This window comes from Prunus mume, linkage group LG2 (assembly GCF_029339155.1).
Source record: "Prunus mume cultivar Tortuosa linkage group LG2, ASM2933915v1, whole genome shotgun sequence".
Lineage (NCBI taxonomy): Eukaryota > Viridiplantae > Streptophyta > Magnoliopsida > Rosales > Rosaceae > Prunus > Prunus mume.
Genome location: NC_142699.1, coordinates 44,055,915 through 44,128,003, shown reverse-complemented (window position 1 = coordinate 44,128,003; position 72,089 = coordinate 44,055,915). Strand labels below are relative to the sequence as shown.

The 72,089-nt window shown below is 36.3% G+C and overlaps 2 protein-coding genes, 1 long non-coding RNA gene and 2 pseudogenes across 7 annotated transcripts; 3 read left to right on the top strand and 2 right to left on the bottom strand.

The window, feature by feature from the left end:
* The first annotated feature begins 16,897 nt into the window (after window positions 1–16,897).
* LOC148920481 (uncharacterized) lies at window positions 16,898–18,612 on the top strand. The gene is made up of 2 exons (XR_016124387.1): window positions 16,898–17,130; window positions 18,424–18,612. It is a non-coding gene; the product is annotated as an uncharacterized LOC148920481 (long non-coding RNA).
* Window positions 18,613–20,575: 1,963 nt separating this feature from the next.
* Window positions 20,576–24,624, top strand: LOC103336011 (disease resistance protein Roq1-like). Its single transcript, XM_089044638.1, has 5 exons — window positions 20,576–21,415; window positions 21,755–22,856; window positions 22,972–23,250; window positions 23,354–24,400; window positions 24,526–24,624. Exons 1-5 carry the CDS (start codon window positions 20,910–20,912, stop codon window positions 24,622–24,624), a joined length of 3,033 nt encoding a protein of 1,010 aa, XP_088900764.1. The 5' UTR covers window positions 20,576–20,909.
* Window positions 24,625–36,313: 11,689 nt separating this feature from the next.
* Window positions 36,314–37,576, bottom strand: LOC103336004 (calmodulin-like protein 3 pseudogene; annotated as a pseudogene). Its single transcript, XR_016124447.1, has one exon. The product of XR_016124447.1 is annotated as a calmodulin-like protein 3 pseudogene (transcript).
* Window positions 37,577–41,322: 3,746 nt separating this feature from the next.
* On the bottom strand, window positions 41,323–47,717 carry LOC103336005 (replication factor C subunit 3-like). Of its 4 annotated transcripts, none has more exons than XM_008239041.2 (11): window positions 47,547–47,714; window positions 47,360–47,470; window positions 46,783–46,815; window positions 46,156–46,324; window positions 45,646–45,827; window positions 45,386–45,522; window positions 45,153–45,251; window positions 43,618–43,687; window positions 43,340–43,414; window positions 42,591–42,636; window positions 41,323–41,714 (listed from the first exon to the last, which is right to left on the bottom strand). In XM_008239041.2, the coding sequence occupies exons 1-11, from the start codon at window positions 47,628–47,630 to the stop codon at window positions 41,656–41,658; spliced, it is 1,065 nt and encodes a 354-aa protein (XP_008237263.2). In that variant the 5' UTR covers window positions 47,631–47,714; the 3' UTR covers window positions 41,323–41,655. The 4 variants fall into 4 exon arrangements, 2 of the variants coding, with proteins under 2 accessions (XP_008237263.2, XP_016650602.2); XR_016124269.1 differs by having other exon boundaries at window positions 41,696–41,714; window positions 43,618–43,677; window positions 47,547–47,717; XM_016795116.2 differs by lacking the exons at window positions 41,323–41,714; window positions 42,591–42,636 and adding an exon at window positions 42,748–42,941 and having other exon boundaries at window positions 47,547–47,717.
* A 14,897-nt stretch (window positions 47,718–62,614) lies between these two features.
* Window positions 62,615–66,326, top strand: LOC148920480 (PKS-NRPS hybrid synthetase cheA-like; annotated as a pseudogene).
* The last annotated feature ends 5,763 nt before the right edge of the window (window positions 66,327–72,089 follow it).

Sequence of the window (72,089 nt, the reverse complement as noted above, 5' to 3'; positions counted from 1 at the left end):
ATATGAAAAATAGCAATTTAATTAACAATGGAAAATCAAGTTGATGAGACACTAGAGCATCCGATTTTACCATAACCAATTCCACTTAATTCTTATAGCCAATGTGAGAACCTATAAAATATATATATATATATATATATATATATTAAATAATTATTCATACTACATATGAATTATTTATTAATATAAATTTTTCTTATTTAAATATTTATTGTGAAGACTTATATGTTATAAAATCTTAAGCTTAGTATGAGATTATAATTTTAGTTGAAAGATGACACCATTCTTGTTATCCATGTGTAGAGACTTAGGATTGGTTTTAATCAAATCATCATTGTCATGCCACCCTACATGCTAATAACAAGTGATGTTGTGATAGCATTGGCCAATGGTGGATGACTAACATTATTCCTTACCTTTCTACCTTATCTTTTGGTATTGGTGTTGTGATATCACTGGCCAAAGGGGGATGAGTCATATTATTCCTTACCTTTCTATCTTATCGTTTGGTGGTGGTGTTGTAATATCATTGGTCAAAGGGGGATGAGTCACATTATTCCCTTACTTTTCTATATTTTCTTTTGGTGGTTTAAAATATTGTGTATATAAATATTATTTGGGTGCATCCATAGCCTCTCCTATAAGTATCATGCTTCCTTAATTCAAACATTCATTCTAATCCTTTAGGATAGATTTCTACCATGAAGTAGTGTTAGATAGAGAGAGAGAGAGAGAGAGAGAGAGAGAGAGAGAGAGAGAGGAAGAAAAAGAAAGATGAAGAGTGTGTGTGTTTGTCTTGCAATATTTCATACTTATCATGATGAGTGGGTTATGTAATATGTTCTAAAAGTTCTTATTTTGTGAAAAATGTGAAAATCATGGGTTTATTCTATTTACAAATCTCTATATATTTTCAAGTCAAGCATGTCTAATTTGTGCAATATTTCACACAATATATATTATTTGGAGTTTTTATGAAGTATGTATTATTCATGGACATATGCAGTGAGGCCGATATGAGTCACATACTGGGTACAATTTGTGAAGGATAACCAAGATATGAAGTATGCTGTGATATGATTTGGATTGTGTATCTTTTTATTATATTTTTCTAGAGTGTGTAAAATGACATTGCTCAGGCTGGCTTATTACATAATCTACTCACTGAGTGGTTTGCTCATCCCTCACCTATTTTGTTTTTCAAATCAATTAGTGAGAAAGACAAAGCCGAAACCAAAGAAGTTGGATTAGTTTAGAGTGATAAACTTTTATTTATATCTTGTACACTTGTAAGATTATTATAATTATATATATATATGGTAATGTATTTTAACCAATTTTTCAGTCTTTTTATTTATTTATTTCAATTCAAGCACTCAGATTCTCAAATATTCTTTATTTTCGAATCGGGTCGTGACAGCCAATTAACCCTAATTACTACCCATGTTGGCAGTTGGTTTCTCATAATTCATTCAATATCCCCTCTCGGGCTCAACCGAAAGTATTCTTTGATTAATAACTCATTCTCTCTCGATCAACAGATTTAGAAAATCAAGAACCCATTAAGTTCAATGAAAACCTGCAAGAAAACTGCATGAGTCATATTAGTCCGTCTCAGGCACTCATTCAAGACATGGTATTTGTTATGAGAAGCAAACACTAAACATCTCCTCTCGGTCTCCATTTGGATCATCAATTAAATATTAGCTAGATATTTAAGGCATTAAGAATAGTAACAAATACTCTGTTAGTACGAAATTCGTGTTGGCATTTCCTAGACTTTAGTATAGGGTGAAAATTAGTTTGTGAGGAATTGTTATTGAACGCTTTGTCACTACTCTTTCAACCCCACACTTCCGAGGCATGCCCTGACCATATGAGAATCTTGACCTCAGGTAAATCATGACATAATCATGCATTCATTATAGGATTCCTAGTTGGAGTTATTTTCACTCAAGTATTTTTATGTTAATCTTATTTCTAATAAGATTAGATTTTATCTCTTGAGATTACTTTCCTAGTTCAACTCTATTTTAATTGAAGTTAAAATATTATCTTTTCCGATTGTGACTTTGCACGTTGCTTACCTCTTAGTTAATTTGGTTTAAAGAGAGGCGTCATTACTTTGAGTCCAAGGTGAATCAAATCTCTTATTGATGATAGGTTGTGGTGCAATAGGAAGTTTAATATTCGTGGCCTATTGGGTTTCTCTCCCATGAGAGAGAACAAGTCTTGTATAAAAGATCATGTGCCATTCTTTTATTTGCATAGCTTTTGAGATATTTGTTTTGAGCATATAGAATTCTAAGAAAAGCTGTTGTGCGTATATTTGAGATAAATCATCAAGTGTTCAATGTTTACTTGGTGATTTATCAAACACTTTAATCATTCATATTGCATTCATATGCATGTCGGTGACTCATACGGTTAAGGGCACCAAGACCGTGGTGGCGGTTTTCCTCCGGTGAGCTTGAAGCAATTGTGGCCAGTATTGCGTTCAACATAAGGAGTGTCGAAGATCATCCCGTGACTGAAGTTGAGTTACGAAGAAGTCGGTAAACATTATCTAGAATGTGTCTAGGATAAGTGTGTGAGTACTTCTTGTAATCATCGTTCTATAGTGGATTTGTGTTGGACTGAGGAGTCCCGTGGATTTTCCCCAGAGGTGGGGTTTTACCACGTAAAATAATTCTCTGCGTGTTCTTTTATTTTATGCCCAGCACGTTACAGGATTGATAAGCCATATCAATCCTGCTACCGAAGTTTATTTTTATTTATTTGATTAGAATCTTAAATTGGCCTATTCACCCTCCTCTAGGCATTTTGAGTCATCCTGCAGGTATTTTCAATTGGTATCAGAGCAGGTTGCTGGACATACTCAGCAAGATCTAACATACCTTAGGATGGATCGTGCCTCGGGCTCAATTGCACATCCACCATATTTCGATGGCAACAACTATGGCGCTTGGAAGGCCAAAATGAAGTCGTTTCTTTGGTCCTTAGATGAACGTGTATGGAGCACAATGGTTCATGGATTTCCTAAATCCATAAAGACGATCGGAAAAGGAGATGAAGAAACCACAGTCCTCAAAACTAGAGAGGAGTGGACCACTGCAGAAGTCACACACATCACTAATAATCAAAAGGGGTTAAATGCTTTATTTACTGCTGTCTCTTCCGATCAATTTGAATATATATGTGCTTGTGATACTTCTAAGGAAGCTTGGGATATTTTGCAGGTTACTCATGAAGGAACAGAATCATCAAGGGAGCCAAGCTTCAAATGCACACTTTACAGTTTGAGACACTTATGATGGATGAGAATGAAACTTTTTCTGAATTTTATGCTAAACTTTGTGTAATTGTGAATGCTTGTTCAGGTTTAGGTGAAAAAATTCCAGAAGATAGAGTTGTGAAAAAGATTTTGAGATCCTTGCCTCAACGGTTTCAACCAAAGATCACGGCTATTGAAGAGATCCGTGACTTAAACACCTTGAAAGTTCAAGAACTCATAGGGTCCATACAAACCTATGAGATGAAACATCTACCTCTTAAAAAGAGCAAAAATGTTGCGTTCAAGGTTGTGAATGAAGAAGATGATGGGCATTCAAATGAAGATTGCAGTGATGAGAATTAACGATTCTCACAAGGCGATTCATGAACTTTCTCAAGAATCAGGATCCAAGGAGTCGAGATTCAAAAGGTATAAATTCTAAAAATAGGTTTGTTAACTATATTGATGGTGGATCTAAATTTCGAGTTAAATGAGCGAAAGAATCCAAAAGAAAATGTCAAATGTTTGAATGTGAAGGCTATGGACACATATCTTCGGAATGTGCCAACACCTTAAAGAAACAAAAGGATGGCAAGAATAAGGCAATGCATACTACTTGGAGTGATAGTGAATCGGAATGCGAGAATGATGAAAAGCGGTTGCACTTATAACCACAGTTAGCTTGGATGAATCACGTGAGGATGATGATTGTAAAGGTATAAATATTGAGTTTATCATGAACAAATATGATGATTTGTTGGCTGCATCTCAGAAGCTCAGTAAACAAAATAGTGAGCTCGTCAAAGAAGTTGCTGTGCTGAAGCTGGAAAATTGCAGGATTGCAAGCGAGTTTCAATCCCCTGATGCAGATTCCGTAAAGGTAAGTGCAGGTATGAACGAAAAATTGATGTTTTTGCAGAAAAAATTGACTGATCAGAATAAATTCAATTGCTTCTCTAACTTCTGACAACAAAGCCCTTGAACTTGAACTTAAAAATTCAAAAGAAAGGATTGTTTCTTTAACCATTGGTGCAGAAAAAATTCACAAGATGATTAGCATGGGACGAAGAGATGGTGACAAACGAGGCTTGGGATTTGAACCAAGTAATAAGTCTTCCGCTGTGTCTAAAACAAAGTTTGTCAAATCCACTTCACCTATTGAACCTTCTGCCTCTCATGAAGTCAAGAAATTTATTCCAATTTGTCACTTTTGTGGAACTCGTGGGCACATAAGACCGAGATGCAATAAGCTTCGAAACGAATTTGTTCGTTCAAATTCTCATGGCATGGGTGGAAAAGTAAGTATCCAACATAAGATTTCAAATCTTATGAAAGAGGTAAACCGCTTATCCAAACTATCTTCTTTTCATTGTTTGCCGTCAACTAAGACAAAGTTAGTTTGGAGGAAAAAGGAAAATCATAATTGTATGTCTTCCTCCACTAATGTTGTGCATGAACCCATTGCTTTAGAAAGTTTGGATCTTAAATGTATTGCTGCAAAACCCTTGGATAATCTTCGATTTGACACTCTTAGAAAGTCTTTAGGTATATGTGCTCTAGATTAATTTGGAGACTATTGCATGCCAAAGCCTCTTTCATGTTTTATGATATTTCAATTAATTTATGTGTTTATAAATCTGTCCAGCTTGTGCAAGGATTGTTAAGGTGTATCAATCCTATAACTGTCTGAACGTATTTGTTGATCTTAGATTGGGCTCTGACATTGCACTATATTAAGAACTTACACTCTCAGCTTCACACAAAGGTTTCCATTGTCTTGGTGCATTATAAACTTCATTAAATGATCTATCCATCTATTTATTTTTATTTTGCACACCACACTCTTTTCCTTGAAGTCCTTTGAATATCTCTTATCATGCACTTGTCTCTCTTTGGATTGCCATAACACTACTGTGCGTAAGTTCTTGATCTGTTTATAAAAATAAATTTAAAAATTTAAATTTTAAAAAAAAAAAAAGGGTGTCAACCACTCATTGCTCATGTTAACCGGGCCTCTTGTCTAACCAACGTCGAGGTTCGAGTCAACAGGTTGTGATGGTTTGCTATCCTTGCTTATCTTTGGAGCCTTCATGATTCGGATCAGTATTTCCCAGGTGCTTCATCACCCAGTTGCCTCCAGTCATCTGACGTAAGCACACTGATTGACCATCCGTTACATGGATCATGTCAAAAGCTAGATAAAGTGAGCCACAAAATTCATATTAAAAATATATATATATAAATTGATCTTCTTATACTTACTATGCACTTAGTGTTTGTGCAATCTTTGGTGGGATTCGTTTTGTGTGGACATATTTTTTGTGCTTAATTGAAAAAGAGTTCATTTAACACATTTGCTCCTTGATGGTAGACTCATTTGATGCCTTTTTATCTTTCACCATGACTGTGGTATGCCTCTACTGATCTCTGTGAGTTTGTGAGTCTCGTGTGCTGTCGTGTGTTTGTCCCTGACATGCTTTTGCTTCACATGCGTTCAAGACAGCAAAGGGTTTGTTGCTTCTTTCATTCTTTACCCACAAACTTGGCATATTTATGAATGGAAAATAATTATATCTTCAAGAGAACTTTGGGTCTGCATCTACAGTATGTTTTATGTCTTGATTGTTTTGAGCTTTCTGTCTTGAGTGTATTGCTTTTGTTTTTGTATGTTTTGGTTCTTAACAACTTCTCATTATTCTTTTTAGTTCTCTATTTTCCTGTTGCTCATCCCAGAAAAAAAAAAAAAAAAAAAAGAATTTTCTGTTTGTTTTCAAGATAAAGCCTCTTACATGCTTTATTGGTTATTCTCTATGTCTTTATATGTTGGGAATGCAATCTGACCATATGAGAATCTTGACCTCAGGTAAATCATGACATAATCATACATTCATTATAGGATTCCTAGTTGGAGTTATTTTCACTCAAGTATTTTTATATTAATCTTATTTCTAATAAGATTAGATTTTATCTCTTGAGATTACTTTCCTAGTTCAACTCTATTTTAATTGAAGTTAAAATATTATCTTTCGATTGTGACTTTGCGTTGCTTACCTCTTAGTTAATTTGGTTTTTAAAGAGAGGCGTCATTACTTTGAGTCCAAGGTGAATCAAATCTCTTATTGATGATAGGTTGTGGTGCAATAGGAAGTTTAATATTCGTGGCCTATTGGGTTTCTCTCCCATGAGAGAGAACAAGTCTTGTATAAAAGATCATGTGCCATTCTTTTATTTGCATAGCTTTTGAGATATTTGTTTTGAGCATATAGAATTCTAAGAAAAGCTGTTGTGCGTATATTTGAGATAAATCATCAAGTGTTCAATGTTTACTTGGTGATTTATCAAACACTTTAATCATTCATATTGCATTCATATGCATGTCGGTGACTCATACGGTTAAGGGCACCAAAACCGTGGTGGCGGTTTTCCTCCGGTGGGCTTGAAGCAATCGTGGCCAGTATTGCGTTCAACATAAGGAGTGTCGAAGATCATCCCGTGACAGAAGTTGAGTTACGAAGAAGTCGGTAAACATTATCTAGAATGTGTCTAGGATAAGTGTGTGAGTACTTCTTGTAATCATCGTTCTATAGTGGATTTGTGTTGGACTGAGGAGTCCCGTGGATTTTCCCCAGAGGTGGGGTTTTACCACGTAAAATAATTCTCTGCGTGTTCTTTTATTTTATGCCCAGCACGTTACAGGATTGATAAGTCATATCAATCCTGCTACCGAAGTTTATTTTTATTTATTTGATTAGAATCTTAAATTGGCCTATTCACCCTCCTCTAGGCATTTTGAGTCATCCTGCAGGTATTTTCATACTCAACATGGAATAGTAATAAAAAATTAACATAACTATAAAAATTAAGTGTTCATGATTAGGCTACATCGTAACCCTAGTAAGAGAAATTAGTTCATGACAAAAGAAAAGATAAACAAAAGAATTGTTGTCATAAAACCTATTTGGCTGATGAATTTGATCTCTAAATTCTCTGATATATTTGTGGGTGTATTAAAATATGGTGAAAAATATATGGTAGAAAAGATCTTGGTTCTTAAGTTAAAGCTTTTTATTTATAGGCCCAAGGAATCCTCCAAAAATAAGGAAAATATATTTTTAGAGAATAATTGGGAAATAAAGGGAAAATAGGAAAGCCCAAAGGAATACCTAAACTAAAAAGAAGATACAGAACCAAAGAGGGAATTATTGGAAATGAATTCCAAGTAGAAAACATATAAAATTGGCCCATGGGTTAGATAAAATTTGGCAAAACTAGTAGAGCCCACATTGATAATCCCTCAGCCCATGTATTGACATCTCAGCAAATGCAAAAATGGGTTCTCCAACTTATGGTTGGTGGTACCACAACATGCAACTCAATATCCTTTTCACTCAAAAGATTCGCGCCATTCTCTTGAGCACCCAATAAACCTCATCAATTGCGGCAACTGCACAGCTACCTCTTCCACAAGTGTCCCAAAACTAATTGGCAATGAGGGAAGTAACCCAACTACTTATAAACCTAGGCTAGGTCCCTTAACATTTCAATGTGGGACAAATACTCTCAACATGCCCCCGCACGTGTGGCGAACTTTCAGGCCTAACATGTGGACAACACATGTTGGGTGACGTGAGAGCACGTGTGGCCGTTAGGCCCAACACGTGAAGCCTTGCTCTGATACCATGAAGAAAGTTGAGGTTCCACCCCAAAACCAATTGACAATGGGGGAAGTAGCTCAACTCCTTATAAACCCAGGCTAGGTCCCTTAACATTTCAATGTGGGACAAATACTCTCAACATCGTCTACTTATTCAAGAAATAGGCAGCTGCAAAAGCACATCAACAAGCACCTCTACCAATCTTCGTACGATTTCGAATCCAAAATAATGGTAAATTTCTCTAATTCTATCTTTCTGACGCTGGTCACTGAGTCTAGTTGTGGGTATAAATTGACACTTATATAGATGCACTCTAGGTGTTTGATGAAATGACAAAGTGAGTTCTTGAGATTTTGCTGAGATGATAATTCCATCCATTTCGATCCCTTAAGCTTCCAAAATTATAGTTTTTGCTCCAAAGTCTTGCTAGAAATGGTTGCCTACAAAATCCTCCCTAAACACATTAAACTAACTAATTTCACACGAAAATAATGAAATTAGAGATAGATTATATATGCAAAATATGAATCTATCACCAAGCTGTTGACTTTGACCAAATGATTGTGAATTTGGATGACGAATATCTCCTAAGTAAGTTCTTTTCCTGCCTCAAATGGGTAAGGACTTCATAATTTATCTCAATAAACACTGGAAAATAGAGCAAAATACAAGTATTTGGAAAATAAAACAGACAAGTTCAAGCATAACTGCCTCAACTATAAAGCATAATAAAGATTGCCAATGCTTGAGAGGTCTCAAAGATTTGGACTTTAATTTCCTGTAGGAATCACCTTGCATTTGCAACGAGAGAAGTCTCGCTTTCTTCTTAATGAGCTTCTTTTTTGAGCTGGACTGCTTTTGTAAGCCTGATTGTTTGTGCTTCTTTTAAGCTAGACTGCTTCGAAGAAAATATTGCTTGCTTGCTTTTGGGCTTGAAGGCTTTGAAGATCATATGTATTTGGTGTTTATCAGTTTGACTGATTGTGTTTTTTTTATTATTGAGTTGTTTTTGGGGGTTTGGTTGATTGTGCTCTTTCAATTCAAGTGTTCTTATATTTATAGGAGAATGTATGATGATGACACCTGAATATTTGAAGAATAATAATTGGAAAGTATTACTCTACTGATCACTAATAGATAAGTGATAAGGAAGTAATAATTCTCTTGTTTTGGTATGATCTTTTTCAATGCCAAAAGTAACAAAGATCAGCAGGCAGCTATGGTGACCAGTTTTGGCTCTTTGACAACCAATTCTCTTAATGCCTTATGTCCGTTCTTTGTAAATTGGATTATAGGGAATCAATGATCAATTATTCTGCTAATGAAATCATGCGGGTGCTAATAGAAGGGTCAAAGCATGTATTTTGGAAGCAAGTAGCTACGGCTTTTGACTAAAGCAAAACCTACTTTTATTTTTCTAGCTTCAAGGTTATCAATTTAGTTTTGAGTTAGTCACCAATTGTAGTGATTAATTCCTTTAAGCTAAAAAGATTGTGAATTGGGTAAATATTCAATTAATTTTTAGTCTTGGATTAAATGTGTTGAATTATAAGTCTATAGCTGATTAGTATTAGTGAAATAAGATGAATTTTTATTTGTGTATTCACTTGAGCATATCTGCCAATTGTGAGGTCAAAAGAAGTAAGGCTAAAATAGTCATGTGTAGTGATTTTAAAATTGAGACAGATGGATGGCTGAGATTCATTGTGGCTTGTGTGAATCTAGCTAAGAGTTAACGGTCATGTAGTACATGCCGTATGAGCTCATTCTTACAGAAAGAAAAATATACAAAAAAAACGTTTTGCTCACATACTGTGTGAGTAAGCAGAGCATTTTCTTCGATATTCTCTATTCCTTCACATTTCTCTAACAGACCAATTTACAAAACCCAGATTGAATACCAAAAACTCTAACATGGTATCAAAGCCAAGTTCGATCATCCGAGCCTGGGCGTAAATCATGTGAACCCATTGAGCTGAGTTGAAGCTCGATTAAAGTCGCCAGAGACCCATTATCATATGAGAAGAGAAATCAACCCATTCAGACCAAAGATGTCTGGACCTGGAGGCTCGGAAGTGAGAACTCCAATTTTCTCTAGTGAGAACTACGAGTTCTAGAGAATCAAGATGATGACGATTTTTAAATCACATGGGCTGTGGAATCTGGTAGACAAGGGAGTTAAAACTTCCGATTCGAAGAAGAAGAAGGTTGAAGGATCATCAGAGGATGATGTAGATGGAAAAATGGTTGTTGTGTTGATGCAAGACGCAAAGGCTCTGGGAATCATTCAGAATGCGGTCTTGGATCAAATCTTCCCTCGAATCGCCAATTCTGAATTAGCGAAGATGGCATGGGATTTGTTGTATGGAGAGTATCACGGTAGTGATCAGGTACGATATGTGAAATTGCAAAATCTAAGATGTGAATTCGAATATGCTAGAATGCATGATGATGAAACATTGTCTGGGTATCTTACACGTCTGAATGAATTGATTAATCAAATGAAGACGTTTGGTGAAGTGTTATCTTATGCAAGACTTGTGCAAAAGGTTTTAATCAGTCTTAGCAAACACTATGATCCTATTTTTCTTGTGATTAAGAATACGAAAAATATAGAAACGGTTGAATTACAGGAGATCCTAGCTATTCTCAAAAGCCAGGAATAGAGTTTTAATGTGCACATTGTTGATGCTACTGATAAGCCATTTGCCTCCTTATCTGTGAGCTCAAAAGGACAACAAAACAGGGGTAACTCTCAGTCCAGTGGTCATAAGTCTCAAAAGAATTGGAATCCTAAGGGGAAACCATGGGAGTCAAAAGGAAAGCCCCAACAAAATAATCCTGCATCAAATCACAACTTCAGTTCATCACAACCAGCAAACCAAGAAGCTGTAAAGCCTCAGTGCAAAGTGTGCTCAAAGTACCATTTTGGAGAATGCAGATATAAAGGCAAGCCAAAGTGCTACAATTGTGACAGATTTGGTCACTTGGCTAGAGAATGTACTTGCAGCTAAAACAGTGCAAAAGGCAAACAGTGCTAACCAATTGGATATGACAGGGAATCTATTTTATGCAAATAACACAGTTACAAGACCAAGGGTGAAAGGAGAGTGGTACATCAATAGTGGTTGTAGCAATCACATGACAGGGAATGTAGAATTGCTTGTTGATGTAAGAATTAACATAGCTGGCAAAGTTCAAATGCCAACTGGAGACCTTGTGAATGTAGCAGGAATGGGCTCATTTGTGATTGATACAAATAAGGGCATAAAGTATGTTAGAAGTAATGTATCTGCCTGGTTTAAAAGAAAAGTTGCTAAGTACAGGTCAAATGGATGAGCATGGATATTTCTTGGTGTTTGGTGGTGGAATGTGCAATGTGTATGATGGTCCATCAATGGAAAGCTTAGTTATGAAAGTGAAGAAGAAAGTGAATAGGTGTTATCCATTGGCTTTATTATTTGAGAACCAAGTGGTTTTGAAAGCAAGTGTCCCTACTGAGACTTAGCATAGGAGACTTGGGCACTTACACTTTGGTGGTCTCAAACAATTGAGAGACAAGGAAATGGTGCATGGGTTGCCTCAACTTGAAGACTACAATGAAGTCTGCGAAGGTTGCCAATTTGGAAAACAACAAAGAGAAGAATTTCCAAGAAATCAAGCACAAAGAGCAACTGCTCCACTTGAACTAATTCATGTTGATCTATGTGGACCTATGAAGAATGATTCAATTGCTGGAAATAAGTATTTCATGATGTTGATAGATGATCTCACCAGAATGACTTGGGTTTATTTCCTGAGATATAAGTCTGATGCATTCAACTATTTTAAAAAAATTCAAAGCTATGACAGATTTACAAAGTGGTTTCAAGATTAAGTGTCTGAGAAGTGATAGAGGACGGGAGTTCAAGTCATATGAATTCGACCTATTCTGTGAAAAGGAAGGAATACAAAGGCAATTCACTCTTGCATATACTCCACAACAAAATGGAGTAGTGGAGAGGAAGAACAGAACTGTGATTAAGATGGCTAAATCCATGTTGCATGAGAAGAGGATGTCATACTTTCTCTAGGCAGAAGCAATGCATACATTAGTGTACATTCTAAACAGATGTCCCACAAAGGCTTTGAAAAACATCACACCTTTTGAAGCTTATTCTAGAAGAAAACCAGGAATAGCACACCTGAAAGTATTTGGTTCATTATGCTATGTTCATGTCCCAGTTGAACGCAGACATAAGCTTGAGCCTAAAAGCTTCAAAGGAGTATTTGTGGGATATGCTATTTGTGAAAAGGGGTATAGGGTATTTGATCCACTATCCAAGAAACTATTCTTGTCAAGAGACATTTTATTTGATGAAGAAGCTGCCTGGAATTGGGAAGAGAACTCAGAGTCAATATCCCTCAATAGTGGAAGTTTTATTCATGGTGACATAAGTACAGGAAGAAGTGACAGAATGGTGTTGTCTCCTACATCATCTACATTATCTCCATCTAGGAGAGTTCTTAGTATTGAAGACTCCTAAGTTCAATTCAAGTCACCTATCTCAGGTAAATTTGCAAGCATGTCAAACTTGAGTGAAGGGCACAATCAAGCATTTGACCATACACCACTGAAGTGGAGAAACCTGAATGAAGTGTTAGCTCAATGCAATCTGTGTATCATGGATCCAGAGAAGTATGAGGACACCAAACAAGACGAGTCTTGGTTAAAAGCTATGTAGGATGAGCTATTTATGATTGGAAAAAATGGTACCTGGATGCTTGTTGACAAACCAACTGAAAAACCTGTTATAGGGGTTAAATGGGTCTACAAAACCAAGTTAAATCTTGATGGCATAGTGTTGAAGAATAAAGCAAGGCTGGTTGCAAAGGGCTATGCACAAAAGCCTGGTTTGGACTACAATGAGACTTATGCACCAGTTGCTAGGTTGGATACCATTAGAACTTTAATAACCTTGGCTGCACAAAAGAGTTGGAAATTGTATCAGTTAGATGTGAAATCGGCCTTCTTGAATGGAGTTTTACAAGAAGAGGTCTATGTTGAGAAGCCTAAAGGTTTTGTAGTCAAAGGCAAGGAAGAAAAGGTGTATAACCTTCATAAGGCTCTTTATGGTCTAAAACAAGCTCCAAGAGCCTGGTATGGAGATATTGACTATTTCCCACAGTGTGGTTTCAAGAAGAGCTAGAGTGAACCAACTCTGTATATAAAAGCAAGGGGAGAAGATATCTTGATTGTTTCTATCTATGTGGACGATATAGTCTACACGGGCAGTTGCAAATCAATGCTAGAAGAGTTCAAGGAAGACATGAAGATGAAGTATGAGATGACAGATTTGGGACTCCTTCATCATTTCCTCGGAATAGGAGTGATTCAAACCAACTCTAGCATCTTCATTCACCAGAAGAAGTATGCAAGTTCTTTATTGAGTAAGTTTGGATTAAATGAAGCAAAGACTTCCACAACTCCTCTTGTAGCTACTGAGAAGTTATCTAAAGATGATGGAAGTTGATCTGTGAGTAAGGAAAGGTATAAAAGCATTGTGGGAAGCCTTCTATATCTCACTGCTATAAGGCCGGATATAATGTATGCAACAAGTTTATTGGCAAGATTTATGCACTGTCCTACCAATGGACACTATGGAACTGCAAAGAGAGTACTCAGATACATCAAGGGAACTCTGGATTATGGCCTGGAGTATGTGAAGGGAAGGAAAGCTTGTTTAATTGGCTTATGTGATAGTGATTGGGGTGGCTCATTGGAGGACAGCAAAAGCACATCATGATATGCATTCTCATTTGGTAGTGGTGTGTTTTCCTGGGCTTCGGTCAAGAAAAATTGTGTTGCACTTTCAATTGCAGAAGCTGAATATATAAGTGCATCAGAAGCCACAACTCAAGCAATATGGCTGAGGTTCGTTTTGGAAGATTTTGGAGAAACACAAACTGAAGCTACTCCTCTTCACTGTGATAACACTTCTGCCATTGCTATTACAAAGAATTCTATGTTCCATTAGAAGACCAAGCACATTTATAGAAGGTATCATTTTATTAAGGATGCACTGCAGGAAGGAATCATTGATTTGGTGTATTGTCCCACTAAAGAGCAGGTAGCAGATATCTTCACAAAACCTTTGGCTAAGGATCGTTTCAACTATCTCAGGAGTTTGCTCTGAGTGAAATCAGCTCAAAACTTAAAGGGGAGTGTTGAATAATAAGTTTATAGCTGATTAGTATTAGTGAAATAAGATGAGTTTTTTGTGTGTGTATTTTCTTGAGCATATCTTGCCAAGTGTGAGGTCAAAAGAAGTAAGGCTAAAGTAGTCATGTGTAGTGATTCTAGAATTGAGACAGATGGATGGCTGAGATTCATTGTGGCTTGTGTGAATCCAGCTAAGAGCTAACAGTCATGTACATGCCGTATGAGCTCATTCTTACAGATAGAAAAATATAAAATAAAAAAAACGTTTTGCTCACATACTATGTGAGTAAGCAGAGCATTTTCTTCGATATTCTCTATTCCTTCAAATTTCTCTGAATACCAAAAGCTCTAACAAAATCACCATTGGTGGTAATTAACTTTCAATTTTCAAAATTACTTTGGGTATTTGGTTTAATTTTACCCCACCTCTCTTTGAATAGTATGGGTTATTTTCCATTTTTGGTAAATAAGGCTCACCTGCAAGGGATGTAAAAAAGGATACACATGTGCATCTAAATTTGCATCTCACGGTTTGTTATGCAAATTTATAATCGTTTACACCTCCCCATTACAGGTGATTCCGATCAAAAATGGTGTATATTTAACATATACCTCATTATATGCTCTTAATCCAAGTGTTCTATACTTAAACCCATTGTTGTGCGTATGTTCTGCAAATTTTGAATTTATACATGTGACATAAAGACATGACACTGAAACCAAAAGAGACCACAAGAAAACATAATGCATAATTATTTGAGAAAACGCATAGTACGAAGAAACTATTATTGTAGAGACAATACATGAATGACTGCAAGAACAATTACATGCTTAGAGGATCTGAGTTTGCATCAACACTTAACCTTTCTTTCATATTAGTGAAAATATAATAAACTTGTATGAAATCTAGTGGCTTTTTTTATATGAACAATTCACATTTTTGTATATTTTTATATAAGCTCAAACTGGTTCAAAAGAAACGAAAATAGGCTTAATATCACAAAACGTCCCTAAAGCTTACGAAACTATCACATTACATCCTTAATGTTTTTTTTGTGTCACTCGTGGTCCTTAAGGTTAGTATGTGCGATCAAAAAAGGTCCATACCGTTAGGTTCTGTAAAAAACTCCGTTAGTTTGCTGAGGTGGCATATATATATATATATATATATATATATATCACAAAATATCCCTGAAGTTTACACACCTATCACAAATGGTCCCTACGAAATTTTTTAATTTTTTAATTTAAAATTCATAAAATTTTGGTTTTCTTTTTAAAATTATTTATAAATGAAAAAACCATAGAAGGGTTTTAATCTTGAGGACCATTTATGAACCCTAAACCCTTATTTTTTTTCATGTTTAAATTTTATGAATTATAAATTATTTTTTTAAAACTCCATTAGTTTGTTGATGTGGCATATATATGGAACCCACATCTACAATAATATAATGTCATGACATATATATAAATATATATATATATATATTTGGGGAATACCTTGTAAGGCTCATTCCGGGTTCTATTTTAATAATTCAAACTATCTAATTTCCGAGTCTTAATGCATAAATCATCCTTGAAAAATATTTGACAAATCATAATGTGTAGATCATGTTAATGGTGAACATTGTTTCGAATGTAAAGAAACCAAAACACTTGCTCCTTCTAAACCACATCTTAATTACATGAACAAGACTGGTAACCCCCCTAAACAATGGGCATTAAAGTTAATCCATTTCCTAATTCATTCGAAAATACATCAAATATGATCCAAAGGCCTGGTGCCTCAATATTTCATTTTGAGGGGCACACCCTTTTATCACGAGGCCTCTCCCCGCCACATGATCTTTGAACCCATGTGGGATCATGCTCTGATCCTCTTCATCAACGTCTGTTCCTTTCATTGGGGCCCTCATGGCCAATATGAAGAGGGCCCCACTCTCCTCCAATGCACCGGCTACAATCTACATCTGCCGTCTCTTCATTGTAGGGTTGTAAATTGGATTGGAATCTGATTCCGACTTATTCCGTATCGAAAATTTTCAAAAATTGGACTTTGACACATCTGATATCCGAAAGTGCTGAAATCCGAAATTTCTAATAAAATTCATGTCGAAATCGAAATGTATTTGTAAATTTTGAAAATTTCAAAATTCCGATCTGAAAATTTCTGAAATTCTTCAAACCCTTTATGATCCGATTTTTCCAATTTTTTACGAAAAATTCCGACTTTATAATAATATTTTATGATTTATAATTTTAATTGCATTGTTTTTAGTTTATAGGTCCTATATATATATATATATTTCATTTCTTATTTGTTATATTCAAGTGCCCTCCAACATACAAACATTCATATATACATGTATACTAAACATAGGAGTATATATTACTTTAAGACTAGGTTTTTTGGGCTAACATGTTTGTTTGAATATTACAAAAATTCATGTGTGTGATTATCATATACAAACATACTATATAACAAAAACGCATGTATACTTATGTATTCTATATATGTGTATCTATTTTTTGTTATAATGTATGTATATTATAAAATACACATACATGTATACATCAGAATTATACACATGCCTGTATATGCTAAAGGTTTATTATATGTACATAGGTGTGCTTGTCTAGAGCAAGACTAACAATTTTTTTTTTAAAGAATGAACAAATATACACATCACAAAATATTTTTCCATTAAACGCATGTATACTTATGTATTCTATATATGTGTATCTTTTTTTTTTTTGGGTTACAATGTATATGTATACATAAAAAGGTAGATATAATATTTCCAACAAAAACAGAAAAACAAATCCCAGCCCATTTCGCAGCAGCCCAAATGCCAAATCCCAATTCTAATCCCCTATTTCTTTATATCTCTCCACCCGTTTATTTTCTCATCTTTGTTTCTGTTCCGGTCGTATTGAACTGAGACTGACAATGATAAGGATGAAGATGAGGATGCTAACCACGAGCCCACGACCAGGTAATCGTTCTTTTATCAGTGATTTTCTGCTGAAAAGAAGTGAATTTCATTCTGATGCTGATAGTAATGTTAGTGATATGGAGACTCTGATTCAAACACGGTGCCAATCTGGAACACTTAAGTCAGAGGAAGCATTGGGTTACTTCAATTCCATGATTCAAACGAAACCCATTCCCTCTAATTGGACTTTTAAATGTTTGTTTGGGGCACTTTACAAGATGAAGCAATATTCTGCCCTAGTATCTATGTATAAACAGTTGATGGGTTGTCGTCAATTCCAACCTGATGTCACTACAATGAATATTTTCATGAATTGCTTATGCCGTCTGAACAGGGTGGACTTGGGTTTCTCTGTCTTAGCACTTACCTTTAAATATGGTTTTGAGCCTGATGCTTATGCCCTGAATGCTTTGCTTCAAGGGCTTTGCAAGAATAGCGCCCTGTCCGAGGCAGTGGAGTTGTTCCGGAAAATTGAAGAGAAAGAATACCCAAACTTTTGTTTACGTTGTCACCTAAATCACACCCCTTGCCAAAGGTGGAACACAAAGTCAAGTTAGTCATCCAGATTATTAATAAAATAATAATAAATAATAAATTTATTGTCTTTTGATTAAGAGTAATAGTAATTTTCTTCTTTTTATCGATATCGTTGTGCTCTGTGTTTAGTTACATATGAAGGTCAACTGAATCCAACCATCTTTTTCCCTCTTGGAAGAGACATCAACTTCCATCCCATGTATTATTTTAATGCATAGAAAGGAGATAGAATTTGAGTGCAAGGAAATATACTGATCTAGCTTGACATGTTAGCATTGGACAATTTTATTAATAAGTCAAGAGACAAAACACAAGATAATATTGCTTTAATGTTGAACAAAGTTTTTTTATTAAATGTAATACTACTAGGGCACTAAATCACACCCCTTGCAAAACCACATAAATATTCAATGTCCATCTCCCATATCTACTCACCAATGACATCTGTGACACAGAAAAAACAACATTTAATGAGCTTTATATTATAACTTTAGTTTTGATCATCCTAATTACAGCAGCTAGATCACTTGTAGCCAAAGTGGTAGAGTTTGTAATGGTTCTAGAGATTTAAGTGAACCTTACACAGTCAGATCATTGAAGATGGTTTTACCCATATCCGCCGCACTGCAAAAAGAGTGGCTCATCTTTTAGCACACTTTGGTTCACATATCGGCTCCACTACTACTTGGTTTGAAGAACCACCATATTTAATTATCGACGTTTTGTGCAAGGATTGTAACAAGTAATTTTTTACAGGGATGATCTTAGAGGGACTGCGCCCGCGGCAGGGGGGCACTCTAACGGTGGCAAGGTTGCTTTTCCCGCTTGTGGTTGAGAAGCTCGCCTAATCCTCTGCGACATAGCCAAGTTTTTTTGTACTTGTTTTCATCCTTATTTATCTATAAAACTCTATCGCCTTCATATGCAAAAAGTGAACTTTAATCAGGGTGTTAGAGCTTAAATTCCATTACAAAAATTGATCACATAAACTACATGCACATATGAAAGAATCCATATTTATATTTTTTAAACTTTCATGTCAAGAAAGAAAGAGAGTAGAGTAAGATTGTTCATACCAGAAGCTCAAATTTCACAACATAATTAAGCTACTAAATTATATCTCAACACATTCATCGATATAATAAGTCATACAATCTGTAAACATTTTTGTCGTCTCTCCGTGTGGAAACTTTTCTATTGGCATTTCTGTAAAATCCTTAAGATGTAGACATTTTCTAATAACTTCTTTAGCACATTTCACTCTTAAAAGATTGTACTTTTTATATTTTGTAAGGAAATGCTTAACAAGTAGAGATTCAATGGAATCAGCTAAAGATGGTGGAAGAATATTATTAGAGGCAGGGGGGTTCGTCCTTTGCTCCTAAAATTTGGATAACGATCAACCACCCAATATTAATACTTTAAAAACTCGTATATGATTTTCTTCCATTACTTTTATACCTAATTATCTTTATGAAATGCATCTTGCATAAGATATATTTATATACATAGATACACAGTATGACATTTCCTTTGACATAGTTCAATCAAGAAAATAAAAAATAAAAAATCTATCTTCCTTTATCTTAATTTAGCTTATAAAACGTTATTTGAAAAAAACAAAAAAGTCACTTACTAGGAATAGCACCCTTTTAAAAATAAATTGTATTAAATTTTAGTTTTGCATTTTTTAAATCAAAATAAAAAATTTACAATGGTAAAAAGAAAATTTAATATTTTTTTGGGCAAAAAGTTACTTTTAGTCCCTGTAGTTTGTCACTTTTACCACTTTGGTCTCTGTCGTTTCAATTTGGTCAATTTTGTTCATGTAGTTTTAATTTGAAGCAATTCAAGGACAATTCTCAATTTCTGTCAAATTTTTTTAACTTCTGTTAGTTGTAGAGGGGTAATTCGGTCCACAAATTATTAAAATAAGGAAAATAAATTTAAAATAAAAGTAAAACATCTTTCTCCATTCCTCCTCCCAACCCCGACGCCCACCAACAGTCCCAACCCCAACCCCAGCAAACCACCACCTCCTTGTAACCAACCACCAACCTAGCCACCCAAGCCTGCCCCAACCCCAAATGATACATAAACATGCCTCGATATAGCGAAATTGTACAACCACGATTTTGCGCCTTTTCACAAGAACAACCACCACAACAACGTCTCTATTTACCAAAACTCTACGCCTTCGTTAACATTGGCTGTTTCAGAATTCAAAAAACCTTCAAAATTTCAAATAAATAAAAATAAAAAAATCACAAAGAACAAATGTCCCAAATCCAAACCCCTAATTAATCAAATTCATAGAGATGAGGTTTTGATTCGGTGGCGATCGGACAAACATGAACGTTGGGGACGATGACGATGACGATGCCGTCAACAAACCCCAAAGACCACGACATCAACGCCACCCGATCACCCAAAAACCTTCGTCACCATCAAAGCCATGTGGCCGTCGCCATCATCTTCGTCGTCGTGTTGTTGATCTCCATCGCGAATTGGCTCTCTCTCGTCTTCTCCGACGCCCCTTAGCCCTTCCCTGCCCCTCAAACCCTCACTCAATCCTGTAATCGTAGCCTCTCACTCTCTTAACAACAATAGCAATGTCGTCTGGTTGGAAGAGAAGCTCCCCGAAACAACGTCGATCTTTCCTTGCCACCGATCATGATTTTCCGAAGGACATAGCACGATTTCGTTTGAGGTTGGGGTTGGTTTGGGCGCATCTTCAGATGCACATGCATGCTCTCACATTTTTTATTATAATATTTGTTATTAAGAATAACTATTACTAATTATATAGAGGGAAGGGAAAAGAGCCTTGGTTAGTGAGGAAGATTCCATCCATATATTTTTATTCTATATATTTTTATTAAATTATCATTGTAAATATTTTATTATGAAAAAGATTATCCTCTTATATTTTATTTGCTCATCCTCATCTTTTCATGAATTGACATTAGATGCAAAGCAAAGAGAACGTTTTCTGCATTTGCTCACACCCAAACTCTTCTGAGAGAGTGAGACTTTTCAGCAAAAAGAGAAAAACATCCTAGTAATAAAAAATTAGTTACATGTTGCAATCATTGGCTGGCAGGTTGTGTCAGGTTGTGAAAACGCATCAATAACTGAAGACCGGAAGTTTCAGCGACATTTGCTCACATCCAAACTCTTCAAGTAAAAAAGACTCATATTTTGCTTAGCGAATCCAGAGAGAAGCAAACACTGAAACAATTATGTGGGCTTCCATGGCCAACCGAGGAGCCTCTTCTTCTTCTGCTCCTTTCACCAAATCATGGAAATACCATGTCGTTCTGAGCTTCAGAGGCGAAGACACGCGCCACAACTTCACGGACCATTTGTATAGCGCTTTATGTCAACAAGGCATTAACACCTTCAGGGATGATGATGAGCTCATAAGAGGAGAAGAAATATCAAGCGCGCTTTTCACAGCAATTGAAGAATCAAAGATTTCTGTCGTTGTGTTCTCTAAAAACTATGCCTCTTCAAAGTGGTGTTTGGATGAACTTGTTAAGATTCTTGACTGCAAGAAATCAAAACAACAACTGGTCATACCAGTTTTTTACAAGGTGAATCCATCAGATGTGCGGAATCAGAGAGGTAGCTTCGGGGATGCACTGGCTAACATGGAGTGCAAATACAAAGAAAATATGCAGAAGGTCAACAAATGGAGGGCAGCTCTTTCACAAGTAGCAGCTTTGTCAGGGTTCACTTTGGACGAGTAAATTTCTAACCCCCTTTATATAATGCTTTTCCTTTTGTTTTGTTTGTAATAAGTATAGCCACTATATTTTTATGTCAATAATTAATTAATAGTGCGAAAATTATTAAGGTTATACTTATTATTAATAAATTAATTTTCTCCGTTTCAAAAATTATACTTATTATTTGAAAAATATAATATTGTGTATTTTAAAAATAAAACTAGTTTTTATAAGAGTTAATTTATTCATCGTTGCTCAAAGTTCTCTTCTTTTTGTGTGTATAATGTTCTTTTTCTTTTTTATGTTATATAGAAATGCCATGTCACTAAATGCTTCATTTTCTTTTCAATTGGCAGGCGTCAATCTGAATCTAAGTTTATCCAAAACATCATTGAAAAGATTTCAAAACACGTATTAAACACCGTGTGTTTGGAAGTGGCAGAGTATCCAGTTGGAATGCAAGCTCAAGTACAAGTTATGAATGAGCTATTAGATTTGGGGGAAAGCGATGTTCGTATGGTAGGGGTATGGGGAACTGGTGGAATTGGTAAGACCACAATTGCTAAAGCTGTTTATAATTCAATTGCCCACAAATTTAAAGGTTGTTCCTTTTTGGCAAACGTTAGAGAAAGGTCAACGTCGCATGAAGGTTCAGTCGGATTACAAGAGAATCTTCTTTCTGACATTCAAAGGGTAAAAAATTTGAAAGTGACCAATGTTGATAAAGGAGTCACTATTATAAAGGAATGGTTGAGTCGTAGAAAGATTCTCTTGGTTCTTGATGACGTGGATGACATGGAACAGTTACACAAGTTAGTTGGAGCATGTGATTGGTTTGGTGCAGGCAGTAGAATTATCATAACAACAAGGGATAAGCAACTGCTAACTGCTCATGATGTTAATTTAATCCATGAGGTCAAGATTTTAGATGATGATAAAGCTCTTGAGCTCTTCTGTTGGCATGCCTTCAAAACAAGTGAGCCTCCTTTGGGTGATTATATGAAACTTGTAGAACGTGCAATACGCTATGCCCAAGGCCTTCCTTTGGCTTTGAAAGTTCTTGGTTCTTGTCTATGTGGTGGAAGTATAGATAAATGGGAACATGCATTGGATGGTTTCAAAAGCAAGAAAATTCAAGATGTTCTCAAAGTAAGTTACGATACCTTGGATGATATTGTCAAGGAGGTTTTCCTTGACATCGCATGTTTCTTTAAGGGTAAAAGTAGAAACTATGTGATAGAAACACTAGAAGCTTGTGATCTCAGCCCTAGGTATGGTATTGAAGTACTCATCGAAAAGGCCCTCATAAGTGTTGAACATGGAGATTATATTCGGATGCATGACTTATTAGAAGAGATGGGTAAGGACATAGTTGAGCAAGAGTCGCCCATTGAAGCCGGAGGACGTAGCAGATTGTGGTTTCATGAAGATGTCGAACATGTTCTGACTAATAATACTGTAAGTATAATCATAATTATTATTTTTATTTGGAAGAAAAAGTTGAATTTGAAACTTGTGCATCTTTTTTTATTAAATACTTTGTAACAATGGTCCCTTTTCTTTTTTATGTTAGGGGAAAAAAAAAATCACAGGCATCATGTTAAATTCCCCCAAAAAGGATTATGAGATATTCATGGATGTTGATTGCTTCTCGAAGATGAAAAATCTTAAAATTTTCATGAACTATAACGTATGTCTTTCTGGAGACATTGGTTGTCTCCCAAACATGTTGAGAGTGCTTGATTGGTATAGATGTCCGCTCCAATCTTTTCCACCCAATTTTCTTCCAAAGGGACTAGGGTTGCTCAATCTGCCTTACAGCCGCATCAAACAACTGTGGGAGGGATTGAAGGTACTTTAAGAGGTCTCGTTTATTAACTGATGTATGTTGTAAATTTCTTTAATGCTATCCATTTGATTATTATTATTTTTTCAATACTTTTTTGGTTTCACAGCATTTCACAAAGTTGACATCTTTGAATTTAGAGCTCTCTGAATTCCTAACTGAAATCCCCGACCTATCAGGCAGCCCAAACTTAAGGTACTTGAATGCTAGTTATTGTGAAAGTTTAGTTGAGGTTCATCCATCTGTTGGATATCTTGATAAACTTCAAGTATTGGATTTTTGTGGCTGCTGTGAACTCACCAAGTTTCCAAATAAAGTTCGGTGGAAATCTCTGAAATGGTTGGATCTTAGCGATTGCATAAAGTTGGAGAGTTTCCCAGAAATTGTGGACAAAATGGAATCCTTATATCATTTGGGCCTTGCCGAAACTGCTATAAAAGAGTTGCCTGCATCAATTGGACATCTCATTGGGCTGAAATATTTGTTCTTATGTGGAACTCATATAAAAGAGTTGCCTTCCTCATTTGGACATCTAACTGCGCTTGCAAAGTTATCTTTAGAAAGAACTGCAATAGAAGAGTTGCCTTCATCAATTGGAGATTTCACTGCACTTGAAATTTTAAATTTAGAAGGATGTGAAAACCTCGCAAATCTGCCACAAAGTATTTATGGGTTGCAAAATCTCACATATTTAAACCTCAATCGATGCCTGAAACTTGTCACACTTCCAAATAAATTGATCTCTGAAGTTTTATCGAGTGCAGAATCACTTCCTCTATTTTCATTATGGATGCAAGAGTGCAATGTATCAGACATTAATTCCTTGGAGAATTTTTGTTGCTGGTTGAACTTTAATGATATTGATCTATCCAAAAGCAATTTTGTCAGTCTTCCTGTGTGCAAATTTGTCAACTTGCAGATGCTTAATTTGAGTGGTTGCAAGAAGCTTGTAGAAATTGCAGGACAACTTCCAGCGTCTATAGAAATTATCAATATGGCTGATTGCATATCACTAGAAAGATTTCCAACATTGTCAAAGATATTGGAAGACGGAGACATGCAACATATTCAGTACATGAATTTGTCCAATTGCCATAGGCTATGCCATAATATAGGGTTGGACGTTGCAAAGATGGCAAATATTTTAGTGAATCAGGTGATGTATATATATTTTTCTCTTAATTTCTATATAATACGCATACATTACATGTATTGTTAATGCTATAGTATGCACGCATGACTAATTAATATATGCCTCTCTTGTCTTGTCTTGTGTTATAGGCAGCAGTCAATACCGGACATTTTATTAATGTTTTACTTCCAGGCAGTGAAGTTCCACGATCGTTGATTTTAAGGCGTAGGTGTACTTCTTCCAAATGATAACGATCATTTGTTGGACTTACAGATTCAAATTCCTTGGACTTCCGGATTCGAGAACTTGGTTTTGTGTACTGTTTGTGAACCTACGAAATCATTTAGTAGGCCGCAATTTCCTCATTTGTCACTTTTGAATTCGACATATCCTGGTAATGATTACTCGAGTGTCGGAAGGATTGACAGGGCAGCTCATGTGGGGCTGCGCTATATTGCAGTACCGCTCAAAATTCCATTACCTGCTCACATGAAGCGAAAGAGTGATGATCAATTAAAGTCGTCTATTCATCGAATTATTAATGTTAACTACAAAGGCGGCATAGGGCTCTTCAAAAGCTATGGGGTCCACCTGTCTCTTAACAACATGCCAAAGTATGGTTTTGGTTTTTGCTCAATGCCAGAGGATGGTGATGATGATGAAAATAAAGAGGAATTAGATGATGATGATGTAGGTGATGAAGTTCGACTCAGAAAGAGAAAAAAGATGACCTCCCTCTGCATTTCAATGTGAGTTCGCATCACTTTTCGTTTTCTTTTAAAAAAAACTTTTTATTAGCCTCCCCTTCGAGCACAAAATTAGTAATGATTACACCACTTTCTATTTTTAATATTTTTTTGGGTTTGCAGTCGCACTCACTTAAGGACCTAAAAATGATATTTTGTGAGCAACTATTCAATATAGACCATTAGATTAATCTAATGGCATAAATAACTAGTAGTTTAAACCCTAGTTATACTCCTTATAAATCTGCAATAATTCCCCCTTAAAAAAATCTGCAACAATTGTAAAAAAAATAATAAATAAATTAGGGAGACATAGTTCGGATCCATTAAAAATTGAGTATAGGAACCAAATCAAAGGTTGGCCTTTTATTCTTTTGCTATTTTTTCTCCCTTTTCTCGTTTATGTTCGTTTTAGGGTTTAGGGCCCACCGTAACTAATTATACTGTGACTGTATAATTAGTTATGGTTAACCCTTTTTTTTTCCTCGCTTCCTAATTTGGACATTTTCTTTCTTTTTAATTATTTCCAGGGTTTAATGAAAATACTTTTCTATTCTAGAAACGGTCTAGGGTTTAATGAAAACACTTTTCTTGACAGGACCTGATCCAAATTCCATTTTGGAATTAGAGTCAAAACCTGTGTGTGTCCGACACGTGGTAGGTGCTAGTCACAAATGACCAAATTGCCCTTCTAACCAAACTTCAATGAAATTCGGCAGAGTCTCCCCTGTAAATTGGACATTTCCCAAAGATTCCCACCTGTAAAACAAGCATATATGTTTATATATAACCTAATTGCCAGCATGTATCAAATTATATCAAAAATGAAGCATCATACTATTCTGGCCTCAGGCCTCAATAAATCGAATAAATCATTATGCTAATAAAATTCATCTCAGCTTTCAGAATATCAATAATACACTAACATTCTCAAAGACTCCAACTCGTGGCTACACCTTGTAAACTTAGGCTACCTACGTACCCTTATTGAGGGATCAAACCACACGTATTTATTTCCTCTACTCATGTCAGTCACACACTGAAAATAAGTATGCCATACACTAAACTCTCTTATTTTAGTTTAAGAATATCTCAGAACTGAAATTCTCTCCACCTAGGCGTAACTCTAATCTTGATCCGTCAACTCCATTAATACCGTCAATTCCATCTTCGCAAGCCGGGTCATAATCCTCACAGGTCTCGGAGATGCCGCTTCTATCCAAGCCGCAAACTATAATTAACTATCTATCCAACCTGAAACACGACTTAGATAACTCATTCTCGGTTAGGAGTTGTCTACATGACCATTTTATCATTTCACAAAATTTCTAACTGCCTCGGAAAACTCACAATCGACCGAGGTGTCAAACTGCCTATAATTGGTCAACAGGGCTGTGGGGCCCACGACCTCCTATCACCAATTCGAGGGTCCCTAAAGGTTCCAATATGCCTAGGACACATGTCTCGAGAGTTTGGTCTTCATCGGACGGTCGGATTACACACGATCGGACGGTTACTATAAACCTAGGCTTAGGGTTCAAATGTTAACCAACATGGAATCTGTAAGTACCTACGCGCTCGTGAGCACAAGGGGGTCGTTTTAGGACCTAAAGCAGTCCTTTGCCAAGCCCATGCGCCCGTGATGTGTAGGTGCCTTGAATAAATTCTGGCGGCGAAAAAACTCCAAACTGCCAGCCAAGCTTCCTACTCTAGGTGTAAAACCCTATTTGGAACCACTTTTGTTCTTGGACCCACCCCAAAAATTGGCTGGAAGTGGCCGGAGTTGCGATCCCAAAATCGGCCAAACCCTAACTCGAAAATCAACCTGTCAAACCTAGAAATTTCTTAAATCCTACCTAACCATCAGCTAGAGCCTGAAAATTAGTCGTAAAACCATACCTTGATTGCTGGAATTGGTGGTTGGAGAAGAGAGATTGAGAGGTTTGAATCTTGGGAAAAACCGGCTGGGTTTCCGAGCTTTTCCGGCAGTTGGAGCCGTCAGCGACGTCGAGGGTGCGGTGAAATGAAGAGTTGAGGTGGTGGCGGTCCAATTTAGACCAGTCCCATGGTGGTGGCGTGAAGGGCAGCGACAGCAGCCCTCGAGCCATTTTGGAGAGAAAGCAGAGAGAGGGAGCTCTGTCACGAGGAGAGAGATGAGAGAGTTTTTAAAATCTGATTTACAAATTTCCATTTTGCCCCTCACCGTATTTTGATTGTATCTTTCTTGATACAACTCGGATTTGAGCCCACTACATGTCTACGGACTCATCTCGATGTGCTCTAACGGTACCATTGAAATTTCCAAATTCCTTCCTGAATAAAAAGTCAACTTTTAGATCTAAAAAAATATTATGAGGGTATTCTAGTCCTTTATTTGAATAAAATAATAATTAAAAATTAATTAAGGATCGGGTTGTTACATACCGCTTCTATTCGAGCCGGAACCTATAATTAACTATCTATTCAACCCGAAACAAGACTTAGATAACTCATTCTTGGTCAAGACTCGTCTACATGACCATTTTATCACTTCTCAAAGGATATAACTGCTGATTTGCAAAGGAAAAATGACCAAAGACAACATCTTTGCCCCCAAACCATTTGCTAATCCTAATAGGTTAGATGGTTAAACGACCTAAGGCAACACTCCTCTCTACAATGGTATACTTGTAACCTATGCTTTCTACAACATCCCAAACTGGATGCAATCTCCAACACTGCCTAAGCCCTCGAAATCCAACATACCCACAACTCCAGTTTTACTTTCCCCAATCCTCGACATAACAATTTATGTCCTCAATTATAGTTCCTATCGAACCGTTTACTTTCAACCTGTATATTATGTTTTTCATATGAAAACCTCAAAACATTTTCCAAACCCTTCTGGATGCCCTAAACTCAGTCATACCGAGAAAACGAAATAATCCGAAATCACGTCAGGCACTCCACTAGAGTAAAGATGCACACGAGGTGCCAAGTGTACAGGAATTTAACCTAAAATAAGGGAGTTCAATGTATGGCATACTTATTTTCAATCTGTGATTGACATGAGTAGAGGAAAGAACTACATGTGGCTTGAGCCCTAAGTAAGGGTACGTAGGTAGCCTAAGTTTACAAGGTGCAGCCACGAGTTGGAGTCTTTGAGATTGTTAGTGTATTATTGATATTCTGAAAGCTTAGATGAATTTTATTAGCATAATGATTTATTTGATTTATTGAGGCTTGAGGCCAAAATAGTATGATGCTTGATTTTTATGAATGTCAACCCAGGACCCTGTGGGCCCATGACCTCTAAATTCTAATCCGGAAGCTCCTAGAGGTTCCAATATACTTAGGACACAAGTCCCGAAAGTTTGATCTTGATCGGACGATCAGATCGACCACGATCGTACAATTGGATAATAATTGTAAACCTAACCCTAGGGTTCGCGATTTCGGAGTATCCGAGACTCCAATTCATGATCTGTCGAATCCTACAAGATCTTAGAAATACGAGGTACGATGTACGAGAATTTGGGTTCGATCAAATGGTCCGAACCTATTGAACCTAGATATTGCACAATATACAAAATCCGTTTGAGGCTCAAACAGTATCCAAATGTGAGGAAAGCTTTTGTAGGCATAGAAAATGTTTCTAAAGTTAGTGCATGCACTTCTAGGAGTCGGGGGTCCGGGTCTTATTTAAATACTTATGCCGAGCAGTTTTTTTAATTAAATATTCATGATGTTTTAATCAGGCACACGAGCTCGGAACGACGGGTAGGAATGACCTTCAAGGGGTCCAGCTAGCTCGGACCAGGAGTGAGTGGACCTTTACTTTCGTAAATGGTTCTATGCAATTTAAATTCATTATTTGATTTGTATAAGCATGCAATAGATTGAGGGTTTTCTAGCATGTATTGCTAAGGTTAAGTATTTTATTTATTGGCTACCGAGATGAGAGTACCTAAAGAATAGTAAAAATAAGGATTTTAGAAATCGAATAGGATGGCGGTAGAGTTATAAGATGAGAGTAGATAGTTTTATTTATATTAAGTAGTGTCTTCAGTTAAGTCAGCATGCTTGACTTTTCCCCCACGAGGCTTAGGGATATTCAAACTATGGTAGCGAGGAATGCAACATAGGTGGGCCTAGTGTCCCTTGAGTCTTGCAAGGAGGGCGGATCAGGCTAACCTAAGTCCTGCGAGGGTGTGTCACCACGGTGACACGAGGAAGAGATAGTAATTAAGGATTTTGGCAAGAATAAATAAGTATGCCTAGGTAGTAAGTTGAACTTCATTTCAATGTCTTTCAGCAGGATTAATGTTTTGTAATATATGTATATATATGAACATGTGAGTTCAGTACGAGTATATATATGAGGATATTGATTCAGTTTTTATAACTGTTTTTACAGTGGAGTTACTATGTTCTTATACTATTTTCTAAAACTTTGTTTTTGGTCCACTCACATTTTTCAATGTTTTGCCCCCAGCAGTAGGAGTGCACAGTGATCCACCACAGGGCGTTCCATTTCCGCTTCCCCATTCGATATAGGGCTCTTCTGTAAATGAGTTGACTCTTTTTGAAATTTCTTAGTGGTTGCTCTGATAACCTGCCCTAGAACTCAGATTTAATTTTTGGATTGTATATGTATATGCATGTTGGCTGTTGGGTTGTATATATATGCTTGTTTGACAAGTGTAAATTTGGGAAATGATCAAATTACAAGGGAGACTCTGCCAAAATTTTCCGTAGGAGTCAAACTTGATATTTTATCGAGCTTAGAATAGAAGGGCAATTAGGTCATTTGTGCCCGACACCCGCCAGGTGTCGGACATGCACAGGGTTCGGCCTGGATTCCAAAGTGGAATTTGGGTCAGGTCCTGTCAACTTGGAAGATTAATATATATTTAGAAAATTAAAAATGAAAGATAATAAGTTTTATTTTTATGATAGACAATTACTCATTATTTTATATATATATATATATATATAAAATCAATTGTCACGCGTATTAAGAGTCTAGTTTAATATTATAAGAGAAAAAGAAAGGAAAATGAATAAAGGTTTTTACCCACAGAAAAGGGCATTCCTCTTCTTCCACTTCAACTTGTGAAAAAACAAAAAGGCGTTTCATCATTCGCGCCTCTGCTACTCCATCTGTTTCATCCCTTCGGAGCCCCTAGAATAAATTAGTAAGGAAAAAGTTGACTTTTTGACCAAGAAGGTGTTTAGAAATTCCGCTTGCACCGTTGCGTAGAGCACGACGAAATGAGTCCATAGACACGTAGTGGGCTTGAGTCGGAATTTTAATGAAGGAATTATGATCAAAATCCTACGAGGGATAAAATGGTAATTTTGGAAATCAGGAATTTTAAAACACTCTCACCTTCTATTTCTCTTCCTGCGACAAACCCCCCTTCAAAATTTTGCTCCAGCTGAACCCTTCCCTCCACCCTAGCCTCCACCACCGACCACCCTAAGTTGCAAGATTGGAGCCAAAACGATCGGCGCAGCTCCACCATTGCACCCGACCTTCCCCATGGCGTGTAGTGAAATCTGCGAAATCACGACGGAATAGCCGGTTTTGACAGAATTTCGTCGACTTTGCTCTCTCTCTTCCGGCAACCAAATCGATCAATTAAGGTATGGATTTCTAGCTATTTTTTCGTGCTCTATCTGTTGGTTGGGTAGGAATTGAGAAATTTCTAGGTTTGGCAGGTTAATTTTTGGGTTAGGGTTTGGCGGTTTTGGGATCACAATTCCTCTTCTTCCGGCCATCGAATTGATATAGCCACCCACGCGCTGCCAGCGTGTGTGGCGGTGCATGGGCAACTCAGTGGGGACCACATTCAGTTCTAGAATAATCCCTTGGTCTCACGAGCGCGTAGGTACTCACGGACAATGTTTCAGTTTGGACAATGTTTGAGCTGTTGGACTGTAGTCATTTTCAGATATGTTGAACTAGATAATTCCAGGACTGTGTAGGAATCGACGGATTGTAAATCGGAGTCTTGGATACTCTGAAAATGTCAACCCTAGGGTTAGGTTTATGATAATTATCCACTTGTACGATCGTGGTCAATCTGACTGTCCGATCAAGATCAAACTCTCGGGACTTGTGTCGTAGGTATTTTGAAACCTCTAGGAGCTTCCGGATCATTATTTGATCTGCATAAGTATGCAATAGATCGAGGGCTTTCTAGCATGTATTGCTAAGGTTAAGTATTTTATTATTTGTTGCCGAGATGAGAGTACCTAAGTATAGTAAAAATAAGGATTTTGGAAATTGGTTAGGATGGCGGCTGAGTTTTAAGATGAGGGTGGATCAGGCTAGGGATTTTCGAACTGTGGGAGCGAGGATGCAACTCGGGTGCGCCTAGTGAGTCTTGCGAGGGCGGATCAGGCTAACCTGAGTCCTACGAGGGTGTGTCACCATGGTGACACGAGGAATAGATAGAAATTAAGCGAATTGATGAAATTAAATAAGTATACTCAGGTGATAGGTTGAATTTTACTTCATTGTCTTCCAGCAAGATTAATGTTTAGTAATATATGTATATATATGAATGCATGAGTTCAATATGAGTATATATGAGGATATTGATTTAGTTTTTATAACTGTTTTTACAGTGGGGTTAGTATGTTCTTATACTATTTTCTAAAACTTTTTTTTTGGTCCACTCACCTTTTTTCAATGTTTTGCGCACCCAGGCAGTAGGAGTGCACAGTGATCCACCACAGTCGTTTCCCACATCCCGCGCTTCCCCCCCATACACTATTTGTAGAGAAAACCTAATAGACAATTGGGCTAGCGCACAGAATTTAGGCCCAAATAGTAATAAGAGCTTCATTGTCTCTTATATCAATTGTATATGTTAAGGTATATTTGTGTGTAGCCTATGCATAAAATATGTTGGAAGTACATGTGATATATCCTGAGACATATGCAAGATAAGTTAAGCATGTTTAATAATGCATATAGTTATTTTATATTGGTCTTTGTGATCAAAGACTGGTGACTTTGGAAAGCATTTTTGCAAATATCTTATGAAGGAAATGACCTATGAGTCCTTGGGTTGATATATGCAATTGGCATATTGGATTGCAAAATTTGTGTTTGCGATTTTTCTGAAGTGTTTTTACCGGGAAAAAAAGAAGTCATTATTTTGTTCCTTCATATCCTACATTTGCCAAATACAATTTTGCAAATATTTGAAGGAAAAATTAATGAATACTTCCAACAAGAGAAGTTGAAACTTGGGGTGGCATTTTAGACTGAAAAACTTCAAAAATCAACCGACAATTTACCGCAATGGAACCGCAATCGCGGGAAACCAAACTGCATTTGCAGTGTGAAGAACTGAGCCACATTTGCGGTTCTTTACGGTATTTGATTTTCAAAACTTGCGGTTACCGCAAACCGCTGCTATATTTTTTTTATTTAAAAAAATCGCATTTTGTAGATAGCATTAGTGCTCAAACAACACAACGGGGTCCTTCAAATCCACTCACCACCACCAACACTTGAGTTTGTAATTTTAGTTTGTAACATTGGTGCATTCCATTTTCCTTTTAGTTTGTAACTTTAATTAACTTCAATTGGATTTTTCCTTTGGGTTGTAACTTTAATTCATTTTGCATTGCATTTTCTTTTTGGTTTGTAACTTTAAAGGATTTGGAATTGGAATGCTTGAGAAGTTTAACTTTAATTGGAATGCTTGGAATTGTAACTTTAATTTTCTTTAGGTTGTGAATGCTTGAGAAGTTGAGGAGGTTGTGAATTTATATATGCTTGAGAAGTTGAGGTTGTGAATTTATATTTTTGGGTTAAAGTATGTTTGAAATCAAGAGGCTTCAAAAGAAGCATCAAAATTAGGCCTAAAATGTGGAAGATTGGATTTTTATGACACAAAAAGAACTTGCGGTTTTAAACCGCTAATTCACGGTACTGCAAAAAGCGGTCGGTTTGCGGTTTCAAAAATCACCATACCGCAAATAGTCGGTCGGTTTGCGATTTGGGCAAAAATTCGTGGTTACCGAATCGCAACCACCCTAGTTGAAACCAAGGATTAAAATATCGGCCGTGCAGATAATATCGGGCCTCCAATTTACGGATATTTCGGGGGATATATTGTTATCGTTTAAGGTATTAGGAAAAAATAACAAAAATGACAGATATAGGCATTGAAATACATAATTTTGGTGTAAAACTTTCATAGATGTTATGTACATTATCAATGAATGTATTGAACAAATAAAACTCAAAATTTACTAATAATAAGATATACATATGATAAAACATAAATGGTATGTAATGCGCATTAATGAAAAGTTTGAAAAAAAAATGTTAATTAGAATGAATAAACCATGCATAAATCCATAGTTTGTTTAAAAATTGGATTACAATTTAGATAAGTGTTCATCTACATAAATGAAGAGCTCCTATGAGGTTCAAACAATAAGGAACAACCATCTAGATTCATACAATAGTGATACCAAGTCATGTAACCCGAGCAGTTTGTAAGCCATGTTTGAACATAGTGCATATAAGTCTCTCTTGAGCTCCCTACTGTCCTCCCATATATGGGATAGTTAGGATTAACCAACTAGTAGGTCCATAATATATTTTATTATCGTGAGCTCCATAACTAGTTCCACTATAATCAGACATGACATAATCATAGCCATCATAAGATTCATTTGAGTTAGTTATACGTCTATTTCCTATGCTCATAGATCCAAAAATGATTGCCATGTTCTCTTTAGATGGATTGGAGGTATGTGGGGCAGTGGACTGTGCATAGATTCTTCATATTAATAAATCATAAGGTTATGAGAAAGGATTAGCTATTTTTCGGTTTCAATTTGCTTCAATTGCCTTCAAAACTTCTTAATTTTTTTTAGGTATCGGGAAATATCGGGGATATCGCACTTATCAGAGATATATCGTCGATACATGGGAAGATATGGCCTTACCCCCCAGTATCGGCTGATATTTCAATCCTTGGTTGAAACAACCAGGAAAGTGAGATGGACCGTGATTAGTCATGGTTAGGTCAATGAATTTGATTATTCAGTGAACTCATACGTATGGCAGAACCAGAAAAGTTCCTACTCATGCATCTTGGCTAGAGAGATAGAGAGCCTTGAATATTCCCATGTCATCGCAAGAATACTAGATCAACTAAATTGGGTTGAGGCAAAATTATGGAATTAAAAAATGAGTATCCATATGTGTTTGTTTAAGCAAATTTTGGAATTCAAAAACTGAATGGTTACATATTTTTTGTTAGACAAAAGATCTTCATATATGTTCATGATATTTATGAAGAAGGAATGAGGTTAAATTCAACATAATGAATGAATCGGGCCGGATTGAAACCTAACTTATAGTTGATTGGAGATCACATAGTCTAGGTTCAATAGGAAAACTTGTAGGGCATGATTCAAAGAAGTTAGGCCGAGAGTTTTATCCAAAGATATACTCGATAGACCAAATCATTTTAAGCGCCAGCATTGGTGCTTGCCTGCCATCAGACTTTGAAAAGGGAATGAACTCAAACGTAGCGTATGGCAATACTTCCAGTGCAGCCTTAAAGACGTCAATACTGAACCCAGTGACATGGCTAGCGCCAAAGATTGTGCAGCTTCCTGAGTCAAGCAGCTCATGAAGCTCCCGGGAGCAGCATAACGATATTGAAGATCCAATAAATGATCTCTCCATTGCCACATTTCTGTACTTGACAAGCATGCCGCATGCCTACTACTTGTCCACGTATCTATATCAAGTCTATCTTGGGGTATCAAAGGTCTAACTTTGCCAGTCCCAATGCTTGAGGATGATGATCCCATGCCAACACTTGAGCAGAACTTTGACCGTTCTGAGGCTTTTGGCTAATTCTTTCACTGGAAATAAAATGGTTTGCGAACAAGGTGCATTTGGTTAACGCTTTAAAACTATGGGTGCTGGAAAACCTAGAGAATGCTGAACCTCCAGAAATTGGAAACCAGATGCTGTCGTAAGAATAACTTGAAAAACATTCCAGCAACACTTGTGAATTCGAGGACGTTAGAGGAATCAACTCTAACAAATATGCCAGAGGAATTTGTTGCACATACTAAAGCATATAAAAGGGAGGAAAAAAAAATTCTAGCTTTTCTCTGCTTCTATGTGCTTTGTGTAATTGTTTTTTTTTTTACTTGGAGTTGTTTGTCGGAGTTTCTGCTGTTGAAATCAAATAAGGTGAATCTGAAGCTTTCTTTATTTCTCGTATTGTTTGCTACATTCTAACCACTTACGACCCCAATGGTTTAAACTCGTGGTCACAAACCTGACCAAATTGAAGTACATATCAAGCTTCTACATCTCGGCTCAAATTTCGCATTTCATGTAAAACTGAGGAGTGATGCAAAACCTTACATGAAACAAACCTTTCAGAAGAAACATAGACAAAAGTTTTAACTTCATGATCTGCATTTCCTCAGTTTTCAAACAAGAGGGACATGAAATAGAAATATGAGTCTCTCTTGCTTTATTTTATTAATGAAAAAAAAGAAGTCAATAATATCAATCCTCTGCATCACATATTAATTCTGCACTCTTCCTGGGCAAGGAATATAATCTAGCACTTTATCCACAAGTCCAACAAGCAGATCTTCAGAGAAATCAGTTCATATGCTTCACGTGCGACGTGCCCAACGAAAACCTTTTTCTTGTTTATCTCCTATTTTGAAACCCCTGCTGCAATCCTCAAAGTTGATCACCCAAATTGCAGCACCAGTGATTAGTACATTATGTAATGAAACTTGTCTTGTTCGTTTATATGATATTTTACTATATGTTTATATTCCTGCGTCGCAGCGTCACGGAAAAAAAGAAAAAAAGGAGATGGAGGGGTTTCAAGAATCAATGGTCAGTGTAAATTTAGCTGAAGAAACGAAAGAAAGTGAACTTATTGTTGTGCAGCAGAAAGAGTCCTTAAAACAAGTAGTCTGCTGCAGGAAGCAAATGGAGCTAACCACCACAAGAGTTTTTAGGTTCTTCTAGGCACAACAACCCACCTGATGAGATGAAAAACTAAAATAGTCTAAATCCAGCTGTGCCTCTACCTATTGAATGTTAAAGTAGAATTCTTGCAAGCCAGGTTAGGTTTGCAGTGTCTTATTCTAATCAGGATAACAGAACTGAGAATCAGAGAGGGATGGGTTTAGTACAATGTAATCAAATTCATGATAACAAAATACACTCTCCATGATGAAATAACAAATACAATGGGGGAAATAATAAAAATGACATGATTATAAAGAAAATTCCACAAGAAAAAACACAATTGCGTTCTTTTTGGTGATAAAACTGATCATATGCTTTCCCCAACGACTTCTATTCTATGCCTTCCTATTCCCCTTCTCCCAACATTTGGCCCACAGATCATTCCTAAACGCATCCACAGACAGCATACTGGCCGGAGCTAAGACAAGGCTTCACCGGAGCTCACCGTGCGTCGCACACATACTCCCGGACTTAATTGGCCAATGCCCGTTAGCCATGTACACCACAGTTCGCACCGTACCATGTGACCGACCACATGTGATCACCACTCATTCTTTTTCTTTGTGTACATTCTCAAAAATATTTACACATCCAATTTAATAGACCCCCCAAGGCCCCATCTAAGAACAATTCCATTTGTTAACTCAATGCGCTAAACCCACCTCCCTTCATCATTTGCTTGAACTCCTTGTAGTTGACCCTTCCATCTCCATCCACATCCACCTTCATGATCATCCTCTTGCAGTCCTCTATAGTCCTCCCCTGCTTAAGCCCGAGCGAGGACAAAACCGACCTCAACTCATCAACGGTGATGAACCCGTCTCCATTTTGATCAAACACATTAAACGCCTCCTTCATGTCTTCATCCTCATCACGCTCATCCATGATAGACTGGTACAACTCTCCAAACTCATCAATGTCGACGCACCCATCCCCGTCTACGTCAATCTTTTGGATCATGTTGAAGAGCTCCTTATCCGGGATAAAGATGCCCAAGTTCTCCAAAGAGTCATTCAACTCCTGCTTGGTGATCCGGCCGTCCCCATTGCGATCAAACATCTGAAACACACGTTTTAGCTCATTGGGGTCCATTCGAATAACTTTAGGAGCACCGCAGGGCAAAGAAGACGAAGATGAAGATGGTGGAAAATGGGGTAATGGTGTATTGGTAGCAACAAGATTGGTTTGGCAGGGGAACCAAGAAGAAGGGAGGAGAGGCCTTAGGTTCTTGGGGACCAAAGAGAGGAGGAATGTATTAAGAAGGTTGTAAATAAGGAAAATCCTTGGGAAAATGGTTGGCATTGGGAGAGTTTGTTGTATGGTGGGTGTTGCTTTGCCTAATACTAATAGTGTGGTTGAGAAATTCTTGGAGACAAAATTGGCTTCTTAACGAAGGAGGTTATTGGATGCATGTTACCAAGGTTTCGTGTGCACATTGGCCTTTTTAGAGAGCTGTCCTTGTGACACCTTTTTTTTTTACGCGTATTTTGGGAAATATTTAATTAATTAATTTAATTAATTAATTAATTTACAGTTTTCAAAACGCGTTGTTATAATTGTTGTTTGGTGTGTGTGACTTGGAGTGTTACTAATGTATTTGGTGTTAGCTTTCTTTTGAATTTTTAAAAAGAAAAATGTGAACGTTGATAACGGATCTATGATTAAAATTGCGAAAAAGACGTTGGGGTGGGCAGACCGAAAGGAAGAAAAAAGAAAGACGTTGGGGACTGGAACGCGCCAAATATTGAGGCCGGCAGATAAATGACCGTTGGATTTACTCAACGACTACTTCCGTGAGCTTGTGGGTTTGGGGACAGGTGGAGCAATTTTAGGTGTTGCTTATTTTGCATTTTGGCCGTTGGTGAGATTTACATTTTATTATTTTTATTTTTTAATACAAGCGATAGTCTAAATACAATTAAGATGCTTTGGAGATTCAAACTTGAGATTTTTGGTCTGCAAGTCAATGTCCTTTTCCATTGGGCTAGAACTTGTTGACCATTTTTGTTATTTTTATTTTTTTTGGCATTGTTCGTTGGCGTTTAGGGGAGAGTTTAATTTTCTTTTTATTTTATTGTTATTAGTTTTAGGGCTCTCTTGTCACTTGGTATAAGTGATGCTCATATCTGTGTACTTCATTATTTCTATTTTACTAATTTTTCAATTCAATCATTGTCCCAGAATTGTCAGTAAAAAATTTCTCATTTTCTCTAAATCTAGTTCTATTCGGTGGTGGGTTGTTTATAATGTTAACTCAAGTGGTGGTTGTAGCACTCTTTTAGCTTATTGTTTGTCTTGGGTTTAATGGGTTTGTATTGAGTTGAAATTTGTTGTTATTGCCCCTAATTAGAAATTTAGAGTTTCCTTAAAGCATCTATAGTGGACTTCCTAAACCACCTCATTACATAAATTTTAAGGAGGATTTGAAAAAATACAACTCAAATCATGCTCCATATCCACCTCCTAACATATGAAGACCTCTAGGAGCTCCTAAATATGAGGAGAGAGAAAGGACTTCTAGTGGCTCTTTATAATTTAATGATGCTTTATTTTATGAGTATTTTAAACCTTTAATTAATGCTAATTACTTTTTATATTATTTTTATAGAGATTGACCAATTAAAAAGAGTTATAGCATTTATGAAGTTCCTAAACTAGAGAGTATGATTGGAGTTAAAAAATTTAGATAAAGTTTAACTAAAAAATTAGTGAACATGATTGTAGATGCTATTAAGACTTGACAATTTTAGTAGTTCAATTTGAATTGGGACCCAATAATGAGTGAACTTGTGGACTTGACCCTTGTTTCAATGATTAATTAAGTATAATACATATTAATTAATCAAAAGATATGTCCTGGGGCTCTTGGGTTGTGGGATCTCTTAATTTGAGTAATTACGAAAGATGACATGCAAATAACATCAATTAGTATATAAGTTGGTAATACTCCAACTTTGGTTACTCACCCTCAATACATAATAATATTTAAATAATACATTTTAGTATTTATAAGAAATTTGTAATTTAAGTAGTTTGGAGCAATACACGAGTAGCTAGTTGGTTATAAGTTAACTATTTCACTTCACCAAAGAATTTCATGATCTAAGTCAGGTATCTGCCATTCCCTCTGTGAGCAGTGAATTTTAATTTGAGTGATCAAACGGCTATATTTGGACTTTACTTTGCATGGCTGGACTATATACTTTATGTGCTGACATTCTGTGCAACTTGCGATCAGACAAACCTATTCTTATATTACAACTTTAGCAGGTCTTAAAATTCGAACATGTCAATCATTGGTTGACCAAGCCACTGAGACGGTGTCGTTTTCTCTAAAATAACATGCATTATATATAAAATATATAGTGAGTTTCTATTAAGAGATCTTTTAAATAAACTTATTTGAGAAACACCCTCGTATTACTGTGCAGACGTCGTGTATTTTCTACTACTCCTCCATATTTTCCTTTATATTTACATTGAGAACATGAGTTCCATAAGCAGGGACAGTTAAAGTTTTTGTTGATCCCATTATTGTCACAACTGGCAAAACAATTGAAACATGCATCTGTGTCTATCTGTCCATGAGCTGTTTTCTTCTCTCAATTGGATTTCAAATTTACAGCTGCATTAATTAATTAGCCTTCAATCACGCCCGTGCAAGCGCCGCACACACCAAAAGCGCACACTCCTAAGAGCAGATGTCAACTGAACCAGCTAGCCTACATCCCTCTCAATTATATCTTCGCAGCTTTTCTTTCTTCTTGTTGTTTACAAATACAAGCAATAAGCAGTTATCTAATTTTCTGTGACGGTATTCTAGCATGATGATAATGTGTGATTGATTTAAGATAGTATTATTTTGGCGGTTTAAATAAGTTTTCTTATGTACCAGATTTTCTTTTTCTGAACTTTTGAAAGGTCATATGTCTGTTGTTTTGTGTCACCACATATTCTAGTCACTTACTAATCAATTCTAAGTATCTTAAAGAAGCATGAAAAAGAAATAGGTAAAATCGTTTTTTAACAATCTAAGTTGCATGTTGCCTACCTACCTACTTTATAATGAAAACTTGATCACTCAATGCAACAAAGTATAGTTTGATAGATCAAAATTAACTTTGATGGATCGGTTCAAAATTTGCAAGGCACTACTGATTTTGTTATTCGCGACAATGATGGTCATGTCTTGCTAGTGCAAACCAAATTGGTGAGATTACCATCAATGTCGCTGAATGCTTGGCTTTAAGGAATGGTCTTGGTCTTGCCCTTAATCGCGGGTGGTGTAAGATCATTGTTGAAGGGGATTCCAAGCTTATCATCGACAATGTGCTTAAGAAGGTTTCGATTCCATGTAGTATTCAACAAATTGTTCAGGATATTTGGTAGTTGAGTTCCTCGGGTGATTCTATTCGTTTTCATCATGTTTTTAGGGAGGCTAATTTCACTGCAGATGTTGTAGCTAATATGGACCATGGCGTCTCGACTTCTGTTGTTTGGGAGAATGGGTTGCCCCTCTCTGTTGTATCTCCCTTCTATTTTGACCTCTTTGGAGTTCCTTGCTCTAGATGTTTTGTTTTGTAATTTTCAGTTCCACACAAAAAAAAAGTATAATTGTGCAGGTTTCCAATATGTCTATTCTTTATCATCAAGTGGCATATTTTAACATAACTAGTGCTTTTCAAGTACGCAATGTTGCCTACTTAGAGAAATATGTAAATTCTACCTACTTGAATTGAATGCCTACAACCTTGAAGTTTTGCCTACTCCTTTGTCTATTCCTTTGGAAATGTTTTAATTTAACCCGACTCATTAAGTCCATTGTGTCGGATAACTTAACCATAACACAACTTGTTTGTTATCCTCATTGGGCACCCATAAAAATTAAATAATAATTTACTTTTATTTTAACATAAAAGTTAAAACTAATCTCTACTTATAAAATAAAAGTAGTGCATTGGCACTCAAGAAAGTTACCATGCATGTATACATTGAAATGCAATTAAATCCTTACATTTTTATGAGAGTAGTTTGTGATAATTTTTTTGGAGTGGCAAAACATTTATCTAAAATTTAAAAAACCGTCTTCATCTCGATAGTAACAAAATCATTATAAAAAAAAAATCATTGATAATAAATTATGCAAGGGCTCATAAAATACATAATAACAATAAATGAAAAATTAGACATTTATTTTTCATATAATAGAACTAGTTTTTTTTTGGGGGTTGAATAGAACTAGTTATATGCGTTTCTGGAAATGAAAATGCTACACGTCATATATTTTCGTAGGGCAAAATCATTCTACATACCAACAAACAAAAAAACAAAAAAACAAAAAAACCAAACCGTACTACAGGATGCTGGTTGGGATGATAAACATCTTCAATGACATGCTTCTAGTGAGACCATAAATACTAAAACCAAGTACACAACTCATTGTCATCATGTTCAACAAAAACATTTCAGATCGATGGCAATCAAGTTAAGTCTTGTGTTCAGCCAAAAGCTGCAATGAGGAAAGCCTTATAGATGCTCATGAACTTGGCCACGAACGCTGTAAAAAGAATCATTGCAAGAAACTCCATTAGAGAGCCGAGACCATCTCAAAAGGCAACTTCGAGCACAATCCCCAAAAACATAGAAAAATGATCGTTCTAAACCACCTTGACTCTGACGATTTTAATCAAAAAGGGAGTCTGATATTAAATTTGCATGTTACTAATGCCATTATAACTGCTTGAAGAGCATATGCTAAACAGGAAGCTGTAATTACTAAAACTAAATAAATCCTGATGACGGAAAAGTAACCTTGCCAGGAAAGTATTATACAGTAGTTTCTCTTGCAGATTGCCTATGCCTAAATGGCTACACAAGCAAATGGCTGGCAACATTTTGGGTACATGTACAGATAACGAAAAGCCTGTTTGGTAGCATTTGTGTTGTTTTGTTTTCTGTTTAACTAAGGAGAGAGAAAAAAGGAGAAGGTGATGAGAAACATGAAAGACACGAGAGATATGAAGAAGAAAAACAGGAGGAACAATAGATAAGCTTGTTTAAATAAAAAGTAAAAACAAATAATAATTACTCTGTTCTTGTATTTATCTATTATTCGTTCTCTCTTATTCACCTCTCTCAGATCTTCTTCATTCTTTCTTCTAATCTTTTCTTCCCTTTTTATTCTAATTTATAATATATATTTTTTTAAACCAAACAAAAACAAAATCAAACAAGCTATAAAGGTACCCAACATTACTAAGTGCTGCCTGATCTACAACATCTACCATACATATACATAAGATAGTTGAAACCTTATGGAATGAGTTGTTGCTTTCGCCATGTGAAGGTTTTATAATACTAGTCAAGGTTTCCTAAAACTACTCATCATTAAACTCATCATTATCTCACACAGCATCTGGATAGATAAAAGTACCTTCAAGGTGAAATATGGCTTTCTGCCCAAGACGCATCCTGTGTTCCTGTGAACAAAAAGGAAACTGCAATGTAAAGATACTTGAAGTAGATTAGATTCATCAAATCCCAATTTCGCTATGCTATTCCAAAGCTGAACCGCAAGCAACACTACGCTGCCAACAATAAACCTGCGAGTCTGCTACTCAAGTTAATGCCCTCATTGTATTTAGAGGACAAAAGAGGATGTTGCAATATCCCTGGTGAACTGTGTAACTCACCAACCTCAATCTCTTTATGCAATTTGCTCAATAAACTGTGGTCTCTGGGAGAAAGATATATAACACGACCACAACTTAGCTCCCAGCACAATCTGATGACATCAGAATTTATGACCAGATTACTTCCACCAATTCTACTGCCTTATAATAGAATCAACCATAAATACCTCGAGTGCATTTTTGTATCATCATTTACCAACATATGTAAAGCACGTGGGAACTTGAAGGGAAATGACTATTAAGACATAGTGATATGAAATGATAGGCATAGGGAATATGATTGACTTGTGACCCGATGTAATGAGGTCAGTATGCTAATGATAAGTTTTTAGCCATGGTATGCTAATGATTCTTATTTGCAGCACAAGAGACTGCAAGCTCACAGGAATCAGAGATCATAAGAGAAAAAATATGCAACCTGATCTAACCGCATTGTGCAAAAGGAACTACTGTAGGAATCAAGACTGCTAACATGGAATCATATACTTACATAGTATGCAGCCCAATGGCAGACCTCATGCTTCAACTCGGCATCCAATTTCTTCAATAATTCAAAAAGCAGCCTCTGAGACAACAGAAAATATAAGGTTCAAATCAAATTGGGAAAAATTTTAAGAAAACAAAAATAAGGGGAACTCTTGAGAATTAGTCTGCAGGAATACAATTAAGAAGTAGTTCATACAACTTTTGCCACACTTGATAAAGCCTAAAACAAATAAGGTGGGGCAAAAAATTGTAGAACACAATAATAAAGGAAAATATTTGTACCTTCAAGATGATCTCAGGAGGAATACAATTAAGAAGTAGCTCATACAACTTTTGCCGCACCTGGTAAAGCCTTAAGCAAAATGAACAATATTTGATTAGAAAGTAAAAAGAAATACTAGAATATTGAAAATAAGAAGCCAGGAATCATCCATCTTACGGCATTATTGTAAATATGGTTACAAAAATATAAGAAAAACGTCAGACTTTAGACATCACATAAATTGAATAGCGAATCTTCTACCACAATAACAATATGGAATTTGTCAAATCCTTTCATGTAATATAATGGCATTACAGTCAACAAGGGCCTGCTGGTCCCTATTTTCAAGCAACTACTGATCTAGGTGGGAGGATTATGATAAACTGTGTACTCTAATCCAATTATTTCAAAAGTTACAAAAATGTGGCACTTAATAAAAGAAGGGTATGTTCTTACAAACACGTTCTATTTTATGCTAGATAGTAGCAAACATACTGCCACGAATTTCACAGGGCTTGATCATCTTTTCTCTTCTAAGTAGTTCCTTTTTTATATTTCTAAGTTATTCCTTTTGGTCTATATTTTTAATTTTACGCAGTTTTTGTGAGCACGACCTTACTTTCTTAATATACAACATTTTCACATCTTGTAGATGACCCAAAAGAAATTGAATATCATGGGAGATTGGACACAAAACTGGACAGGTGAATGAGTATGTTTTCCAAGATTAATCCAACAACACATCAAACTCCTGGATGCATTATAATTATGTCACATCAAGCTATGTGGACTTATTCTGCTTCAATTCCAGCAAGAGAAACCACAACTTGTTCCTTAGTTTAGTTGAAGATAAGCCAGTGAGACTGATAAACATCTAATAGCAGATGGACCATCAATGAAATGTTGCAAAGGAGGGGAGGATGGATAATACATGATCAAGATACCACAAAGGCAAGGGATATGTGACAAAATAAAATATTTTATGGATAAAAGGAGAAGTACTACAAGCATGATGCACCAAAGGTGGTACAGTAACATGGAAAGAAGAATGTTAATCACAAAGTATAACATCCGCAAGCAATAAAGAATGATAAAGTAATACTTTGTGAATTTGGCAAAGAGGCAAATAAAAACTCCAAACAGGCAGATAAAAAATCCGAGAGATGCAGCCAAACCACAATGGTTTTTCTTCTTTTGGTTGATGAACGAACAAAAATATTGAAAATGTGAGTGAATTTGGTTATCAGCATACTAATCAGAATACTAATTAAGGAAATATCCACCTATGGTGGAAAAGGGAGAATTCTTGTTGTTAAAGACCCAACCAATAGAAAGAAGTTTATTTAGATATATTGTCAAATAAAAATGACAAATGAAAATTGAAAAGGAAAAATGATTGTGGACCAGCTTCCACAAGACAAATAGGTCTGCCTATGGCCTTCAACAATTTAGGGTGTTTTCTTGAGTTCCATCAATAATTGAACCAGAAAACATTCAAATCACAGATACAAACGCTGCAATAGAGTCCAAAACTTAAGGATGAAGAAAGTCCAACCTTTTTGGGCTCTGCTCCTTCATTATATCAGATGCAATTTCAGAAACATATTCCTCCCAGTCCATTGGGGGTATTGCTTGATTACTTGTAAAGGGATACCTACAACCACATCAGTGGTTCACAGAAAGACCATAGCTATCAGGACCTCTTCTGTCTGCATGGTGCACAGAAGAAAATGAAGGAAAAGAACTGTTTCATGCATCTGATGACCAATAAGAACTATGGCACTTAACTGTTGAACACGACAAGTTTCGAATGACAATATAGCCCTCCTTAAGCTCCTATTTGATTTTTCAGCTATACGAGCAGGAAATCCAGAAGGAAGTTGCAGCCCTTCCTTCTTTCCAATGAACTCCAATACCTTAACAATCTGCCACAAGAAAATTTCAGATGAAATCATTGCATGAGGCATAATTTACAATGGAAGTGAACAAATTTTATAATTTTTATTTCCCACGACCAATTCTAAAAATTGCAATTCAGAAAATTCAACCTGCTCTTCTGTTGGTGCATGTATTCGCACATTTAGACACCGGGACCGGATTGCTTCAGTAACCTTTGAAGAACTGTTACAGCATAGTATTAGCCGGCAATAAGCACTATACTTCTCCATAGTTCTTCGAAGAGAATGCTGAGCTTCTCTAGAAAGTTTGTCGACTTCATTCAGCACTAAGACTGACATTGTTAAAAGGACATGGTATCAGCAAATAAATATTTAAAGACTGAAACACCAAACTGCTTGATCATCCAACTGCATTTTTTCCATTTTATTATTTTTTTAGCATGGGGTGCAAGAGAGGGAAAAAAAAAAATTCTATCTCGCAGAACTGTGAAAAGGATGATAAACAACATAAGTAACCATAAGATAAACAAGCAATTCACTCAACTGAAGAAAACCAGGTGCCTACGTTAAAGTGAAGGTACCAAAGAAATATTTGTAAGCATATACATTGGATAAGTGTATATTCATTAAAGATAAGCAATTAAACTTATTTAAACTTACTTTTATATCCCTTTTTCCCTTTTGTGTCAATGGGTCTATTTTTAGCCATTTCTTTAATTATCTCTTGAACAATATATCTGTCCTGAAAGCCTGCATCACTGGGGTTCAGTTCAATATGGTTTGTGCTTGATAATGTAGTCAGCTCTATATCAATGGTTCTACTTCCAGCCTGAAAATAAACCAAAGGAAAATTCTAGTTCAAATGGAACACAAGAAAATAAAATCAAAGGAAATTCATGGAACCAATGGTTTTAAGTTGAACAAGGAGATATTAGAAGAAAAAAGAATCTTTCATAAACATAAATAATTGTTGCATAAGTTAAAAAGGCCAAAATGTCTTGAAATAAAGTGAGCATTAAAATAAAAACCAATTCGGGGGTTTTTGAAAAAGTTAAGAAAATGAATCAGACAGAGGGTAAAGTTGAATTTGCATTAAAAAAACAATTAATCAGATGTGTAATGATTTAGAAACATAATACTTTAGCATGTTCTATAAATTGGCTAAACATCAACAGTAATTACCAATAAGTCAGAAATCAACACAGCATCACCTAAATGACATAAAAACAACAATTTCTATAGCTGCATCCATTTAATCGCATCAATACAAAAGTCGATGAAACTTACATCAACTTTCCATGTCCTATTTTCCACCTTCACCTGCCAACCACAATCACAAGAATTTCTCAAAAGTCATCACAATGTACAAAATTTCAAATGCCAGGCTGAGGGGATTCTTGTGAAAAAAAATACAGAAAATATCACAATTCCTACATTAGATGCTAGTTTAATTAGTTCGAGACATTTGCATATGCTCTGGCTTTTTTAGATGCAAGGAGCCATTCCAATCCTTACAAGCTAACCACAATTTGCACGTTTTGACTTATTGAAAAAAAAAATGCACACTTGTCAAATTGTGCTAGACTTGTCAGGAGAATGCCACCGTACAGGTAAAGAGCTAAGCATTTTTCCTTGTATTGTTTTTTTTTTTCAGGTTCTATTAGTTCATTTTTTTAATACCAAAACAAACTGCATAAAGGTGAAAAAGAAGACACAAAAGAAAAGATTTTGTTCTCTTCTCTCTTCCTTCAAACATCTTCTCAGTAGCGGAACAAAGGAACCGAGTCAAAATACACACAGATAAATAATTTGAACCCCAAAAAGTATTAAAATAAAAAGAAAAAGTGTGAGAAAAGGGGGGGACCTTATCGGCGCTGGGACCGAAAATCTGTCGGAGAAGGGCGATGATTAGGGTTTTCTTGCCAGAGCCAGAAGGGCCGTAAAATAGCAAATGGGGGCAATCCTGCTCTGCAACCTGCACTAGAAGATATTAGGGATTTGAAATCCGAGAGATTGGGAAATGAAATCCACGAGAGAGGGTAGAGTTGTACGAGTTTCTTGAGGTTTTGAGCGATGTCTTGGTGGACCATCGCCTGGTCTAGGGTTTTGGGTCTGTACTTGTCCACCCACAGCATCTTCTTCAATCTTCACTGTCTGGGTCGCGTGGAGAAGTCAGGCCAAAGCAAAAACCTCTGAAACAAGGAGTGGGCAATAGTGGCGCGAAATTGCATTCTGTGCAGGTTAATCGCACCGTTGGATTAATCCAATGGCACATACAATTATTAGCTTAAAATCTCACCAAATTTGCTGCTATTTTCTACCTCTCTCTTCTACCTCTCTCGTATTTCTCCACTTACCTTATCTTTAAAATTTTAAAGATAAATTTACCATTTTGTAAAATGACTTCTAAGAACTTAGGGAAAAAACGTAAACTCAAATTTATTTCATGTTCAACCGTTCAATTATTTTCGTTCTTTTCTTGGGCCTACAAGGTGTTGTTTCTATTCCTTGTACTTTTCTATTTTCACGTACAAATGGAACACAATATAAAATTGCCCTTCAAATGTACACCATTCTTTTCAAACATTTATCTAGAATATTCTCAGAAGCTATAAGGCTGAGCATAAAAAACTAATAGATTCAGAAAATCAAAATATTAGACTAAAACATTTATCCAATCCGTCAAACACAACTTAATCTTCTCCATATCTCAACTACTAATGATTAGCAAAGAGAATTTGCTTGAATTAATAATTAAAATGTATTATAGGAATAATGGTGGGTGGAAAGATAGAATTGTGATTTTTCAAATTTACATAGTGGGTGGAAAAATAAGGTGAGTCGAGAAATAGAACAAGGGTGGAAATAGCAGCACTCTTTGGAGAAATAACAATTTTCCACTCTTTGGACCACCCTAATTAAGACTTTTGGAAATTTGCAGAACATACTCTCTTTTTCTTCACATAGGATTTTTAGCCTTTTCTTTCAAGATGTAGAAATGTAGCCACTTTGAAACCCTCTTGAGACCCTTCAAATAGTGCTCGAACTCCCCTCTAATGGTTAAAATTCTAGAAATGAGGAAAAAAAAGAAGCTATAAGTCTTTAACATGTTTGAAATTTGGCTACTTTTCAAAAATTTCTTTCAAAATGCAAAAAGCTATAATTTTGACCTCTTTTATTTTTTGGTCAAAAGATACGTTCATTAAAAAAAAAAAAAAAAAGCTTCAAAAAAGAGCAAGAACAACCCCAAAACAGGGGAGAGCAACACCACCCATCCAAAACAAAGTGGCAGAAAAAACAAAACAAGCCAATAAATGCAGGAAAAATACAACAAAAGAACACCCCATATGAGAAAAAACCCATCGATAACCATTTAGAAGATCTAAAAACTAAATGTCCAGCTTAGGGATACATCCATTTATCAGTCTATACCCTAGAGGACCCCCAAACCAAACAACACGTGTCTAAGGATAGAGAAGGAGAAGGTGTTTCATCGTCTTCGGATACTCACCGCTGAGCTTTTGCACAGGAGAGAATTTGCCAGTTTTCTCCTTAGCAAACATGTGGGTAAAGAATTTGAGATAGCTATCCACATGAAGTTTTTAATTTTGGGAAAGGTCGTGCACCCCAAATAATCTTCCAAATCATATCACACACCACATGGAAGTTGTTGGCTTCATCATAATGATGACGCTGACTAGAATAAATAGTAGCATGATATCCCAACTTGACAATGTAGGAGCCAGACTTCATAGCTAGCCACACAAGGCGATCAACCGTATTAGGAGAACTAGTAGGCATAGATTTTATCACAGCTTCCTCGCACACTGAAATAAATGGTTCGATATGTGAAATGTTCCAAGATCTAGTGTCTTCATTAATTAGGTTGCTGACCATTTGGAGAGAAACGATTAGACGACTAGATGAGGAGATTTTTCTGAGAACCAATATTCAACCACCAATCATTCCATACCTCCACTTGTCTTTCATTCCCAATTTGCTAGAGAGATCCCTACTCAATGATTTCTCGACCCAATAGAAGGTTGTCCCACGTCCACTAGCCCTTTTCATTGCTTTCAATAAACAGCAATCAAGGAAATATCGGGCCTAAAGAATTTGGACTTGTTTCCCTCTTTTCTACCGAGGCGGCCAACTTCTTTTGAGTGCAGGGTGTGCCACCACCAAGCCACGAATTTGGGCTTGAGTGTGGGGCAATAAATAAAGCAAGAACGAAATAAAAGCGATAAGAACGATAAAATAAAATAAACTTGAAATTAAACTTAATTGAAATGCGATAACAATGAAAAGCAAAACAATGAAAATAAACTTGAATTTAAATTACAAGAAAATATAAATTGAACAAGAATTTGAAATTACACTAAAAAAGGAAGAACTCACTACACTAGATGCTTGAAAAGTAAAATCCTAAGTCTAGGAAAAGAAAAGTGCAAGACGAAAGTAAGTTTGTTTGTCTGATGTTGTGTCTTCTGCCTTCGTTTGGTGATGTTTATATAGGGCATCAGTTGGCCCATGGGCTGGCCATTGAATAGCCAAATGTCAGCTCTTTTAAAATTTCTTTCCTTTCGAGGCCCCCCTAAATCCGTGGATCACGTCGGCGAAAATATTATGGTTGCTTGATTTTCTCTCGTTTTGGAAAATTCTGAATCGTCATTAACCTCCTTGATTTCTTTCCTTGTGAGGCCTCCACCACACGCATATAATCCTTCGAAAATTTTGAGCTTGAATTGGTGTCTTGGGCTTGAACCTCCATTTCATTGGAATGGTATGTGGATGCCCTTCATGACCTTTGAATTCCTAGAGTTCCAAAATTGGTCCGCTGAGGAACCTCATTTAATCTTTATATTCGTTTATTAATATATATATATATATAGTAGGTAGCTGTGAAAACCTCCCCAAACCTAAACACTCCAGCCACAAAAATTCTAACACTCCAAACCAGAACGACTCAATTGCAACTACTTTGCCCAAAAACCTAGCCGCAACTCATGTGCCCAAAAACCTTGCCGCAACTCCTTTGCCCAAAAACCCAGCCGCACTTCCTTTGGACACATTCGACAGCTTTCAAGCACAACCTAGTCTTCTTCGCCGCATCTCACAAGACTCCAGCCACCAAAGCCCAACTGTAATTCTCCATAAATCTGGCCGCACATTTCAACAACCTCGGCCGCTAAGCTCACAATCCCAATCCCACTGCTCTACAACTCCACACCCCATCGCAACTCCTCAACTCCAATTCCAGCCGTGTGTGATTGTAAATCGGCCGCAGCTCCAAGACCTTCAAAAACCCGGTTGTCTTAAAAACTCGGCCGTGATTTTCAACTCCAAACCCGACGCGAATCTCTTTCCAGCTCCAAACCTAGCTGTTTGCGTTTTCAAAAAGCGCTGGGTTGGGTGAATTTGCACCACCCCAAAACAGGACCCAAAGGGCATTGGGGTTGCATACAATCCTCCAGCACTGCTTGGCAGGAAAGGCCTTGTTGAAAGCATGAAGCCCCACAAAGTGGTAAATGAGTACCAAGGAGCACTATTCAAAATCATAGAAAAGGAGATCGTCCTCACATATTGCACGTGACCAAAGCAACCCACCAACAGTCAAAGCCAAACCTAGCTTCAATCCTAATTCACAAACTTTTTTGGACTTCTTTAATCAAAGGTAGTGAAATGCCTCATGTGCTAAAGAATATTGTCTTGGATTTTTTTTTTTTGTCTAGGACAAAAGCATTTTAATGATGGCTAATAAGGTTGCAAAGGAGAGTAGGCCATGAGCTTAGACAATATCTTGTAAAAAATGTTGCACAGACTAATATGGCGAAATTGAGCTACTATTTTCGAATTTGGAACATTTAGGATTGGCACAATATTAGTGCAGTTCGGGGACTTCATATTGTCATTCACAAAGAAAAAAAAAGCCACCATATCATTAATGGACGTTTGGAATGTCTCCCAAATGGGGTGATAGAACAAGTTAGGGAATCTATCAAGGCTTAGAGCTTTAAAGGAACCAAGTTGCATGACTGCCATCTTAACCTCATCCACAGAGAAGGGAACAACAACTTGTTATTATGAGCACTATTTATCTTGGCCTGGATGCAACCTAAGAGTCCACCTTAATTACAGTAGTCCCAAGTTTAAACAACTCTTTGAAGTAATTTCTAAATGCATTTTTGTTGAAAATATGCCTAAAGAAAAACATGTAATGTTACTTTTTGAATATTTTCACCATTATTTATGGGCAAGATCATTGTATTCAACCATGATATTTGGTCTATAATCATAACAGTAAAACAATAGTCCTTGAAATATAAAATAAATGAGAGCTATGCAATGAGATTGGATATAAGGAGACCTATCATACTTCCACATCATTTCCTAAATATTTCCGATCATAGGATTATCAATTGGGCATTGATCATCTACAAAGACTGGTACACACTATATATGCTCGATTGAGAGAATGACTAGTCTCAAGTCATTAGGTGTAGAGACACTAAGATAAGTATGTTAGGTGCTTAGAGAGATAAGTACACTTAACACGATCAAACTACGATTTCTAGGATGGAAGTCTTATTCACATGTCAAACTAGAACTCATAAGTTGTTGTTGAGTCCCAAAAAATTCAAGGCTGGGCCTAAATATATTTCTAGCCCAGTACGACATCTAACTTGGGTATGCAAGAGTTCATCATATGTGCTTGCACATGTGCCACCCCAAGTAAATACTTAACAAGCCACGCAGAAAGGTCGTAACAAGCCTGTAAAATGTATTGGCTCTATGAACTCGCCCTTAATATCCCGTCGAGTGTCATTTGGACCAGCCATAGCCCATTATAATAACATGCAACACCAAGCGGAAAACCTTTATCTTAGCAGCAAGCCACGCTACAAGCTTAAGTGGGCCCAAGCCACGCGAATGCCTAGGCTTATTGAGCGGGTTGTGGTATGGATGGTTGCGAGAATTCACAAGGCCCATTGATGGTCCAAGGAGTGGAAGTTTTGGGCTGCTAGGGAAAAACTCAGGCCCATTTCTTGAGCCCAAACATATGGGTAAGTATGAGAAAGAAAACCCAATACCTTAGGAAAATATCCAATGGCCTGTAACACTTTTGAAAATCTCACATCAGCCAAAACATCTAGCACCTTGTAAAAAAAAATGAAGCAAATAGGCTGCTTCCAGCAGCTTGACGAAATCAAAGTAAACTCACAGACCACTAGAAATAGAACACCAACAAACCAACACCTTAGAAAATAGTCCAACCCAACACCTTATAAATATCCAGCATCTTTGAAAATATCCCACATCCCTGTTAAAACCAGATCGAAGCCAAACTATCGTAAAAACCAAGCAAACCCATGTGCTAATGGAAGTAAATCACCTTTTGGATCAGCACCCATACTCATTCTTTCCTCTGCAAGCTCTGGTGGGAAAACAAGAAGGAAAAGCAAGAGGCGTCTCACCTAGATGGAGGAGTCCAGCAACAAGAAATTCTAGGAACCCCAAAAAGCTCTACTCCTATGTGCTTGGGTTGAGGGGATTTCACCAAAGAGGATTGAATGGAAGAAAGTGAAGAAAAATGGAGAAGAAGACTTGATAAAATTGGGGGCTTCCAACGCCTATAAAATGAGACACCTTCTACCCAGCGAAACAACTCATCCAAAGCAAGCAACATCCTTACACATTGGTAGAAGCTTCAATTTCAAGTTGTGTTCTTCCATCTTCTTTCTCTCTCTCCCATAAGCACATCCAGAGAGAGCAAGCATCCCCTCTCACTACTGGAACCCTTCAACTTTGAGCTATATTCTTCCATTTCTTCCCCTTTTCTCTTATGGCAAAACATTCAAGAGTGTGACGAAGCTTTCGTCAAGCAGCTGGAAGATTTGCTCAAGCCACCCATTCTTCCACCTTCGTCTTTTCCTTGTTTACCTCAACAAATCCTCCCAAAATTCCCTCTCCCCTTCTCTCTCTTATGCAAAACTCATGAATGCTATGCTCCTATGCCAGAAGTTTCTCAAGTCAAGCCAAAATATTTCTAATCGTTCACAATCGTTTGATTTATTGATGAAAGGAACCAAACTGTTTTCTAAGGTTCTATGAACCTTTCAAAACACTCTTGGGGCCTAGTTCCCGAACTCATACACAAGGACAACTTTATCCATCCTCTCTTTAAGTCAGCCCAAGCTTATTCGTCAAGTTGCTGGAAGAAAAGTATAATACAATTATACCTGAGGAAATATCATGTAATGTTGGTTTACCTTACATATCAAATGATACAAGTTATTGTAAGTTCCCGCATTGAAGTAAGGCAGGTAAGATTCTTTTTGGTAAGAAATATATAGAAGTGGTAACCAAATGTGTCATCCTTTAAATTAACTTGGAAAGTAGAAACATTTGTGACACAAAAGCATCACCAATTTGAAAAAAATTTCAATGGAATCATGATTTTTAAGGATCTTCTAATGTTCAAAATAGGAGTTGGACTATTGGCTTTGAACTTTCTATCTTAAGGCAAACTTGTTGGATTTCCGCCACAAAAGTAAAGATTTTTGGCAATGTTTTTTATTTTTTTATTTTCAGAAGATTAATGTCCGGGAGAGACGTTTGCTCTTTCTCGGAGAACATGGGTGATGGAAGTGGACTTTGGGGTGGGGTAGTTGCATTAGAGACTTACGTCATAATTGCTTCATTCAAAAGCATCTCTATATGCTTTTGAAGAACTTCTTGCACAACTACCAATAAATGTTTTGTCCTAGCCATATTCCTCCCATTCTCTTCTTGTATGATATGTCTTAAACTTTCTTTACGTTTATCTCCCAACTTTATTCTCTGTCGTTTGGGTAAATTGAAGAATTTACCTTCATCCACTTTCTTAAATACATCTTGCAACATAGAAGTTGATGTTCCTAATAAGCCATAGTCAGACATCTTAAAAGCAACTAAGAGTAGAGAGAAATCTTATAGTTGAAATTAAATGAGGAAAATAGATCAATATTAAACGAATAAGTTGATGCTCCTACTTAGCTTGATATAATTGTAACATTTAATTCAACTAACTATGCTAATTAACCATGAAATCTTTGACTACAGACAACTGTACCATACTATTTTATACACTTAACTTGATATGAGCAAACAACCCAGTACTAGGTGTTGAAACCATCAGTATAATATAAGCAACCAAATTTCTTAGTAACAAGTCCTAATTTTTATTTATTTATAAAAGACATGCAAAACAAATCACATCAACCATAGATCAATTAAGCAAGTCACTTTAGAAGCAACCAAATTTCTTAGTAAAAAGGTTATATATGGAAATTGTGTGCCTTTCGACTGAGAGGAAATGAACTTCATCTTTCAGGGGACTTGACCAAAACATACTACTTATTTTATCATCAAGATCAAGTAAAACTCTATTATGAATGGTAAAAGGCCAGGTTCCCATGTCTTTGACCTCAAAAACCTAATTCGTAATACCAGGTTCCTTAGTCCTCCCAAACTTTCTAATATTCAATAAGGGATAAAACTTTGTGAAATAAAATTGTCTATTACACTTATATCCAATGACAACATAAATATGTTACAAGATTGCCGATCGCACCTATATCCAATGAAAACCAAATGTGTTGGTCATGACCACAATTGTGTTTTTTTGAATAGAAACTTTATATATTCAAAATGAGTAGTAAAGAAACATGTAAGTGGATAAGAAATCTAGAAAGCAAAAACCAAACATGAACTATATTAAATTATACCAACCTATAGAGTTTAGAAGTCATCGATCAAACAAAAATGATAGAGGTCAAATTACTTCACCAAAACAACCAAGTCTCTCATAAAAATCGGATTTGCCACTCCTTAAAGACAAAACTGACAGATACTCTTAAGGACGCCCAAAACTTCACTTTATCCCATAGTTCCTTGACCCCCAGCACCCTTGTACTCATCAAATATCCTTCTATAAATGGAGATACTTGGTGTGTGGTAAATTAATTCCAATTATGTACAATGTGGTCGTCAGAACTATATTTACTTTCAACAATGTGCTTCTTATCTAAAAAATTTGTTCCATTTTTATGTGGCAAACAACCAAATTTGTTACACCTAGCAAAGGGGTTTACTGAGGGGTGAGATTGTTGCTCAACCAAGCTCTAGATGAATTGACGTAGTTTATTAGTTGTTGAAGGATGGATTTGTATTTCCATGGAATCATAAAGTAAGCAATACTTTTGCTCATTGGGCCGAAATGGGTGCAACCACATGGGCGAGCTTGTATAACTCTTTGGATCGAGGAGCAGTAAATGGATTGGCCTATGCTCTCATGGTAAGTACTCTACATAAGTTATGTTTTATTTACATGACTCAATATTAAACATCACTATACTAGAGAGACCCATAGAGCATGAGACAGGTGGACATTATCGATTCCCATATGAAAAGGAGTGTGCCATTGTTGTAATTAGTTGCACCCTTCTCAAATAAATGGAGACACTTGGTGTGTCCCCTTGTCTGCAAGGATCTTTTTCTATAAATTCGGACAATGTTCAAGCTTACCGGTCTTTGACTCTCCCGCCTCCAAAGCCACCATGTCCCTTGTTTGCAAGTGCACACCCTTAAAAGATAGAATGGTGCAGGGATTGCTACACTGACAAACTCTTTATGCGTTGAAAGGAAGTTGAAAAATGGTAGTCCACGGATGACTCGGATGATGGGAACTATAAGTTCAGGGATTAGAGTGTTGTAATGTTTTAGTTGAGAAATATCATGTTTGCAATTTTCAAGTGTGATTAAAAAATAAGATGTTATGTTTTCGTTGACAAGTAGATTACTGTTTGCCCATTTCATACGATCCCTAAAGCCCAACCAAATTCAATTTTAACTGTAAACCCTAAACCTAAACCCTTTAAACCTTTTATTTTAACCATAAAGCCCAAACCGAATTCATACGATCCCTAAAGCCCAACCCAAATCAATTTTAACCATAAAGCCCAGACCCAATTCAATTTTAACCCTAAAACCCAAACCAGAATTCAATTTTAACTCTAAAGCCCAACCCAATTCAATTTTAACCCTAAAGCCCAAACTGAATTCATACGATCCCTAAAGCCCAAACCGAATTCAATTTGAACTGTAAAGCCTAACCTAATTTAATTTTAACCCTAAAGCCCAAACCCAATTCAATTTTAACCGTAAAGCCTAATCCAATTCAAACTGAAACCCAAACCCACTTCAATTGTACCCCTAAAGCCCAAACCCAATTCATATTTTAACCCAGAAGCCCAAGCCCAAACCCAATTCATTTTTCACCCCAAGCCAAACACTATACTATGGGGCTCCGTTGTTAATTTTGAACTATTACTCCTCCTTAAAGCCCACGAACCCGTGAAGAACTAGCCCGAAAATTTTCAAAAACTGAAATTGGAACTGCTTGGTTTGTCACTCTCTTGCTGAATTCACCCGTCTCTTTCTTCACTCGCAGTTCTCGCTCTCTCTCTCTCTCTCTCTCTCTCTCTCTCTCTCTACTGCCATTCTCACCCCTAAACCCTTGTCCTTTGGGTCGCAAACTCTACGTCAAGGGTAACAACTTCGATCCTATTCATTCAGTTATGCTTCTAAATGTGCACATGAGGATTTACATGAGGAAAAATCCTAAGGGTGTTTGGGTTTGTAACAAATTTATTTTTATGAGGTTTAGTGTTCCTCAGTTTGGGGTTCCTTTTTGATATTGTAATTATTTTTGTCTGGGTAGATGGAATTTGGGATGCTAAATCAGCGATTCAAGGGTCTTGTTGTTGGCCTTGTATAGACATTTGTACTGGCTATAATTTGTTCCTCAATTTGGATAAAACCCTAGTCTTCTCGAATTGTCAAATGTTGTTAGCTACAAAACCCTACCATTCTTCCTTTGAGTGCATTTTTTTTCCAGGTCCAAGGCTGAAAGGTCTATGTGAATGTCAACTCCTTGAATACTAAAGTATGAAAGCATAATCTTAACCTAATATTCAAAATTACCAACTTTAATGGATCATAATTTTCAAATCAAGTTAGGCAAACTAAAAAGTGCCTTTAATCAGTTCTTTAGTTCTTTGGATTAGGAAGTTTGCTCTTGTGACTCATTTTCGTGGGGAAGATGACTTTGTGTGTGTTTTGTTTGGTAGTTTTGGATTGATGGGCTACAAATAGACGTAGGTCATTTAGATTTTAGTGCTGCTTTGACTATTTTTGTTATGCTTCTTTTTTTTTTTGTCTTGGACAATTTGTTCTTGCTGTTATTAATTAATGAAATGACTATACTGCTTATTAATTGGGTAAATAGCTTGGAATGGAATCTCTCTAGTTCAAAGTTTGAAATGGTAGGCTGCAGTTTTAGACTTTGTGACATTTAATCTCCAATGAAAATATTTGATGGTTTAGATGGGTAATTAGATACTGTCGCTCGATGAAACAAAGCACACAATGTTAGGTGTAGCTTTCTCTCTGAAAAGGAAAAAAAAATTCTTAAATAATGGCATGATATATAATGTGACATACTTATCTAATATTGGTAATTCATGCATAATCCCAATATACAATCATTAACAATGTATGCTCTGCTTGCCTAAAAAAATTATGTACCAATTGTTTCAATGATAAACTAATTTCTAGTATGAACATGTTTATCAAAGTTATTGTTACTGTATTAAGGTTAAAGGATATTTCAAGCGGCAATGAGGACCAAGAAAAAGTCTTTTGAGGTTGAAGCATCTAAAGAAGGTTCCCGGCCGCGGAAAACTGCACTTGCAAAGCCTACGAAAAGTAAGTCTTCTGTGGCTACCTCAAGCTCGAAAGAACTGAAGCCAACAAATCGATTCTCGGGTCATATGGGTAGTGGGGTGTTCGGTGTATGTGTGTTCATACCGAAGGACCAAAATCCTTGTTCACCCTTGCTTCACGTGGAATTGGAGGAACATATCTCCTTCAAGGTATTCTTATTTTATTTTACAATTCACATTTCTCACTTTGGAATAAATTGTAATTAAGTGGGTGACAATCAAATTGAGATGAATGATGTTTTGTGTTTTATGCAGCTTACTTTAAAACAAATAAGAGGGTGTGGAAACAATGACAAGTGTGCTACATGGTATAACACAACAATGCACGACACTGTGAAAGTGAAGGTCGAACAAGCTGGCTTTTTACCCTTTTTGTCAATGTTGGGGCATGGAAAGAAAAGGGATATGCCATTACTTGTGGCCTTAGCTGAGAAATGGTAGGACACTACCCACACATTCCACTTCGATGAAGTTGGAGAGATGACGATGAACCCCACGGACTTTGCAGCAATCACAAGATTGCGTGTTGGTGGGAAGCAATTAAAGTACGACTTGGAGATTTACAAAAATAAGAACAAGCTGGTTAAATTGTTTGGGAAACCAATTGCGGACCTATTAGCGGGTGAAAGGAGAGTGTCGTACAAAAGCCTTTCTACCCCGTACTGGAAGAAGATTCCTAAAGATGATAAAGAAGCCGACCAAATTGCAAGGGCATTTATACTGTGCATGATTGGCTCCTCATTCATAAATGACAAGAGCTAATACGTGAGTATGCACTATGCCCACAGTCTGGAAATAGTCTCAGACATTGGTAATTACAATTGGGTCAATGTGGCTTTGGCTTGCTTGTATAGATCAATGGATTCTTCTTCTAGGGGTAGGTCCTCAAGCATGGGCGGGTATTGGAAGGTTAGGGTCATCGAATTCTATGTCCCCAAAGTGCAACATACTTTTTTGCTTAAATTGCTAATTAATATAGTTGTTTTGTGCTGGTATGGGCCTGAGAGTACCTAAAGCCGTTGGCTTTAGCAAGGCCCAGTGGGATCTTGAACACATGGCCCCGTGCATTGAAATGATTAGGTGCAAAAGCAAAGCGAGACTTGCACAGTCAGTTGGTACATTGTAGAGTCATGATGCAACATCTAATAAATGATTAGGTATAAAGCATTGACTCTTGAACCAAGATTTTATTACCAAAAAAATGTACCATATGCAAAGGTAACCAATTTGTATTGCAGGTAAATTGGAACCTATGGGGGACTGATAAAGCTGAGATGCCGGAAGAAGTCAAAAATACCATGCCGACAACCCGTAAATGAATCCTACTAGAGGGACAATCTAGTTTTTCCTGGTATTTGGGAGAGCGAGTCGCAATGCAAAGCTTAGGCAGCACAGAACCTCGAGTACCCAAAATTCCACCGAGAACAATGCTTTCCGATTATAGGCTCACTGATGAGTCAGAAGTCGAGGAAGCACTTAATGGGTACCCAACTTCGGAATAGCTTGAAAATTCATCTGACTATGCCTAGTGCAGAGATGAGTATATAAGGTACTGGCACTATGAGGACTTACGTGAAACAATTGGTTCTACATTGAACACAAGTTATGTACTTACACTTCCTGCATTAAATTGATTTTTTTTTTCTTCTAAAAACTAACATGATACCTCAATTCCACATGAAGGACAACGAACAACTCCTAAAGGTGTGAATACAAAGGTTGAAAACATCTTTCCTTAGGCATGGTCAGTGCGAATACCAAGTTGGTCCTCCGATAATGGAAGTAAACTGGTGCGGATACCCCGTGGACAAGATAGCGCTGATCTACCATTGCCTGATGGTGTAACACATATAAGTAGTTTCCATGGAATAATTTATTCGTAATTGATGGTTTCCAGTGGTGATTGTTATAATTGCATGTGCCTGAATGTAGGTAACTGCTCAAGCTGCAACCAAGATTTTGGAGCTGAATGCTGGGTTGAATGCCCTACTATTTTCAACTTTATTGGAAGCAAGCATAGAGATCAGGCACATATGACAAGAGATTGTGAGTTAGTTCAACTTCATTTCATAGTGATTTCATAAAATTAAAGAATGTCACCGATGTTATATTGAAATAAGAGACCGTGAATGAACATGAACGATGTTATATTGTAATATGAGATATTGAAGAACACCAAGGGGACAACCATTGCAAGTGAAGATATTGGTCAAGACGTCTTAGATGATAATGCAGGACATGTAAGTTTGTTCCCTCCATTGCCCCATTCGATTTATAAGATGTTCAATTTTGCAATTTGTAATAATATGTTAACTTCCGCAATACAAACCATCATCACCCGTGTGCTAACTAAAATTGAACAAAATTGATTATTTATATATGTCAAATTTTTGACTATATGTAGGAGTTTCGCACAAAATTTAAACATGACATAGTTCGAAAAGGAAAGACCAACATTTTGGTACCACAAGAGCATGAAGAAGATGAGGAAGAGGTCATATCACCGAAAAACTTTCCTCTAAGACATGATTTAGCCCATGAGTCTCCTTTTGCATACATCATTTCCAACCATTCTTTTTGTTTCGGAGTACTAGCTCTTTCTCTCAAAACCTCTTATTTCTTCTCAAACTTGTCCAACGCAAATGGTTCCCAAATACATGCCTGAAAATCTCTTAGCAGTTCATCATCCTTCAAGTTATTCTATGCATTCCTTGACACATACCATGAGCACAACTAATGGTTAGACATGGGAAACACATCATCAATGGCTTTATGCATCGCCTCATCGCCATCCGTCAATATTGATATTGGCTTATTATCTTTCATGGATGTCATGAATGTTTCTAATAACCACTTGTAAGTTTCAAATGTCTCGTCATACAATAATAAGCAACCAAACATTATAGTAGAACGATAGTTGTTGGAACTGACAAACAACACTAGGGGCTTGTCATACATAATTGTTTTGTACATACTGTCAAATATAAGGACGTCGCCATAGGCAATGTAATCCAAAGGTGAAGTGGAGTCCCTCCAAAACAAATTACCAAACCTATTTTCCTCGTCAACACTAAACTTACAAAAGAATTATGGATCCATTACTTCTTTTGCTGTCAAGTAAGAGAGTGCGGCTTCTGTGTCATTGTCGAGCAAAATTTCCCTGCATGATGCATCCAACTTATTTTACAGATCCTTTATTTGAAAACCAACATTTAAATACCCGCCACATTGGTCGACCATATACTCATATGTATGACATGTTTAGACCAATGCTCTTCGCATTCCCACTACTTGTGCTAAATCGCAATTTCAAAGAACACGGTTACATCGGAGATATGGAGATTGAAGCGGAGTAACTAGTTCATGATTGTGATGTGGTTCAAAATTCGTAATACAGAGTAAGTATCAGGTTTCTTCTCATAACCCACCCAAAAATGGGCAGGCCCAATTCTCTCTTGTAATTGGCTTTGGTTGCCGAATCATATCCAGTAGATCATTGAACTTCTCTTTTCTCAAACATTCTTTAAAGCAATACCACCGCCTACTACTTACTTTCCCTTCCGAATTACAAATCAATTTTGTCTTTTCTCATGCTAAATCCAATGCCCTTTGCATAACTCATATACTACTCTTCTGCTAATTCTATCGTTTTAAACTCTTTCCCCATAACATCTTCTTTCTTTGGTACATTAATGTCAACACCATTATAGTCACTACTTTGACTAACCGGATGTTCGGTCGACATATGCGCACTCTCCGTTGTCGGTGCCCCGTGACTCGACCTTTCACAACCACCCAAATACCCTGAAGCACTATATATAGGTAGAATTTTCTAATGTACCTGACTAAATATAAGTGTTAATATACAAAATCATGGATGCAATTAATAGAATTCATGGATGCAATTAAAAGAAGAAAAAAAAAGGGAAACGTAATTAATATACCAAAATCATTATGGGCCATAAGCACCTAATTTGTTAAGAATGCTGCTATTTCCACCCACCTATCATATTTTCCCACCCACCTTATCTTTAAACTTTTAAAGACAAATTTAACCCTATTGTAAAATGACTTAAAAGGACTTAAGGAAAAAAAAGAGGAAAAAAAAAATGCAGACTTCTCAGTTCTCAAGTAACCCTATCGTTTGATAGAGAGAAAAAAAAATACAAGAAAACGACTCCTTGCTCATGAGAAGGTGAAGAAGGCTTTTCAGTGCTCAAAACTCAATTCTCAAATATTTTTCTTCTCTTTTCTATTCATTCAATCAAATTGTTTATGAAGAAGAAAACAACATAATGGATGTTGAAGAGCACGATTTTGGCGAAAAGGTAAGTTAATCCTATTTGAACAGAATTTCTAAGATCTTTAGGATTACTTAAAGCATTGGGAGATGAGTATTTCTTGGACTCTGATTTTTTTTATTAAACCAATTAAAAGTCTGAAAACTCGGGGATGAATAAACAATTCAACGATTTGGTGAAGAAGGCTTTGGGGGTTAATGGGTCGTTGGTGGGGGATATTTTGCATGAAGATGTGATGAGCAAGTTTTGGTTTCAAGGGCTGGTTAGCAATCTCTTTGCCCACGTTCTAAACTTTCTGGTATGCTAACCAAAAAGTTTGAAAAACAATCAAACACAATTTTATTACTTTTTGAATCATATTTCAGGAAAATAGGTTGAACTAATATTTGAGAAAGAGGGAGACTTACAGCTATTGAGGAGTGTGAGCTAAAGCAGATGGGAAGGTGGGCAAAGAGGTTGCTGGGTATGTTCAAAAATTGGGGAGCGTGAGCCAACTTTTGGTTTTAAGGGCTGGTCATCTTTTGCCTGCTGAGCAGCCTTTATCATTAAATTTTGTGATACTTTACTGCTGTATTACTACGATTTAGGCCCTGTTCTAGGGAGATATATTCTTACTATTGTTTATTGTTTTCTTTTTTCAGGGAGATGAATATTCTGGTTGTAGTAACGTGGACTTTGAACAAATAGTGGATTGTACTAGTGAATTTACCACGAATGAGGTTAGTGTAAACACAAGAATTCAAAATTTGGTGTCTACAGTTAAGTTTGATTGAAATAAGTAATTTTTTTTTCTTACACTCTTGTAAACTTATGTATAATGTGAAATTGGTGATATGCAGATATTTAACAGTAGAGAAGAATTAATATAATGGGCTCGTGAAGTTGGAAGGGCGAATGGTTTTGTTATTGTGACCTTAAGATCTGATCAAGGTGGAAAAGGAAATAAGAAGCCAAGAGTTACTTTGGGTTGTGAGAGGTATGGAGAATATAAAAAGCGAATTCCCAAAAAAGATATAAAAGATGAGGATAGAAGACATGCAGGATCGAAAAAATGTGGATGCCTTTTTCAATTAAAGGGTAAAAAGCTAGAAATAGATGATCATTGGATGCTGATAGTGGTTACTGGAGTGCATAATCATATAGCAGCTGCGCATTTGGAGGGTCATTCATTTGCTGGTAGATTATCGTTTGAGGAGACATCATTGTTACTTGATATGTCAAAAAGTTTGGTACTACCAAAGGAAATTTTGACTACGCTAAAGCGAAGAGATTATCATAATTCATCCACACTTAGAACGATATATAATGCACGTCAACGTTGGAGGCTATTGGAGAAAGCTGGAAGATCCCAAATGCAACAATTGATGAGTAAGTTATTTGAGCATAATTACATTGAGTGGCATAGGAGTTGCCCAAAGACAAATATTATTTTGGACTTGTTTTGGACTTGTTACGTGCATTTCCACGTACTTTGATAATGGATTGTACCTATAAGACCAATAGGTATCGCATGCCATTGTTAGAAATTGTTAGAGTTACGTCTACCAATATGACATTTTGTGTTGGTTTCATCTATCTTTCTTCGGAACAAGAAGATAATTATGTATGGGCCTTAAGTGTACTACGGGGATTGATGGATGAAATAGTTATGCCCAATGTTATTGTCACAGATAGAGAATTGGCTTTAATGAAAGCCATTGATGCAGTGTTTGGTACAGCTAAGCATTTGTTATCTAAATGGCATATTAATAAGAATGTGCTAGCCAAATGCAAAGTTGAATGTGAAAGTAAGGATGATTGCAATAGGTTTTTGGTTAAATGGAATTCAATGGTTGCATCACCAACCGAAGTCGATTTCAAAAGGGAGGCAAGAGAACTACTCAGTGAGTTTAGTAAGTAACCAGATTTACTTAAATATGTAATAGATACTTGGTTGAACCCATATAAGGACAGGTTTGTTGCCACATGGATAGATAAATGCATGCATTTTGGGAATACAACTTCAAATAGGTAATGCCAATTATATTTATTACTTTATTTTATTTATAGATGCAAAATTGATAAATAATCTTTGATTTTACTTTATTTGATTTATAGATTTCAATTATATATTTTTACTTTATTTGAATCATATTACTATATATACAAATTGTTTTAATATTACTATACTTTTACTTCAACAGGGCTGAAATTTCACATGCAAGATTAAAAAGACAACTTGGAACAAGCCAAGGAACATTTGCCACAACATGGGAAAATATACACGCTTTACTTGAGTTGCAACACACTGAAATTAAGGCTTCGTTCGAGAAAAGTTTGATAGTAGTGCATCATGATTTTAGAAGTCCAGATTTTGAGGAACTTCGTGGTTTTGTCTCAATTAGTGCACTATATATGGTACTCGAGGAGACCAAGCTAGCTAACAATTATGGAATTAACTCTGAGGCGTGTGGCTGTGTGTTACGACTAGCTCATGGGTTACCATGTGCTCATGAGATTGTAAAGTACAAGAAAGATGGTAAACCTATTCCACTTGAGTGCATTGATCCTCATTGGAGGCAACTTGACATGACATCTGCACTTAAAAGAAAAACTTCGGAGTGTTCCTATGATGCAGAGATGAAGTTATTTCATAGGCGTTGGATGAAGTCTGATGCAACTACACAAATGATTCTTAAAAGAAAATTTATGGAATTAGTAGCACCACAAACTACTTCACTTGTGGAACCATTTGTGAATACCAAGACTCGAGTTAGGCTAGGTAAGAAGATGGATAAATCTACTCGTCGTGATCCATCCTTATTTGAGGTTGTAGATTCACCTAGGTTGGATGGATGTAGTCTTAGTGGTCTTCCTCCTAAAGTGAGTGCAAAACAAAAGAGGCGACCGAAGTTGAGGGTGAGTATAATATATTTATATATTTATCATAGCAAGATGATATAATCTGCACGTCTATACTAATTTTATAACTAACTATATACATGTGTGTAGGTGTATCACACCCCGCTACATAAGCCAGTTGAGTTTGTTGATGCATTTCCACAAGCATTAAGGTCATACATCCATCATGTAAAAGATGTGGCAGCAGATAGACATTGTGGGTACAGAGCTATTGCAGCATTATTAGGTTATGGTGAGGATGGATGGGTACAAGTAAGAAGAGATTTATTGAATGAGCTTGAGTCTTATTCAGTTCACTATTCAGCACTTTATGGGTCTGAAAATAGGATCTATGAGCTAAAGCACTCATTGACGTACTTTGGACTTGATGCAAATTTTGATCGGTGGATGACTATGCCTGACATGGGCCATATTATTGCATCATGTTATGATGTTGTACTTGTGCACCTATCTAATGTACAATGTCTAACATTCTTACCTCTTAGATCAAGACCATTGCCACTATCAGATCGTAGAGAGATCGCTATCGGATTCATCAATCGTCATTTTGTGCAGGTATTTTATAATCTGAATATAAGTTGTTTATTTTATAAATATGTCCTTATCTATATATATTTACATCTTTGTGCAGGTATTCTTGAAGCCAAGTCATCCAATTCCCCCTATAGCAACAAACTGGGACAGATACCGAGAACCATGGACTACAGAATGGGCCACCCCATACATCACTCGCATACAACAATTCATATATATTACAAGGTCTACTGTTATAACTAGAGAAACAATTGCATCTGATGACGATTGAACCTGGTCTTTTAACAAATTCAAGGGTGAGACATGTGAATTGGGCGAGTAGTGTTGTTTTTCCCTTATCTGTTTGGCTTTGTACTCGTTGACATTCCCATGTCTTAAGAATGTGAGTTTTATATTTTTTTATTGCAAAGTTCAATAGATTTCTGGTCCTTGGATAACTCTTGAGAAAAAGTTTATTTACAATAGTAGAAAGCTAAGAGCATAAATGTGATTTTATTCATAGAATCCATATTTACAAAAATAAAAATAAAAAATACAGCAAAAAACTGTTTTAGTTCAGTAAACATGAGAGACAGAGACAAAGATGGAGTGTGGGAGATGCAAAATAAGATAGAGCAAAAAGGAGAGAGAGATGAATGGGATGTCCAAACTTGCTCTTTGATTTGCAATATTGAAAACTGTATTATTCCAGATATGAAAAATAATCAAAGATCATACGTAGGTTCAATAGGGACATGAACTCCAGGTATGCCGTACTGTTTTGAATTTCACAGACCGTTCCAAGCCCAAACAAAAGGTGATTGACAGCCATTTTAACACTTTGTTACATCCCAAAAGCATGCATCCCGTGGAGTAGAGAAAGAAATCATACAATGTATGTGTGTAATGCTCTTTTGTTAGTAGAGGTGTTAAGATTGTCCATGTAACAGGTGCTGTGACCCTGAGTCTCTTTTTACTTATCCCTAGTTGGATGTTTGATGCTCATCTATTTCATTACTGTGCAGCTCCAAATTCAGCAGTCTAGTTGTCACTGACTGCAGAGAATGTTGAAAGTGTATTGGATGAAATTCGACCATATCTGATTTCCGATGGGGGAAATGTTGCATTACATGAAACTGAAGGAAATGTAGTGCGCTTGAAGCTACAGGGAGCATGTGGCTCCTGTCCAAGCTCCGTTACAACAATGAGATAGAGCAAAAATGAGAGAGAGATGAATGGGATGTCAGAGAGAGAGAAGACATGAGCAGAGAGAATAAAGGAGAGAGGAAATGAGGTAATAATTAAAAGGGTATTTTAGGAATATTGGTGGGTGTAAAAATAGGATTGTGTTTTTTAAAAGAATAATGCTACTCTTACCACATTTGTATACCACATTCTCATACCACCTTATGTGGCAGATGAGGTGGACAACACATCAATTAAAATTAATTTAAAGTTTTCTTAACTTTTATGATTTATTGACACTTTTTAATTGATGTGATTGTCTACTCATCTGCCATATAAGGTGGTATGAACATGTGGGATATAATTGTGGTAAGTGTAGCATTACTCTTTTTAAAATTTATATGGTGGGTGGAAAAATAAGGTGGGTGGGAAAATATGACAGGTGGGTGGAAATAGCAGCACTCTTTGTTAATTAATTATGATAATAAACAATTCTTTCTCGTAATTATCCGAAAATATTTAAAAAGGAATGTAATCCGAAAATATTTAAAAAGGAATGTAATCCTATGTAGCACAAAAGTCAAAGGACTTGTATCAAAGTCACCAACTCCGAGGATCAAAACCAACTTCTCAATGTGAATTTGGATCTATATCAACTTTTCAAAAAAAAAAAAATTTGCTAAGACGTTGGATGGAAAAAGAAAATAAAGAGTAATATGGAATAATGTGTGGACTTTTTGATTGATTAATTTCCATATTTTCTCTATTAATTGTATCCTTTGATTTTGCTGGTTTTTATCTTTCTACGATTCTGCTCTAAGAAAAAATATTACTAAAGAAGAAGATGGTATCAAATAAATAAAATTCGAGGCAGGTCAACCATACATAAATATAAATCACATAGGTAAATACATATAAAGAAGATTAATTGCAGAGAAAATCTCGATAAAAATTTCTGAAAGAGTAAGTGAATCCTGGGCGTCACTGGAGATTTGTTGTGATATTTTATTTACAGCAAATTCCTGCGTAAGAAATCCTATAAGAAGGTGTAGTTAGATGTTCTATAGATGCCACCAAATAACAAAAAATGGAATTATCTAAGCCTTACTTCTTTGTATTGTTATCCATTTTTCTCTCACTACCCTATGTTTTTGGTGATTTCCAGAAGCTTGTTTCTTCATCTCCTATCAAACAATCCCCACAATCTGCTGATCTTAGACGTCGTCTCGGCTTGATGAACTATTGGAGCAAGAGAAAGGTACCTGATGCTCCAAACCCTTTACACAACCCAGTCCTGAAGAATTACTGGAGCAAGAGGAAGGTAGTTGAAGCTCCAAACTCTAAACACAATCCAGAGACACCTATTAGTATTAATTATAAAGACAGGAAATATTTAGGTTTTCGTAAGTTTGGTGGTTCTTCAAATATTTATGATCTACTGAGACTTGTTCCTTCGGGCCCAAATGGTGCAGAGTCTCCTGGAAAACTCCCCACAAATGCACATGGAGTTGGGAATTAAGCCATGGAGGCTAGCTAGCTATAGCTCCATATTAATCCAAAGGGGTTTCCATATATGATGGTGTACCTTATAGTCAATAAAATTGGATTAAGGCAAGAACAAATAATACTATAGTTTCTTCTTGTTTTGCTCTTTTCCAACGAAACACATCTTCAAATGATTTACATATGCATATAATTGGAATTTGAATTTGAATCAGATTGCTAATATCCACCCTTGAATTTGAACATATAGAAGCAATGAATTTTTTCTGCATACGTCCATGCTATAGTTAAGGTGTAAAGAATTTTAAACTGAATCGTGATAATCCAATTTTATTTGTATATTTACTTACAATTCAAACTTGAATTTAGGTAGGTCCCTTTGCACTTATGTAACACAAGTTTTTAGACCAGTTTTTTGCATTTAGACACAATCACTTAAGTGTGAGATGGTTGTTTGAATCTTATAAAGGAAAAATTGTTGTATGGTACTCTAGTACGGCCACCTGAATTTAGAGTAACGGTGCCTCATCCTTCTTCTAAAAAATGGATTTTACACTAATGGTCTTGAATTGTGTGAAACTTATCTTTTTGATCCCTAAACTTCAAAATTGATCAATGAAAAAAGAAAAAAAAAAAAAAAAAAAGAAGCTCTTAAGGGCTCTCTTTGAAAGGTAATGGCAACGAAGTCCAAACAGGCCCTACGAAAAAAAAGGCCTTTAGCGACATGCAAATTCCATCACAAAAAACAAAAAAAGGTCGTAAATAGAGATTAGCAACGGCAATGCGACGCTTTTTGCCGCGTCGCAATAAAATGTTAGCTGATGTTACTAGTGACACGTGTCCTTGGTGAGTGGCAAGTTTGTTAGCCCTTCACGTGCTTAGTAGTATGATTAGTTAGTCTGTTAAAGCAATCTGTTAAGCAGGGTTAGCTTATGGTTACACAGCTATATAAGCTTGGGTGCTGTGGTTCATTTAAACATAATGGAAAAACACAATTTCTGAGAATATACAGAGCTTTACTTTTCTCTCTTCAGACTTCTTCTTCTCCATAGTTAACATGGTATCGAGCTTCGACTCTTGATCTCCAGCTTCCGCTCCGCGAAAAGCTTGATTCTGTACCTTTCATGGCGAGTTTCATCGTGTTGCACAATCTTGCAATTCTGGATGCGATTCTTCGCTTATGGTCATCGAAGAAACAAGCTGCAGTCTCTCGTAGTTCCACTGAAGCCGAATACCGTGCTCTAGCCAATTGTGCAGCAGACATTGCTTGGATTAGACAAATAACGTGTGATTTGCATATGACACTGCCAGAGGCACCTATTATTCATAGTGATAATATGTCAGCATTGGCTCTTAGTGTCAATCCAGTTTTTCACTCGCGTATTAAACATTTGGAGATCGATTATCACTTTGTTAGAGAAAGAGTTCAATGTCGAGATCTGGTTGTGCAATATATTCCCACAGATGGTCAGGTTGCAGATATTCTTACCAAGGGCCTTCATAGTCCAGTGTTCATTCGACATCGTTCCAATCTCAGGCTAGGTAACAACCCAGTTGAGATTGAGGGGGAATGTTAGCTGATGTTACTAGTGACACGTGTCCTTGGTGAGGTGGCAAGTTTGTTAGCCCTTCACGTGCTTAGTAGTATGATTAGTTAGTCTGTTAAAGCAATCTGTTAAGCAGGTTAGCTTATGGTTACACAACTATATAAGCTTGGGTCTGTGGTTCATTTAAACATAATGGAAAAACACAATTTCTGAGAATATACAGAGCTTTACTTTTCTCTCTTCAGCACTTCTTCTTCTCCATAGTTAACATAAAAGGCGTCACAAATGATTTGAGCCCTTTTGATGACACTTTGGGTCGTAGTAATAACGTATTGCGTCGAATTTGCGACGGTTAAAAATTGTCGCAATAAACTGAGTGTCATATTTAAGATGTGATTTTACGACACTAGTCACGACGCGATCTCATGTCGCAACTAAAGCAATTGCGATGGTGCCGTTCTATCGCTAATTCTTATACGACAAAGGAAATCCCTTTTTGGTGACAGTGTATACGACGGCGGCACGCGTCGTTAAGAAAGATTTAATGACTGTATGTTGTGTCACAATAATTATGTGACACAATTTTAATAAATTCAGTTTTCTGAATTAAATATTTTGTACAACTTGCTTCAACGCAAAAAATTTAATTTGCAACACCAATAACAGTCTTAATTGACATTTAAACTGTGATTTTTAATCAGAAATGACTATAAAAACTTATAAAATGGTGTTATATCTCGAGCAAAGCAAAAATGACTTCATTCATGTACTTGAAAGTACCATCTTTTGCATTAACACAAAAAAACTAATAATTATAGAATCTCAAATCTCAAGTCATATGTAAACAATACCATCTCTAGATATAAAACAAAATATTACGGATTCAAAAGTATTAAAATTAATAGAGTTCAAACTTGAAGTAGTCATCATTATCTTGTATTTCATCTTCACCCCTAACATGAAAATAGTGACAAAAACATAAATAAATTAATCGAAAATTTATATATTAATATTTTTTCGAAGATATTTATCTAACCTTTTAATGAAAACAATTTCTTTTATGCCTCCAAGTCTAAATTAGGCTGCAGCTTGCTATCAACACTAAGTCTTTGTTGATGCATACTTGAGACATCTGGAATCTATTGAGGACATGAAATATAAAATATTTCAAAGTTACAATAAAAACTAAGAAACACTTAGGCCAGTTTGACATTGCTGTATTGTGAAAATAATCGCTGTTAGATTTGCTGTGAGAGAAATCAGCTGTAAGAGAAAACAGTTTGGCGTTTGGTAAACTTTTTGTTACAAGTGTTGTTGGTGCTAATTCCCATAATAATCAGAAAATAATTGCCGCATTATCATTAAACTTTGTGCCTCTTCAAAACTGATTCATGCATAATCAGAAAATGAAAGCATCTCATTAGCTGCTTTCTCTTATAGCTTTCTCTCACAACAATTTTTAACAATAAGTGATTTTCTCATAGTTTACCAAATGGGCTGGGCTTCCCAAAATTTTAAAAAAAATCACTTATCACCCAAATAAACAATGCCAAACGGGCACTTAAATTTTAACAGTATTTATTCTTTAATAAGAGAAATACTTTAAATATAATGTACTTGGCCACTTCCACTTTCTTCTGGGGTGGTTTGGAAACCAACATGAGTCATCACTTGACTAAGTTGTGAGCTGACTTCATTTAACTTGGATTGGAGATCATCTATTTTTTATTGATATTATTTCTCTAGCTCCTCTCTCATCCTATTCTCATTATTGTCATAATTTGATTTATGACCAAACACTCACCAGCCCCATACATGCG

Excerpts from the sequence above, each read along its gene's own strand:
- LOC103336005 (XM_008239041.2), bottom strand. The coding sequence starts at position 47,630 with ATGCTGTGGGTGGACAAGTACAGACCCAAAACCCTAGACCAGGCGATG. Across the intron at positions 47,471-47,546 it reads CTCAAAACCTCAAGAAACTC|GTTGCAGAGCAGGATTGCCC; the intron begins GTACAACTCTAC and ends CTTCTAGTGCAG. Across the intron at positions 45,523-45,645 it reads ATGCACCAACAGAAGAGCAG|ATTGTTAAGGTATTGGAGTT; the intron begins GTTGAATTTTCT and ends TTCTTGTGGCAG.
- LOC103336011 (XM_089044638.1), top strand. The coding sequence starts at position 20,910 with ATGTGGGCTTCCATGGCCAACCGAGGAGCCTCTTCTTCTTCTGCTCCT. Across the intron at positions 21,416-21,754 it reads TCAGGGTTCACTTTGGACGA|GCGTCAATCTGAATCTAAGT; the intron begins GTAAATTTCTAA and ends TTCAATTGGCAG. Across the intron at positions 22,857-22,971 it reads ATGTTCTGACTAATAATACT|GGGAAAAAAAAAATCACAGG; the intron begins GTAAGTATAATC and ends TTTTTATGTTAG.